Here is a 72089-nt window from a genome sequence, read left to right as displayed (position 1 = left end):
ATCAGAAAGATGATAATTTTCGACATAGAATATCACCTAACTGGTGAATAGTTTATTCATAAAAATTTTAGATCATTGAATAAGCTTTCTAACGATACAAAAATCGCTGGAAACGGATTAATATTGAGAGAGATATGACTATTTTACTAAGACAATAATTTTCAGAAAAAAATAAAAACGAGATTTCATAGTTTAACCTAAAAGTTCACAACAATAAGTGGAAGAACTCTCTTACCTCTTGATGACTCTTCTTAATCAGTGCTAGATCTTGAAATCTCAAATTATTAGAATGGTGATGATGATCTCAATGTTATGTTGATGAAAATCATGAGTGTTGTTTGGCGAAGGGAATGAAACAAGAAGGAAAATTATAAATCTTTGATAGGTAGCGAGATGGATAACTTGTAGGATATAGGATTTTATGAGTGTCCTCTCTAAGAATTGTATTCAGGCTGAAAGAAAGAGATTGAGATTGATTTTTATTTTTCGGTTAGAGACTCTGCATATTACGTATCAAGAATGTGATAGATTTAGGTTTTATAATCTAATTAAATCTATAAAAGAAAATAATAAAATAACCCCTATAATCTGATGCTAATTTAACTCTAAATAGAATAATTAAATAAAAATCTTGTTTGTTAGATATAAGTTTTAAATTTAAATTTTAAAACTTAGGGTTTCTATACTAAACTTAACAGGTCGTCACTTTGTAACCTAATTTTGACCCCAATAAAGTTAAAATTACGATAAATCTATTTCTACATAATTGATATATCTTTGAATTATCTTTCCAACGCCACTGAAATCACCTCAATCCGAGCTCTAGAACTCCAGATATGATCGTTTTAGTAAAACAGTTTTTAATCCTGCGAATTTATCCAAACCTACGAATTTTTAACATTAATTAATTAAACTCACTAAATATATTATAAAACCCTAATGGACCTTCATATTGGGCTTTAATTAAACGATTACTTACTCTGTAAAAATACCATAATATTTTACTTTCGTAGTTAATACAACTTTAACTCTCTCTAGAAAATTGGTACAACTACTCTAAGCAATAATATCAACTCACTAACAACACAAAGAAACAAGATAATTATCCTCGCTCAATTAATATCCAAAAAAAAAAAAAATTAAATACTATTTTAATCTGGATATTACAGGATGTCAACTTTAAACTTAAATCGGGCCTCATCCACTTATTGCCCTCTTTCCATGGGTTTCTCGGTGAAGATCCCAACAAGCATCTAAAGGAGTTTCATATCGTCTGTTCTAGTATGAAACCTCCTTTAGTGACTGAAGAACAAATTAAGTTGCGGGCCTTCCCTTTCTCATTGAAGGATGAAGCTAAAGAGTGGTTGTACTTACACTTGGAGTAAGTGTTATGTTCTTTCCAGGACATTAGTAAAGTATACTAGTTTCGAATGTATGGAGTATACATTGGACTGGACCGATATTGCAACTAAGTTAAGATATTACAAACTTACCGTTATATATATCTTTCCAAGTCAATATCAGTAGTTGATCTTAAGATTAAAAGAATCTAAATCCTGATATGCTTAGGCTCAACTCAGGAGTGCTATTCATGTTTTTTGATTTATTAGTTAAGCCTACTTTTGGGTGAGGGTGATACGTATATTTTGGGAACATGATAGTATGATTGAGTGGGAGTGCTGAACATAAATATGGAATCTATAGCTTCTACTGGTGTATAGAAGTCAAGTGATGATTCCCTTCGAGCTTAGCAAATAGAAGTAAATGGATGAGCTCTTATTTAACTGACTAATTATTAGATCACTAAACACCATTTACAGGTAGCTAAGTGTTTTAAGGGGCAAAATACATTGAGGGGTGAGAACGGTAAAGAAATCCCATCTCGATGTAGATCATCTATATAGAGGATCTTTAAATCACAATAAGATTATAACAATGGTTAAATGAGATAGCATATTGATATCGTGGAACATATAATATGCTCTATATAAGTCTGAGAGTGTAATTCTAAGTTCTAAGAGTGGATTCAACGAAGAATTAATAAGTAGGAATTTACTTGGTAAATTTGGTTCACTTATTGGAAGCTCAGCATATAGATCCATGGTCCCCATTCTAGTTGAGAACATTCTGCTTGTAAGACTCATTAATTGATTCGTGATTGATCAATTATAATTCTAAAGTTAGACTATGTCTAATTTGTGAACTTTCACTAAGCAAGGGTGAAATTGTAAAGAAAAGAGATTCTAGGTTTATTTATTTATTAATGGACTTTATATGTCTAGTTAATAATTAAATTAAATGATAATATTATTTAATAATCTATTTTAGTTATTAAATAATTAGTTTTGACATTTAAAAGGTTAGAATTGAAAAATTGGCGTTTTTGAGAAAATAGAAATAAAATTTGTTAAAACTACAAAATCAAGTGGGGCCCACTAACACACCATGGCCGACCACTATTTGTGGAATTTCAAATTAATATTTTCATTATTTTAATGCCAAATAATTCCTAACCTAAACCTAGTAGTTGCCTATAAATAGAAAGTGATGGCTCAGTCAAAACACATGCTTTTCATTAGTTATCTGACAGAAAATTCTCTCTTCAGAAAAACTGAGCCTTCCCTACTTTCTATACCTGGCCGAAACCCCTTCTCTCTTTTCCTCTTATAAATTTCGTGACCCTAGTGAAAGAGTAAGTGCCCATACACAGCAAGCAGTAACTCAATCATAGATTGGAAGACTGTGAAGGATCAAACTCAAAGAAGAAGGACATTCGGGCTCAGATCTTGATTATACTCTGCTACAGAAAGGATACAAGGGTTAGAGATCTGAGTAGAAGGAGACATTAATTCTGTTGCATCAATGTAAGGTTTTCTTAACTTTATATGTGTTTAATTTATCGTTTTAGAAAGTTCATATTTAGGGTGTTAAACAACATACTTGTGAGTAGATCTAAGATCCTGGTAAAATGCTTTCCAACAACTGGCCTCAGAGCCATGGTAATTGATTTGCTTGCAAGAAATTTGGACTTTAAAACGATTATTTGTTATTTGGATGGTTTCATGTTGTATTGAGTGTTATATGATGATTGATTGATGTTTGTGAATTTTCGTGAAAAATAATTGAAATTTTGTTTCTGGAATTATTTTTATTGGATAGTATGGAACAGAACTCAATTTCGATTTAATTTGAATTAGTTATGATTTTTTGAAGATTCGAAAAAAGATAAGGTGACTGTGCATCATCACGCGCGCGGAACCGAGTTAATAATTTTTTTTTATTTTCGAAAATAAATAAATTTTTTTTAATTTTTCGAAAATTAAATATTATTTTATTTTATTTTTTGAAAAATAAATTAATATTATTATTTATTTTATTATTCAAAATTAAATATTTATTTTAATTTAATTAATTTCGAAATTTATTTATTTAAAATTAAGTAAATCCTACTTCCAACTATCCAGCTAGCCTTGTTGCAGGAGTATGTGGTTTTAGCTTGTGTGTAAGTTTTTTCAAAACCTATTATTACTTCATTGCAAATAGCCATGGTTACTTTTTGCCAGATCTAATGATCTGATGGCTCCCTTGGTCAAGTTAATAATTTGTAACAGGTAAATTTTACAATCTTCTTTCATCTGTGTATAACCTAGCAACATGATAGGATCCATCCATGTGTGATGTGTGTACCTGTGTGAGCCTATGTGTTTATTTTATTATATAGATGCATATAGGTTGTTGCTAAATAAAATATCACACCATGATAGATTTTATTTAGGTCCATTTAGATTTTTGGACCTATTCAATTAATAACAGTTATTTATTTTAAGGTTAAATTCCTCTCTTTTGGGCCTTGTGTGAGAGTTGGGAGCCATAGAAGTGGGTACGACATACTGAACCCAGCTCCCCCTCACATGAACTACCCCAATTGTGAAGGCCCATTTGCCTGATTTGAATAACTGTACTAGATTAATTATATTAGTTTGACCTAATAAAATTAAATTAGCAACATAATTAACTTTTAAAATATATGAAATTTATTTTCATTTTAATATTTTAAAGTTAATTTTAAGAAAAACACCTTTAGTTTTAGATATTATTTCTAGACAAAACTATTTGTATTTTTCTTGTATTTAATTAAATAAAGAATTTTAACTAACTAGATTCTTTCTGGAGCTTATTTAATTAAATATTCCTATTTAAGTTATAAATTAGTTGTATCAACTGATTTTTCTTATCTAACTTAAATTTGAATATTTTATTTAAATTTTAAATTAAGTTGAGGAATTCTAGGCATTAGTTATTAAAGATTCTTAAGATATTTTTTAAGTTAATATGTTTTCGAATATTAACTTAAAATGAAATATTTTAGATATTTTTTAAGTTAATATCTTTTCGAATATTAACTTAAAATGGAATATTTTCAAATTAAGTGACTATAACTTAATTTTTGATATTTAATTAAATCTAAATTTGAAATTATTTAAGTTTTAGATTTTTTTTCTATACAACTTAAATTAGATATTTTTCAAATTTTTGTTGAAAAGATACTTAGTCAAATAAGATATTTTCTAGATAGTTATTTCTAGACTACTTATTATTTCTAATATTCAAATAGGAAAATTTTATACATTGTGAAATTAATTATTTAAATAATTAATTTTGGTACAATTCTATATTTTTCCTAGTATTAAACTAGAAATTAATAATTAAGCCTTATCTACACTTAATTATTTATTTCTTGAATTTAATACATTTAATTAAATTGAAAAATTTAAATATCTAAGTTGATTTTCATCATGATACTTAAATATTTATTTTTCATGACGCTTAATTAAATAGAAAATTATTTTTAGGTTGAAATTTAATTTTTCAACTTAAATTTAAATAATTTTCAATATATATATTATTTTATTAATCAATTTCGAAAAAATTGCATTTTAATTATGCAATATTTTTGAATTTATCTTGAAAAATAGATTGAGTTGCAAATTAATTATTTATTTTAATTAATTCTTGGGCCAACTTAAATCAATGATTTTTTCATATATTGATTAATTTAAAATAAAAGAAATTTAAAATATATATATTATTATTAGAAATTGAATTAACTAGTCAAAAGAAAATCTAGATAGGTGATATTTTTGCTTGAAGTATTTCTTTTCTAATAATTATTATTTTCGAAATTTGTATAATTTTTATACTTTATTTTTCGAATACAATAAATATATTCGCAAGGAAATTTTTAAGTTGCTAATTAATTTAAATTAATACAACTTAAATTAATTTACTTAATATTTATATTTAAGATTATTACTAAGATGGAAATAATTAATTTTATTTCAAATCACCATCTAAGTATAATTTTATAAATGTTATATTAAATTCTTATTTTGAATTTTTGATTCTAAATTTCGAATTTAATGAGTATATTTATTAGAATAATAAAGAAAATACATTTTAAAGAATGAACTTTATTATTATTAAGATATTCGATCTTCATTGTTTGTTTTACATCGCGTTTGTTTTAGTGAGTAATCCTCCCTAATGGAGGAACGTTCATTAGCAATTTCGCACCGTTTAATCTCGAAAGATAAGTAGTTTGTAAGTGTTTTATATGGTATAGATCACCCTAATGGTGGCGACCATATTTGACTTGCAAATTGCGAAACAATGGTAGTAGCTCATAAGATAGAATAGCCTTGACTCTCGCCTAAACGGGACAACGCTGGATTCCAATCTTGATCGAATAAAAGGTTGCTAGAATGTTTAACATTTTAGATGAGCTGACAACTCTATTCAATAGATAGTAGCTTTGACTCTCGCCTAAACGGGACACTGATATCAGTTTGTTCAAAAACCTTGGAAATTATTTAGGATTGAATTTTTTTTTAAGTATTTTCTCATATCATTCCTACTTGCTATGTGCTTATAATTTCTGAATTGATTTTGTGTTAAACCATTATTAATTTCTATTATTTTGTAGTATCCTGTATTGTCATACTGAATCCCATATTATCACTGTTGATTGAAAATAAGCTGAATGGATCTAACTTTCCTAAGTGGAATGAGAACATTAATATTGCTCTCATAGGAGAAAGTGCCTTGTTTGTTTTAACTGAGTCGTCACCTGAAGTGCCTGGGGATAATGCATCCAAAGCTGTGAAAGAAAAGTATGAGCGTTGGCAGAAAGCAAATGACAAAGCTCTATACTTTATGCTTTCTAGCATGGTTGACACCCTCAAAACTCAGTTTTCTAAAACCGAGAAGGCTGCTGAAGTTATGACGAAGTTAAATGAGCTATTCGGTAAGGCATCACTTCAGTCACGCTTTGACGCAACTAAGAAGTACATTAACGCACGGATGGAACCTCATCAAAACGTGCGTGACCATGTTCTCCTCATGGCAAGTTATTTCCAAGAAGCCCAGGATCATGGTGCTGAATAACAGTGCTACTCAAGTAAGCCTTATCTTGAATAGCCTGACTCCAGCATTTCTACCATACACATCAAATTATGTCATGAATAAGAAGGAAATTGACTTTCATGAGTTAGTCAATGACCTTCAAACTTATGAAAATTTGATTGGAGGACCCAAGAAGAAAGGGAGTAAACCTCATAATCCTGGGAATGGTAATGGGACGAACAAACCTGAAGCAAATGTTGCTTCTGCTTCGAAATCCAAATCGAAGAAGAAGTGGAAGAACACCAAGAAGCGAACAAAAGCCATGAAGCATAAAAAGGTTGCTCCTTCTGGTGATGCTACACTTAAGGGAAAGTGTTTCTACTGCAATGAGAAAGGTCATTGGAAACCCCAATGTCCTAAACTTCTTCCAAAGAAACAAGGTATTTCTATTTATAAACTTTAAGAGTTTTAGTAAATTATTATCCAATTGGATTTATGATTCTGGACTAACTTTGTTTATTTGTTTTCTTCTTCTTATAGGCCAAGCTACTTGAACTCAGATGAGTTGGATCAGAAAGCTGGACCAAGGGTGAAATCGTCCAGATGAAGATGAAGCTCTTCAATTTATTTTTGAATTAATTGTTTTAGTTTAAAGACAAATTGAATTTCAAATTTTAGTAAGGGATATTTATCCCTGTTTTTCTCATATTGTTGCAATTTTTTTTATTAATAAAGTTTCCTTTAATTTTCGAAATTCCACAATTGCAATTTATGAGATTGAGTTTCATTTACTTTATTTTCATCAATTATTACCGCATTATATTTATATGTTTGTATGTGTAAGTATTTTTTATTATTGATGCAAATTCTATAATATTTACAACTCTTCATAGAGTTATATTAAATAAACACTATAAATTTATTCTATGTTTATAAATAATTGTTAATTCTAATACAATTATTAAGAATTTGTTTAATAAAAGGATCTTTTGATCTGATAGGGGTGGAGAAAAGTTAAGAAAACTATGCAGTTCAACGATCTTTTATATCTAATGAACTCTGGATAGTATTCAACTCCACATAAACTCTATCACACTTAGAGAATAATGATCTTTACAACCTTTAGGGGTGGATCATAATCTCTATATACTTAGGGGTGGAGGTTATCCATAGTACCCTATATGTATATACTTAGGGATGGAGTCTATTCCACAATTCCCTATGTAACACATATCTTCTTTAAACATGGAAGTAATATAATGAGTTAGCTATTATCAATATAAATTCTTGATCTTGATTGTATGTTCCATTTTGATTTTACTGTTGTAAGTAAAAGTTTGATACCTATGAAAGTTCTTTCATAAAGTTTCACACTACCTTAATTGAGTGAAAGAATTTTAAAATTCTATACCCATATTCATCAGGTTGATACTTGTGATAGGTACTTAAGAACACTACTGAAAAGCAAATCTAACCATACACATGGATAGGTATAACTTATCAGAATTATGAGAATTAGATAGAGAACTCTAGTTCAGTCTATTCAAATGACTTGAACCTGGAATTCTTAATCCTCATGAAATATTATGGTATCTTAATTTTGATTACTTTATCTCTGGCATGTATTTTTCACTTCAAATACCAGTCTGCTATGTTGATGACTTAGTCTTAACTTAAAGTTTCAGACTAATACAAAACTCACAACTAGATAACTCTCCAAACAATCAGAGGTTAAAAGTATTATTTAACCAAACATCTGTTATTGAGTGGGAGCTATCTGAGATGTAATCAAATAGGGAACATTAGAAGATATTCAAGAAAGATTTATGAAAGTGATCTATATATTAGATATTAAGGAACTGTGTATCAGTTATCCTTGTATCTCACCAACTCATTTCGAGATCTATGAGATGGTGCTTACTTTGGGGGTGGAGGAATTATTCTATAATAATTCAAGCTCTACCAGAGAAGAGTTATAACTTTGTAAATTTCGAAAATACCAGAAAGTTATATTGCTGAAGAAAAGTCTACACTGTATTATCTCAATTCCATATTTTAAAATATGAGAGATATGTCTTCTGTTAATTCAGATATACTTTCAAAACAGTAAAGATTTCAGTATCCCTTGATGAGTAAAGCATATAGTAAAGGATGTTTCATAAGTGAATTTATGAACTAGTTTCCAGAAGTTTGGGTGGATTCAAATATACTACACTTGATCTGAAGATCAAGACATCAGATTGACCTATTTGCACAGTTTGTTTTATGTTAGTGCAAGTGGGAGTTTCTTGGGTTTTATGCCCTAAATAAAACTCTTTACAATCTGATTAGTTATCAATATAAGAAATTTGAAGTGATTGATGTTTGCATGAATTCTACATGCTAATGGTTTAATATGTTTATTACATTTACACACAGAATCAGTTAAATCCAGATCATATGTTTATTCACAATTACAGTATCGTCAACACAGTGGAATGTGATTGTGATCATATGAATCAAAAGACTTGGTCCCTGTTTCATCAGTGTTATTGGATTTACACTAATGTGATAATCAGCGATGATGTGTACTTACACTTGGAGTAAGTGTTATGTTCTTTCCAGGACATTAGTAAAGTATACTAGTTTCGAATGTATGGAGTATACATTGGACTGGACCGATATTGCAACTAAGTTAAGATATTACAAACTTACCGTTATATATATCTTTCCAAGTCAATATCAGTAGTTGATCTTAAGATTAAAAGAATCTAAATCCTGATATGCTTAGGCTCAATTCAGGAGTGCTATTCATGTTTTTTGATTTATTAGTTAAGCATACTTTTGGGTGAGGGTGATACGTATATTTTGGGAACATGATGGTATGAGTGAGTGGGAGTGCTGAACATAAATATGGAATCTATAGCTTCTACTGGTGTATAGAAGTCAAGTGATGATTCCCTTCGAGCTTAGCAAATAGAAGTAAATGGATGAGCTCTTGTTTAACTGACTAATTATTAGATCACTAAACACCATTTACAGGTAGCTAAGTGTTTTAAGGGGCAAAATACATTGAGGGGTGAGAACGGTAAAGAAATCCCATCTCGATGTAGATCATCTATATAGAGGATCTTTAAATCACAATAAGATTATAACAATGGTTAAATGAGATAGCATATTGATATCGTGGAACATATAATATGCTCTATATAAGTCTGAGAGTGCAATTCTAAGTTCTAAGAGTGGATTCAACGAAGAATTAATAAGTAGGAATTTACTTGGTAAATTTGGTTCACTTATTGGAAGCTCAGCATATAGATCCATGGTCCCCATTCTAGTTGAGAACATTCTGCTTGTAAGTCTCATTAATTGATTCGTGATTGATCAATTATAATTCTAAAGTTAGACTATGTCTAATTTGTGAACTTTCACTAAGCAAGGGTGAAATTGCAAAGAAAAGAGATTCTAGGTTTATTTATTTATTAATGGACTTTATATGTCTAGTTAATAATTAAATTAAATGACAATATTATTTAATAATCTATTTTAGTTATTAAATAATTAGTTTTGGCATTTAAAAGGTTAGAATTGGAAAATTGGCGTTTTTGAGAAAATAGAAATAAAATTTGTTAAAACTGCAAAATCAAGTGGGGCCCACTAACACACCATGGCCGGCCACTATTTGTGGAATTTCAAATTAATATTTTCATTATTTTAATGCCAAATAATTCCTAACCTAAACCTAGTAGTTGCCTATAAATAGAAAGTGATGGCTCAGTCAAAACACATGCTTTTCATTAGTTATCTGACAGAAATTTCTCTCTTCAGAAAAACTGAGCCTTCCCTACTTTCTATACCTGGCCGAAACCCCCTTCTCTCTTTTCCTCTTCTAAATTTCGTGACCCTAGTGAAAGAGTAAGTGCCCACACACAGCAAGCAGTAACTCAATCATAGATTGGAAGACTGTGAAGGATCAAACTTAAAGAAGAAGGACATTCGGGCTCAGATCTTGATTATACTCTGCTACAGAAAGGATACAAGGGTTAGAGATCTGAGTGGAAGGAGACATTAATTTCGCTGCATCAATGTAAGGTTTTCTTAACTTTATATGTGTTTAATTTATCGTTTTAGAAAGTTCATATTTAGGGTGTTAAACAACATACTTGTGAGTAGATCTAAGATCCTGGTAAAATGCTTTCCAACAGGAGCTTGTTTTCTAATATGGTTACCAACTCACAATAATTTGAAATTCGCGGAGATGTTATGCCACCGAAGAAAGTTAATGAAGTGAACACTCTTATTAACAACCAATTTGGGCAGCAACTAGCTCACCTAACATCTATAGTGCAACAACTCGCTTTAGGCCAACTAGTGTGACCTTGTGGGATATGTTAGGTTGTGGGGCATACTATTGATATTTGTCATACTCTATTTGAAAGGCCAACAAAAGATATTAATGCTATTGGAGGTTTCTCAGATCAACCAAGGTAGCAATATAATCCTTATTCGAACACATATAATGAGAGATAGCGTGATTATCTAAATTTTAATTGTGGAAACCAACAACAAGCTACATCAACTAGACCACCTGGGTTTAACTATCAACAAAGGCCTCAAGCACAACAAGCAAACCGTCAAATGCCAAGCCCTCTATTGAAGACTTGATTAATTCCTTGGCCACGAATGCACTACAGTTTCAGTAGACAACTGAAGCAATGTTGAAGAGTTTGGCAAATTCTATGGGGCAAATACCTACATCTATGGCCAAGATAGAAGCCAAACTTTTTGAAATATTACCTTCTCAACCTATTAAAAATCCAAGAGCTCATGCTAATGCTATAACGTTGAGAAGTGGCACAACTTATGCACCATCAACTCCACCTTCCTCATCCATCCAATATCTGTTGGGTTTTATGCCCTAAATAAAACTCATTTCAATATAATCAGATTTACTTATTAATATAGATCAGAAATAACATTTAATGTTGCATGGTTCACATGATTTATTTCATGATTATATGTACATAATGTATAAATTCATCTGAAACCCTTTTCACATACTTGATTCTGTTTATTGTGCTGCCAACACATTGGAAAGTAAACATGACTATGTGAATAAAGTTTCCTAGATTTATCAGACACAGGGTTTTACTGATATGATAATCTACAACAGAGTTTACTTGCATTTGGAGAAATGCTATGTTCTTTCCAGAGCATTGGTTAAAGTAAAGCTCAGGTTGGATGCATGGAGTATGCATCGGAAGGGACCGATATTGAACTTTGACTTAGATTTAATAAAACTTACTGTAATATCTATTCAAGTCAATATCGCCTAGTTGATCCTAGATCAAATGATCTTAATCCTGTTATGATTAGGCTCAATCTTGAAAGGCTATTCGTGTTCTTTGATTTGTTAGTTAAGCCTACTTTTAGGTCAGGGTGATACGTACATTTTGGGAACACGGTAGTGCAATTGAGTGGGAGGACTATCATAAACATGGAATAGCTTTTATCTGGCGAATAGTAAGCAAAGGATGATCTCCTTCGAGCTTGACCAAACGAACATAAATGGTGGAGTACTCATTTCACATAAGCTGAAATATCATTTATACGGGGTCAAGTGTTTTAAGGAATAAATACATTGTAGGGTGTAACGGTAATTTAATCCCTTTATAGCGTAGATCATTCATATAGAGGATCAGTGATCAAATTAGGATCATAACAATGGATAACTAATGATGTGTCTATATGGTAGAACATATAGAGCATTCTATATAACTGAGAGTGCAATTCTAAGTTCTATGCGTGGATTCAACGAAGAATTAATAAGTTAGTGAATTTTAGTAATAAATTCTTGATCTACTTATTGGAAGCTCGGTTATATAGACCCATGGTCCCCGCACTAGTTGAGATAATATTGCTTGTAAGACTCATATAATTGGTTTTGATTAATCAATTATAATTCTCAAATTAGACTATGTCTATTTGTGAATTTTTCACTAAGTAAGGGCGAAATTGTAAAGAAAGAGTTTTAGGGGCATATTTGTTAATTATGATACTTTGTATGGTTCAATTAATAAATATGATAAATGACAATATTATTTAATAATTATTTATAGTTATTAAATAGTTAGAATTGGCATTTAAATGGTTGAATTAGAAAATTGGCGTTTTTGAGAAAATCAGATGCAGAAAAGATAAAACTGCAAAATTGCAAAAAGTGAGGCCCAAATCCACTAAGCATGGCCAACCACTTTTATAGGCAATTTAAACTGATTTTTTTCATTATTTTAATGCCAAATAATTCAAACCTAACCCTAGTGGAATGCTATAAATAGATAGTGAAGGCTTCAGAAAAATTACACTTAAATTTTCTATTTTTCCTTCAGAGAAAAACCTGAGCCTTTCTCTCTCCCTATCTTTAGCTGCCACTTCTTCTTTCTCTTCCCTCTTGAATTTCGAAATTCTTAGTGTAAGAGTAGTGCCCACACACAGCAAGTGATACCTCAATCATAGTGAGGAAGATCGTGAAGAAAGACTTTCAGCAAGAAGGAGTTTCAGCATCAAAGATTCAGAGAAAGAGATCCAGGTTCAGATATTGATAATGCTCTGCTACAGAAAGGAATCAAGGGCTAGATATCTGAACGAAAGGAGTCATTATATTCCGCTGCACCCAATGTAAGGTTTCCTAAACTTTATATGTGTTTATTTCATCGTTTTAGAAAGTTCATATTTAGGGTGTTAATAAACATACTTGTGAGTAGATCTAAGATCCTGGTAAAATAATTTCCAACAATATCCTCCTACACCATCACCACAAGAGGATGAGGTTCAACCTCCCAAGGATGCACCAATGCCTACTTATGTTCTTATTCCTCTATTTCCAAGAAGATTAAGGAAGACAAAGAAAGATGAAATTGACAAAGCAATCCTTGAGACATTTTACAAGGTTGAGGTAAATCTACCATTACTTGATGCTATTAGACAAGTACCTCGCTATGCACAATTTTTGAAAGAATTATGTACGAGTAAGCGAAAGTTGAAAGGGGACAAAAAAGTAAGTATGGGGGAGACTGTGTCTGAGATTCTCCAAAAGAAACTTCTTCCTAAATGTGAAGATCCAAGAAGCTTTATGATCCCTTGTACTATGGGGGATAAAATGGTTGATCAATGTATGTTGGATTTGGGAGCGTCAATAAATGCCATGGCATATTCTATTTATGCTTCTCTGAATCTCGAGCCACTAAAAGAAATGGGAATAGTCATTCAATTGGCTGATCGATCTAATGTCTATCCTCATGGCGTAGTGGAGGATGTTCTCGTTAAGGTAAGAAAATTTAGTTTTTTCGGCTAATTTTTATGTTCTAAACATGGAAGATGACTCTATTCAATGCACTACGCTGGTGTTATTAGGTAGACTATTTATGAGTACACTGTTGGATTTTATGCCCTAAATAAAACTCATTTCAATATAATCAGATTTACTTATTAATAAAGATCAGAAATAACATTTAATGTTGCATGGTTCACATGATTTATTTCATGATTATATATTTATAATGTATGAATTCTATTTAAGTCCAGAACATATGAATTTGTTAATGATTATAGTGTTGTCAACACAGTGGAATATAATCTTAATTATATGTTCGAAAGTTTATTCCCTGATTTGTCAGTTCACTGGATTTAGACTGACATGATAATCAGCAATAGGTATTCTTACACCTTGGATAAGTGTTATGTCCTTTCCAGGGCATTGGCAAAGTTTACCAGCATCGGATGTATGGAGTATACATCAGAAGGGACCGATATTGAACTTTGATTAGATATATTAAAATTTACCATAATATCTATTCAATTCAATATCACATGTTGATCCTAGATCAAATGATCTTAATCCTGATATGTTTAGGTTCGAACTCAAGAGTATTACACATGTTCTTTGATTTGTTAGTTAAGCCTACTTTTGGGTCAGGGTGATACGTACATTTTGGGAACATGATAGTATAATTGAGTGGGAGCGCTAGCATAAATATGGAATCTATAACTTCTATAGGAATTTAGAAGTGAAACGATGATATCCTTCGAGCTTGCCTAAACAGAGATAAATGGTGGAGATCTCATTTCACTTTGCTGAAATATTATTTTTACGGAGCTAAGTGTTTTAAGGATAAAATACATTGAAGGTGTAACGGTAACTTAGTGCCTATTCAATGTAGATCATCTATTAGAGGGTCATTGATCACATTAGGATTATAACAATGGATAACTAATGACGTATCTATATTGTGGAACATATAGAGCGTTCTATATACTGAGAGTGCAATTCTAAGTTCTATGCGTGGATTCAACGAAGAATTAATAAGTCAGTGAATTTAAGATATAAATTCTTGATCTACTTATTGGAAGCTCGGATATATAGACTCATGGTCCCCATACTAGTTGAGACCATACTGCTTGTAAGACTCAGTTAATTGATTTTGATTAATCAATTATAATTCTAAAGTTAGACTATGTCTACTTTATGAATTTTCACTAAGCAAGAGCGAAATTGTAAAGAAAAGAGATTCTAGGTTTATTTATTAATTAAGAGACTTTATATGTCTAATTAATAAATATATTAAATGACAATATTATTTAATAATTAATTTTAGTTATTAAATAATTAGAATTGGCATTTAAATGGTTGAATTGGAAAATTGGCGTTTTTGAGAAAATGAGATACAGAAATGATAAAACAGCAAAATTGCATAAGTGAGGCCCATTATCCAAAGCCCAGGCCGGCCACTATTGTAGGCTTTTATCATTTATTTTTTCATTATTTTAATACCAAATAATTCTAACTTAAACCTAGGTGGTTACCTATAAATAGGTAGTGATGGCTTCAGGAAAAAGATGATACATCTCATTCCTTCACAGAAAATCTTCTAGCCGCCACCTTCTTTCTTCTTTTCTTCTCTAAATTTCGAAATCCTTGAGTGAATGAGTGAGTGCCCACACACATCAAGTGGTATCTCAATCATAGTGTGTAAGACTGTGGAAAATTAACCAACAAGAAGGAGAATCAGCATCAAAGGAAGGAGAGAAAGAGATCCAGGTTCAGATCTTGGTGATGCTCTGCTACAGAAAGGAATCAAGAGCTAGAGATCTGAACGGAAGGAGTCATTATATTCCGCTGCAACCAATGTAAGGTTTTCTTAAACTCTTATGTGTTTATTTCATTGTTTTAGAATTCATATTAGGATGTTAATGAAACATACTTGTTAGTAAATCTAGATCCTGGTAAAATATTTCCAACATACACCGAGTATAAAATTGGATGTGAAGTCAGGAACATTAACGATAGAATTTGATGGTGATCAAATACATTTTAGTGTATTCAAACATCAACACCAAAGGTACTGTCAAAGTTGAGCTAACGACGTTAAATAAAACAAATTTACGGGAGTTTTTCTTACCTTTTTTTTATTTATTTTGCATTGATTTTATTTGATTGAGCCTTGAGGACAATGCTTATATTAAGTGTTGGGGGAAGATTAATTGTCGTGTCTATCTATTTTTTTTTCCTTAGTTGTTTAGTTAATTATTTATTAATTTTTTATCGTTTTTTTTAGTTTATATTAGTTTTTCTCTCTTCAATTTTAATGAGCACAGTTTGAATGAAATTTTATTGACAATGATTGCTCGTATTTGATATGTGTATTACTTTGATATCTTATGCATGGTCTTGTGGAAAAAAATTTTATTGATGATGAAATTCTTGATTGTGTGATAGTTATAATTCTTGAAAAATGATAAATTCTCATGATTTGTGTGTTTAACTCATGATTAATTACTACTCAAGCTTAATATTTTTTTAAGAAATTACACATCAGTTGAATTATTATATTTGCTAATGTTTGGAAAGATGAATGCATGTTTGACTTTTGATTTAAAGTCTCAACCACTCTAGAACTTGTTTAATAATCATTTGAGGTAAAATTGATAAACTACAAATGATTTTGAGATATGATATAAGCAATTTTTTTGGATCGATTGAGCTTTTCAAGCCTACCTTATTTGTGAGTTCCCTAGTTTTACTCAATTTGAGCTTAAATATTGAAACTTTATTTTTCTTTTGGCCCTATACAATAAGATTTGAGTCTAAAAAAAGAAAACAAAAATTCCTTGTTCATCTTTTTTTTCACACCATAGTATATTGATGTTTTATGTATTTGTAAAGGTACGAGAATTTTGTTGAGGAAAAAATATTGATGGTTATGTATAAGTTGTAATGACCGCTCTAGTAATGTGGATTAGAAAAGGCAATTAGCACTAATTTTTATTATTTTATTATTATTTGTGAATTAATTTATTTGTGGACCCCAATATTTAGAAATAAATGTTAGAGTTATAATTTCTCAATTCCGGAGATTTTATTAAACTCTAGGGGTATTATTTAACTTATATGTGAAATATGTTAATTTTGTAATTTTTGCTCGGCGACAACGGAAAATGCGATGGATGGCTAGATAATCACATGAGTAAGTTTAGAACCCTATTTTATAGTGGGGAATATTTTAGAGAAAATTAATTATCGGGATTGAGCGGGGTTATGGATTTTGACCATTTTACCCCTAGCTTTAGAAATACCCTAGTTTTAAGTCTAGGGGCATTTTAGTCTTTTGGTTAAGGTGAGTGTGGTGGCTGCCCATGTAGTTGACACCTAGCATCTAAGTTAGAAGGAGTTAAGTAATTAACTCATTTTCATTTGGAAAATAAAGGAAAAACAAAGAAAAATCAAGAGAAGCTCTCTCTTCTCTCTTTCTCTCTTCGAAGGCAGCAAGGGGCAAGGGGTTTTGGGAGCTTAAAGTTTGTGTTTTCAGCTAAGGATTCAAGAGGAATCAAAGCAAGGTAACCCTAGTTCTTCTCCCCTTTAAGTTTTTGAAGTTTTAGTTTAGTTTCTCTATGAATGTTTAGGTTTAGTGGCTGTTAGGTTTTGAAATGTTTGGGGTTCAATTTATGGGGTTAAATTGAGTTTATCTAAGTCCCTAGCTACTGGTTTTGATGCTTGTGAATGGTTTTAAGCAAGCTTGAGCTTTGAAACTCAAGCTTTGTTCATTAATGGCAACTTGAGTTGTATTGGTTTATTCTGTGAATTACTGCCTGGAAATCATTGTGTATGCATTGTTTAGGTATACTGGAGAGTTTGGTAAAGATTGGGATTAAATTGAATCAAGGGGGATAATTTTTTGGTTTCCTGCAGCAGAACCGGAATTCCGGTTCTGGGTGGTCTGTACCAACCGGTCGACCGGTTGGTGACCCAGAACCGGGATGCCGGTTGGGAACCGGTCTACCTGTTGGGGGATTTTCCAGAACCCTAGTTTTGGCCAATTTTGAGATATTTAGGGTATTGCCATGAGGTTTATCGATAGGGAAACTTTTAGTTTCAAGTTTTAAGTCCCGGAAAGTGATTTAGCGAGTCACTCATCTGTATTACTGTTATTGTGATTAGGGCATCCATCTAGCACGTGAATTCCGTTCTCGTGCCTGGCCAAGACACTTGAATTCGGAAAACAGGTAAGAACTGTGTATAATGTATGATGTGATTATCTGAATGTGTGTATATGTGTTTATATATGCATGCTTGAATTATGTTAAACACTACCAACACTTGTATGATTAAGTTATAGAGTGTATTGGTACAGTGATTGTTGTTGATTTGAGTACGATACAGTGATACCAACACAAGCATAGGAAAATGCTAAGGTGTGTGGTACATCACTCAGTGTTACTCAGTGATTGGGATAAACCCTACCAACACTCGTACAGCGAGGTACGATGTGTATGTGGTATAGTGGTTGTATCTTGGTATTGAACGTTCATACTCATCTGTTAAGCTCTGTAAATAGGTGTATGGGCGCCTATTTACAGGTCGGAAATTATATGATATGTTATATGCATTTCTTACTGAGTCTGTTGACTCACAGTTTCTGCTTCCTTGTGTAGGTAAAGGAAAGGCGAAGGCTGAACAGGAGTGAACCTGAGCTCGGGTGAGATTGTACATGTCAAGCAGCGCGACCTGGAGTGTTCGGTCTCGGGACATCTGGGAGTTGTATTTTGAAAGTCGCTGTGCGACCTGTAAATCTGTATATTTGGATTGTATGCTTGAAAAGTAAAATTTGTAAAGTTTTAAAAATCGGGATCCCGGCACTTGTAAATATTTTATTAAATTACAAAGTTTAGTATTTAATGCAAAAGTTTTAATTTGACACGTTTTTCGAGGAATTTCTTTGATTAGCAAAGATTGCATATTTATTGAAAAAGCACTGTAGCGTGCCTTAGCATTAGGGCGTTACAATTTTGGTATCAGAGCCGCCAGGTTTGTCTACCGAAGCTTGCTATGACATGTACAATCTTCATCAAAGAAAGCTCGGTTCACGGTTCAGTAAGCCCGTACTTGTTTAGTATTTTAAATAAATGTGAATGAGAAAGCATGTTAGGAAGCATATTAGATTTAAATTAAATATATTTTTTTAAAAAAAAAAAAAGAAAAGGAAGTGTGTTGCCTTAAGTTATTAAGAGCGGTGTTAATTTTGATCGCTGTCTAACCTGCCTGGCTTATGGATTCGCAGGCTAAGTCCTATTAAATGGACGCCCCGCGAAATACAAGAAGTCAGGGTGGCATGGTTGAGACCGGAGGCGGTCAGGGGAATCCTCAAAATCCTCGTGGTCGCGGCCGTGGCCGTGGCAGAGCTCAGGGTGGTCGCCCTGTAAATCCACCTCAAGCTCCTCCTGATTGGGAGCAAAGATTTGCTGAAATGCAAGAGAGAATTCGTCAGCAAGATGAAGAGATCCAAAGATTGAGGCAGCAGGGTCCTCCTGCCGTGCCTCCTCAAGAAGTTCAGGCCGTTGCAGTTCCAGCGGTGCCAGCAGAACAACCTGTTGTTGGCAACCGTATGGAACCGTTGTATGAAAGATTTCGAAAGCAGGCACCTCCAGTGTTTCTGGGAGGCCCTGATGTGATGAAGGCCGAGCAATGGCTTTCGATGATTGAGCGTATTCTCAACTTTATGGGAGTGGTTGGAAATGATCGGGTGACCTGCGCCACTTTCCAGTTTCAGGAAGATGCCCTCGTGTGGTGGGAATTGATAACCCTCACTCGGGACGTCACGCTGATGACCTGGGAAGAATTTAGGGAGTTATTTAACTCCAAGTATTACAATGAAGCGGTCCGCAGTGCAAAGCGGAAAGAGTTCACTGATCTAGTTCAGACTGAGGGAATGTCAGTCACTGAGTACACAACGAAATTTGATCGGTTGGCTAAGTTGGCGGCGGGAATTGTGCCCACGGACTTCAGTAAGAAAGAAAAATACTTAGCGGGTTTGAGTGCAAAGATCCGGCATGATTTGGTTATTACCACTACCGAGGCAACCACGTATGCAGATATGGTTGAGAAGGCTTTGAGAGCCGAGGGTGCAGTAAAATTTCTTCAGGAGCCCCGGGTGACTCCGAGTGTTGGTGGAACCCCCACTGTTCCTACTCCTGTTTATGGTAGGGATGGTGGTGACTCCACCATTGAGCAGAAAAGAAAAGTTGTTCCAGCTTCTGGTGGCTCGGGGCAAAGCAAGTGGTTTCGTGGGAACCAAGGCAGAGGAGGACGTCAGGGTTACTCTTATCCTGAGTGTCCAAGGTGCAAGAAACATCATCCGGGAGAGTGTAACCGGAAGACATGCTTCCTGTGTGGCATGGTGGGGCATTTTAAGAAAGATTGCCCCCAGGCAAAGAAAGAGGAGCCGAAAGCTGAGGTGAAACCGGTTCCTGCTCGTGTGTTTGCCATTACCCAAGCTGATGCTGCAGCCAGTCCTTCTGTTGTGACAGGTCAGCTTCCCGTCAACAACTTGTTATTTACGGTATTATTTGACTCAGGAGCTACACGTTCATATGTAGCTACAAGAGTGATTGATCTTCTGGGTAGGCCTTGTGATATTTTAGAAAGAGGGTTTGGAACCCTAATGCCTAGCGGGGAATTGGTTATCTCTAATAGGCGCATTAGGTCTATGCCGATTAGGATCGAAGATAGGGAATTGAGTACTGACCTTATAGAATTGAAATTAACTGAATTTGATATTATACTGGGAATGGATTTTCTATCCAAGTATTCGGCCAGTATAGATTGTAGGCGTAAAATGGTGATTTTTCAGCCGGAAGGTGAAGATCCATTTGTTTATGTTGGATCGGTTCAGGGGTCTCGGATCCCGGTTATTTCTGTGTTGAGAGCTAGGGATTTACTATGCAATGGTTGTGTAGGATTTCTAGCGGTAGTTTTTGACTCCAGCAGACCTGAAACATTTGGGCCTGAGGTAGTCCGGGTGGTGAAAGATTTTCTTGATGTGTTCCCCGAGGAATTGCCGGGATTGCCGCCACAGCGAGAGATTGACTTTGTAATTGATTTAGCACCTGGAGTCGAACTTGTTTCTAAAGCTCCATATAGGATGGCTCCAGCAGAACTCAAGGAGCTTAAGTTACAACTTCAGGGGATGCTTGATATTGGGTATATTCGACCCAGTGTATCGCCCTGGGGAGCTCCGGTTCTTTTTGTGAAAAAGAAAGATGGTTCCCTCAGAATGTGTATTGATTATCGGGAACTAAACAAACTGACGATTAAGAACAAGTACCCGTTGCCTAGGATCGATGATCTGTTCGATCAGCTTCAGGGAAAGGCAGTGTTTTCGAAGATTGATTTACGGTCTGGTTATCATCAACTCAGAATTCGGGAGGAGGACATACCGAAGACTGCCTTTAGAACCAGATACGGGCACTATGAGTTTCTGGTAATGTCATTCGGATTGACTAATGCTCCTGCGGCCTTTATGGATCTCATGAATAGGGTATTCAAGGATTTCCTCGATAACTGCGTTATAGTGTTTATCGATGACATTCTTGTGTACTCTCAGTCAGAAGAGGAGCACGAGCATCATCTTCGAATGGTATTACAGCGACTTAGGGATCACAAGCTGTATGCCAAGTTCAAAAAGTGCGAATTCTGATTGTCCGAGGTGTCTTTTCTGGGTCACATAGTTGGGAAAAATGGAATTATGGTTGATCCAAACAAGATAGAATCAGTGAAGAATTGGCCGAGACCCAAGTCTGTAACAGAAATTAGAAGTTTTCTCGGATTAGCAGGGTATTATCGACGTTTCGTCGAAGGATTTTCTAAACTTTCTATGCCCCTAACCGAATTGACCAAGAAAAATCAGAGATTTGTGTGGTCAGATAAGTGTGAATCAAGCTTTCAGGAGTTGAAGCAGCGATTGATAACAGCTCCGGTGTTAGCTTTGCCATCGGATCAAGAGAAATTTGTTGTTTATTGTGATGCATCCGGACGAGTGCAGGATGTGTTCGATGCAAGCCGACGTAGTCATAGCTTATGCCTCTCGTCAATCGAAGGATTATGAGCGGCGTTACCCAACTCATGATTTAGAGCTCGGCCGCTCGTGGTTTTTGCTTTAAAGATTTGGCGACATTATCTTTATGGTGAAAAGTGTGAGATTTATACCGATCATAAAAGTCTTAAATACTTTTTCACCCAAAAAGATTTGAATATGAGGCAGAGAAGGTGGTTGGAGTTAGTTAAAGACTACGACTGTGAAATACTTTATCACCCCGGGAAAGCCAATGTTGTGGCCGATGCTACGAGCGAGAAAAAGGTCCGGTCAAGTGTGTACTACGGTTATGATAGCTCCTCAACTAGCCTCAGAAATGGTTAGTGCAGGAATTGAGTTCGTGGTCGGGAAATTACATAATTTAACACTCCAATCTGATCTGTTGGAGAGAATCAGAAAGGCACAACTGGAAGATTCCGAGCTAGTTAAAATTCGAGATGAAGTAGCGGCTGGTCGGCCTAGAGGTTTTTCAATCTCGAGCAGTGGAATGTTGTTATATAAAGCTCGAGTTTGTGTTCCTAGTGTTGATGAGCTTAAGAAAGAGATACTTGATGAAGCTCACACCACGCCTTATTCGTTGCATCCAGGAACCACCAAGATGTATCAGGATTTAAAACCCTACTTCTAGTGGTATGGGATGAAAAGAGATGTAGTGGACTATGTGTCCAAGTGTTTAACCTGCCAGCAGATTAAGGCTGAACATCAGAGACCGGCAGGGTTATTGCAACCTTTAATCCTTCCAGAATGGAAGTGGGAGGACATCGCAATGGACTTTGTAACTGGGTTACCTAGAACTACAGGGATGTATGATTCTGTATGGGTCATTGTGGATAGATTTACAAAGTCGGCTCACTTTCTACCAGTAAAAGTTACCTATTCAGTGGATCAGTATGCTGAATTGTATGTGAAGGAGATAGTTCGTCTCCATGGAGCCCCTAAATCTATTGTGTCAGATAGGGATCCAAAGTTTACATCGAAGTTTTGGGTGAGTCTTCAGAAGGCTATGGGTACCAAGTTAAAGTTTAGTACAGCCTTTCACCCTCAGACTGATGGTCAGTCAGAAAGAACCATCCAGATTTTGGAAGACCTACTGCGAGCCTGTGTTATGGACTTTGAGGGTTCATGGAGTAAGTACTTGCCTTTAATTGAATTCTCCTACAACAACAGCTACCAAAGTACAATAGGGATGGCTCCCTATGAGATGTTATACGGTAGAAAATGTCGTTCTCCTATTCATTGGGACGAGACAGGAGAAAGGAAGTACCTGGGTCCAGAGTTGGTGCAAAAGACCAATGAAGCTATTGATAAGATTAAGGCTCGGATGCTTGCTTCTCAAAGCAGGCAGAAAAGTTATGCTGATCCGAAGCGCAAAGATGTCACATTTCAGACAGGGGAACATGTTTTCCTGCGAGTTTCACCCATGAAGGGTATTCGGCGCTTCGGGAAGAAGGGTAAGTTAAGCCCTAGGTTCATTGGGCCATTTCAGATACTCGAGAAGGTCGGGCAGGTAGCGTATCGCCTAGCCTTACCACCAGCATTATCAGCTGTTCATGACGTATTTCACATCTCTATGTTACGGAAATACGTGTCAGACCCGACTCATGTCTTGAGTTATGAAGCCCTTGAACTACAACCAGACTTATCCTATGAAGAGCAACCTGTTCAGATTCTGGATAGAAAAGAAAAAGTTCTTCGCAACAAGACTATTGCACTAGTTAAGGTGCTCTGGAGGAACAGTAAGGTGGAAGAAGCCACCTGGGAATTAGAGTCAGATATGAGGACTCAACATCCAGAGCTATTCAGGTTAGATTTCGGGGACGAAATCCTATTAACGGGGGGATAATTGTAATGACCGCTCTAGTAATGTGGATTAGAAAAGGCAATTAGCACTAATTTTTATTATTTTATTATTATTTGTGAATTAATTTATTTGTGGACCCCAATATTTAGAAATAAATGTTAGAGTTATAATTTCTCAATTCCGGAGATTTTATTAAACTCTAGGGGTATTATTTAACTTATATGTGAAATATGTTAATTTTGTAATTTTTGCTCGGCGACAACGGAAAATGCGATGGATGGCTAGATAATCACATGAGTAAGTTTAGAACCCTATTTTATAGTGGGGAATATTTTAGAGAAAATTAATTATCGGGATTGAGCGGGGTTATGGATTTTGACCATTTTACCCCTAGCTTTAGAAATACCCTAGTTTTAAGTCTAGGGGCATTTTAGTCTTTTGGTTAAGGTGAGTGTGGTGGCTGCCCATGTAGTTGACACCTAGCATCTAAGTTAGAAGGAGTTAAGTAATTAACTCATTTTCATTTGGAAAATAAAGGAAAAACAAAGAAAAATCAAGAGAAGCTCTCTCTTCTCTCTTTCTCTCTTCGAAGGCAGCAAGGGGCAAGGGGTTTTGGGAGCTTAAAGTTTGTGTTTTCAGCTAAGGATTCAAGAGGAATCAAAGCAAGGTAACCCTAGTTCTTCTCCCCTTTAAGTTTTTGAAGTTTTAGTTTAGTTTCTCTATGAATGTTTAGGTTTAGTGGCTGTTAGGTTTTGAAATGTTTGGGGTTCAATTTATGGGGTTAAATTGAGTTTATCTAAGTCCCTAGCTACTGGTTTTGATGCTTGTGAATGGTTTTAAGCAAGCTTGAGCTTTGAAACTCAAGCTTTGTTCATTAATGGCAACTTGAGTTGTATTGGTTTATTCTGTGAATTACTGCCTGGAAATCATTGTGTATGCATTGTTTAGGTATACTGGAGAGTTTGGTAAAGATTGGGATTAAATTGAATCAAGGGGGATAATTTTTTGGTTTCTGCAGCGAACCGGATTCGGTTCAGGGTGGTCTGTACCAACCTGGTCGACCGGTTGGTGACCCGAGCTTAGGGATCTTGCAGGTTGGGAGCCTGTCTACCTGTTGGGGGATTTTCTAACCCTAGTTTTGGCCAATTTTGAGATATTTAGTGGTATTGCCATGAGGTTTATCGATAGGAAACTTTTAGTTTCAAGTTTTAAGTCCCGGAAAGTGATTTAGCGAGTCAACTCATCTGTATTATTGTTATTGTGATTAGTGGCATCCATCTAGCACGTGAATTCCGTTCGAATTGCCGGCCAGCACACTTGAATTCGGAAAACAGGTAAGAACTGTGTATAATGTATGATGTGATTATCTGAATGTGTGTATATGTGTTTATATATGCATGCTTGAATTATGTTAAACACTACCAACACTTGTATGATTAAGTTATGGAGTGTATTGGTACAGTGATTGTTGTTGATTTGAGTACGATACAGTGATACCAACACAAGCATAGGAAAATGCTAAGGTGTGTGGTACATCACTCAGTGTTACTCAGTGATTGGGATAAACCCTACCAACACTCGTACAGCGAGGTACGATGTGTATGTGGTATAGTGGTTGTATCTTGGTATTGAACGTTCATACTCATCTGTTAAGCTCTGTAAATAGGTGTATGGGCGCCTATTTACAGGTCGGAAATTATATGATATGTTATATACATTTCTTACTGAGTCTGTTGACTCACAGTTTCTGCTTCCTTGTGTAGGTAAAGGAAAGGCGAAGGCTGAACAGGAGTGAACCTGAGCTCGGGTGAGATTGTACATGTCAAGCAGCGCGACCTGGAGTGTTCGGTCTCGGGACATCTGGGAGTTGTATTTTGAAAGTCGCTGTGCGACCTGTAAATCTGTATATTTGGATTGTATGCTTGAAAAGTAAAATTTGTAAAGTTTTAAAAATCGGGATCCCGGCACTTGTAAATATTTTATTAAATTACAAAGTTTAGTATTTAATGCAAAAGTTTTAATTTGACACGTTTTTCGAGGAATTTCTTTGATTAGCAAAGATTGCATATTTATTGAAAAAGCACTGTAGCGTGCCTTAGCATTAGGGCGTTACATAAGTGATGATTAAAAAAAAATATTATTCCCTTAGAATGAACGTTTGTAAGTTGTAAGTATTTCATAAAAAAAAAAAATCAATAAAAATCAATGAAAAATAAATGAATACTTACAACAATTTAAATGTTGGGGAATAATAAGTTTTATGCTGAAAAAAAGATACAATATTAAATTGTTGAGGAGAGTGATTGGAGAATACAAATGAGAATTATTTGAGAGAATGTTGTATATGTATGTTATGGTGTGATTTGAGTTTAAATTAACCTTCTTATCTATATTTCACTCTAGCCTTACATTATAAGCTTATAAAGTCCTATTGATCTTTAGATTATGTGTAATTACATTACTGAAGAATGGTTTGATAATAAAGCTTATGGAGTGGATTTTTGTTAAAATACACATTTATTTTGAGATAAAAATTGCTTGTTTGCATGCATGAATTAATTTGAATGTTCGTAATATGATAAGTTGATTGAACATATACACACAAAAAAAAAATTGAGTTTGAAAAGTAATTAGCTTGAATTGAAATTCTAATGATTGAAGAGTTTGGATTTTTTTTGGAATTATAAGTGGATGCACAATTTTTAAAGCTAAAATTATTTTTCATAAAGATCAATTTATTTAAGCATCATTTATTTTATCATTAACTTACTCGAGAATGAGCAAGAGTCAAGTGTGGGGGAATATGATAAGTCGATATTTTGTCTTATAAATATAGTTAATTTATGTAATAATATTCTTAAATTGATTATTTAAATTATTGATTAGTGTGATTAAAATTGGGTATGTTAGGCTAATTTAAAGACTTATCATGCATTTAGAGTCAATTGAAGGAATGTTAGCCCATTTTGGTGGAAAATAGTGAATTCCAAAGGTTCATTGTCGTGTCTATCCATTTTTTTCCATAGTTGTTTAGTTAATTATTTTTTTTTATCATTTTTTTAGTTTATATTAGTTTTTCTTTCTTTAATTTTAGCGAGCATGGTTTGAATGAAATTTTGTTGGTAATGATTGCTCGTGTTTGATGTGTATTTTTACTATAATGTCTCATCTTTTGTTGATGATGAAATTCTTAATTGTGTGATAGTTCTAATTTTAAGAAAATAATAGATTCTCATAATTTGAGTGCTTAACTCATGATTAATTACTACTCAAGCTTAATTTCTTTTAAAAAAAATTGCACATCAGTTGAATTATTATATTTGCTAATGTTTAGAAAGATGAATACATGTTTGACTTTCGATTTAAAGTCTCAACCACTGTAAAACTTGTTTGATAATCATTTGAAGCAAAATTAATAAATTACAAATGATTTTGTGATATGATATAGGTAATTTTTTAGATCGATTGAGCTTTTCAAGCCTAGCCTATTTGTGAATTTCCTAGTTTTACCCAATTTGAGCCTAATGTTAAAATCTTGTTTTTCTTTTGACCCTATACAATAACCTTTGAGCCTTAAAAACAATAAGAAAATCCCTTTCATCTTTTTTTACACCATAGTATATTGATGTTTTATGTATTTGTAAAGGTGTGAGAATTTTGTTGAGGGGAAAATATTGATGGTTATGTATAAGTGATGATGAGAAAAAAATTATTATTCTAATGTTTGTAAGTTGTAAGTATTTCATTAAAAAAATCAATGAAAAATAAATGAATACTTACAACAAGTTAAGTGTTGGGAAATAATAAGTTTTATGCTAAAAAAATGATACAAGATTGAATTGTTGAGGAGAGTGATGAGGGAATACAAATGTGAATTATTTGAGAGAATGTTGTATATGTATGTTATGGTGTGAGTTGAGCCTAAATTAACTTTCTTATCTACCTTTCACTCTAGCCTTACATAAAATTATAAAAATAAAAAATATTATAATTTTTCAATAATAATATTATGTGTACCAATATAAACGTGTCACGTGTACAAGAGTGTATACATAAGTAATTCATGTTGGCTGTTAACTATAAAAAATAGACAACACCTTAAATTTGCTAACAGATTAGTAGTTTGAAAGGTTGTACCACTAAAATTTAAGTTTGAAGGATTAAGTGCAAGCCGAATAATAGTTGAGAGGGTTTAAATGTAAAAAATTCATAAAAAAAATCAAATAAAAAATACTTAAAAGTAAGACTGCCAAGAAAGAAGCAAAAGTGAAAAAAGTATTTTTTTTTTTTTAGAATCATTAAAAATTTATTTTTAAAATTTACTCCCTTTTGTGTTTTAATTTTAAAAACAAAAAATAAAATGAAGTTACCAAATATAATTTTTATTTGTATTTTAAATTTTTTATAAAAACAAAAAACCCATTTTTAAAATGGTTGACGAACGGGCCTAAGTTAATAATATTTTTCATTGAAGTGTAATATTACATCATTGCTTGTTGCAATCTTCATGCCTTTTCTCCCTCCAAATAAGATATAAACAATGTCAATTAGATAAGTTTCTTAAATTTATACTTTAATATAAGTAAACTTATTGGAAATCTGCTGATTATATATACATAATGGGTAATAGGTATTTACAGTAATTAAAAGAAAAAAAATGGTCAACTTGAAAGGAACATATGACTCATTCTAATATTTTTTGTCTTTCTTCATTAAAAAACATATTAATATTTATTATATAAAGATGTCTTATTGTATTAAATATGTAAAATATGTTTTGATTGAATTCAGTGTTATATTAAGTAGTGCTGTAAGTACGGATTGGGTTTTTTTTTTTTGATACATTACGAATTCGACATGAGTTTGGAAAGCAAGAGTACGATTTGGTACAAAAAAATACAGATTTTAGCATGATACGGTACGATGTTACAAATTGGCACAACACAGCACGAGAAGTACGAAAAAGCACAGCACGTAAGCACGAATAGACTAATCCGAAAAGTACGACACACAACAAGTCTGAAAAGCACAACACTGACATATTAAAAAACCTTATAGTTTATTAATTATAATAATTAGATGAATTCATCAATTATAAATAAGTTAAAATAATAATAAAACTTAAATATAATACTGAATATTATAATTCTATAATTAAAACATGAAAAATAAAGATTATATATTAATTTATTTATAGGGTGTGACATAAAAATTTAAGTATTTATAAATAAATATTAATAATTTTTTTATATCATTATTTATAAAATATTGTTCAAAAGTTATATAAATATAGCTAAAGCTTTCAAAGATACATATAATTTAATAATTGTAAAAAATATATATAAAAAAGTAAAGCGTGAATTTAAACCTGAATATAAAAATAGGTTGGCCTAAAGAAATACGGGTCGGCAGGAGCAAAGCACGGCATGAATCCGAGCACGATACAAAAATACCGGACCTACGACCCGTACCGGACCTATCCTTTAAAAATATTGGCATGACACGACACGGCCCACATTTTTTTGTGGCACGGCACGATACGACCAATCTTTTGAAAAGCACGGATAAATACATGTCGGGCTAACACGACACACACGAACTTACACCATTAATATTAACTATTACAATTTTTAAATTTAATATAATATCGATCGTATTATTTAATAAATAATAAATAATCTTTATTAACTTGTATTATTTTAGACCCAAGTTGGAGTTGAGGTCAGAGTACGAGTTTGGGGTTAGGTTCGGATAGGGATTGGGTTTGGGTTAACGGGGTAGGCTGAAGTTTGAGTCCAGAATTAAGGTTGGATTAAGATTGGGTCAGGGTAGGGTTGGATCGAGGTTAGAGTTAGGACAAAAAGTATTATTAGAAAATGATATGCAATATGTCATGTAAAATAATATGCATTATTAATATATCCATATTTATATATATTGGCAAAATAGCCTACTTTTAGGGGTGGCAATTTGTGTTGGCATGTCATGTTCGGATCGTGTTGAGGTCTTAAATTTATTGAAAAAAATTGTTGAATCGAACACGAACTCTGATATCAAAATTTTATAAAACACTAACAGGACTTGAATAAATTATGTGTAGTGTCAAACTCGTAGAGTCTCGTGTCATGCTAATTTAAATTGTTATTTTAGTATTATTATGTTGTGAGGAGTTATTAAATTTATTTTAAATGGCTAACACGAACACAACTCGTGACACGAAAAATTTATAAAACATGAATTTGAGGACGATGCGCATAATTTTTATGTTATGTCGAACCTGTAAAATCTCAAGTTTTGTTTGTGTCAAACTCGCTTGTTATAATAGAATTGCCACTCCTAATTTTATTAGGTCAATTTGTATTGTGGCGTACTCTCAAAACTATTCAGCTAAATGGCCTCTTTCATTAATGAATTTTTGCTATTGCCCCTTCTACCCTTAAATGAACATAACATAATAAATTCTAATTTTTTTTTCCTCATTTACTTCAACAAAGTAACTCTCACCCACACCCACACCCACACCCACACCCACACTCAAACTGCCAACGACTTCCTCCCGTCAACCACTTTAGTGATGACCATCGGCGACGACCACCACCAACCTTGTCGTCAACCACTACCAACCTCACAATCTCACATGCATATTTAAAAGTAGGTTTATGTAAATTTCAATTTTAAATGAAATTTAATCATTCTTTTAGTAAATTAATAGTATTAGAATGTAATTAAACTCATTTCTAGAGTTATTTAGAGCTTCCAATTTCAAAATCTTAAAAAAAAAATTGTTGGATTTGTAATTTTTGGAGAAAATTAAAACTCAAAAATTTAGACACCGTATCAAATTTTTTGACAAGACGTCTACATTTCAGACACTCAGTAAAAAATTTGGACAACTTTTCGTATTTGTTCGACCAACAGTCAAATTATAAGACAAAGTATCTATTTTTTAGGCAACATGTTGATTTCATAGAGTTTCAGATTTGTATTAATTTTTTATTTAATTAATATCAATAATTTATATTTATTTCGTATTTTTTTTTTTTTGAATGCCATCGATAAATATTGTATATTGTGTGACGGACTACTCCTTATAATTTGAGTCTATTCTACTAATTATTTATATAAATTAAAGAAGCCATGGGGATTAAAGAAGCTCTCAGTTGGGTAAAGACCAATAATTGGCAACATGTTCAAATTGAGACGGACAATCTTGTTTTAGTACAAGCTATGCGAAGCAACCAAGCAATGAGGTTCACTTTCGGCCTTTTAATCAAAGACTGCCAACTTTTGTTATCTACCCTCCCAAATGTTAATTTATTTTTCATTAGACGATCAGCAAATCGAGTAGCACATTATGTTGCTAGACATTCTCGGTATCAATCTGACCGTAGCAAATCTGATATTTCTATTTCTGGTGAACTCTTACATCTTTTGTATTCAGAATACTAAATTATTTAATGAAGTTGATATTTATCTAAAAAAAACATTTCTATAAATCACATATAAACATGACACACACCTATGTGAGAAGTTACTTTTGATAGATGAGACTCATCTTAAATAAAAATAATTAATTTAAATTACTTAGTATATAAGTGTGTGTCAAGTTTGTGTGTGAATGTATATGCATGTATCATTACTCTTCAATTTAATACTAATAATGTAACGCCCTAATCTATAGGGACGCCACGTGTGTGATTTTATAAACTAGTTTAATACTAATAGAATAATTAATTATTAAAAACCGTGATAATATTAAAAACTTGACTAAAATAAAACACTAAAAATGGACATTATAACGGCATAAAAAGTGTGTTCCGGGAATCCCTGTTGTAAAAAGTTTTGCTAAAGAAATATGTACGACAACCATTTAAACATAAAATCAAAATACACAGCAGATACAGCCAGTCTAAAACAACTCCTGGCAACTCGGCACGCAGGCCGGCGAGGTCAATATGTACATTGCTGGAGAAGACTGCCACCTCATGGTTGATCTAGCTTTTCTTTGCCTTTACCTGCACCACATAGCACCCGTGAGTCACAAGGACTCAGCAAGAAAAGTAATAATGACAATCATATAGCTTATTATTCGAATATTGTCATTTATACACAATAAAAATCAAACCATCACACTTTGTTCATAAGATGAAATCCAAATCACTACTGGCATCTGCCACGAATAAACATTAGTATACAGATATTTGGTAATACAAAACCATTATACCAATAATGGAATTCATATTCATTTAATCATATAAATAATATATATGTTACCTCATAAAGCAACCATCTTCATGACATCATGTTGCCTAATTAGGCAAGTCGATGCTTTAATCTGATGATCTTGTATTGTATCGCCTAATCAGGCAAGCCCATGCCATAGCCTGGCACCCATATGTCGCATAACTGCATCACCTAATCAGGTGAGCCTATGCCCAAAAACCTGCACCCATATATCATACAATTGCATCACCTAATCAGGTGAGCCCGTGCCACAATTTGGCACCAATATATCGCATCGTCTAACTAGACGAGCTCGTACCTACGCCCGGTACTTATCATGTCACTGACGCCTGTACTTACGCCCAGTACGTCGCCAGGAAAATTGCATCACCTAATCAGGTGAGCCCGTACCTACACTCGGTACTCATCATATATCACTAACGCCCGTACTTACGCCCAGTACGTTACCAGGAAAATTGCATCACCTAATCAGGTGAGCCAACATATCACATGCATAAATTATCACATTATCAATACTCAACCAATCAATCTTTTCAATATATAACAATATTAACTATATCTCAATATTAATCAATTCATAACAATACTAATTGTATTACATACAATGTACTATGCAGTACAATATACTTTTCAATATATAACAATATTAACTATATCTCAATATTGATCAATTCATAACAATACTAACGGTATTACATACGCGTACTATGCAAGACAATATACTTTTCTATATATAACAATATTAACTATATCTCAATATTGATCAATTCATAACAATACTAACTAAATATTACATACAAAGTACTATGCAGTACAATATACTTTTCTTACCTTTAATCCAGGTTCATACATTTCAATCAATCCAAGTGGAGAACTATCCTCGATGATCCCGGCCCTATGTCACAACAACGATAAACTAATAAGTGTTTATCCTAAAACACTGCTTATATTCACATAAGACAATCTAGGGTTTTCTACCAAACTCCGCGGTATAAATACACTAAAATAAAACTTATATTTAAGCTCTAAAACATACACCATATTGTAGAGCTCGTCTCAAGCTTCGAAACGGTACATAGAATATCCAAAACGGACACCCGAGTCAAAAGTTATGACAAAAATACGATTTCTAATCTCTTAGGAATTTCTATAAACTGTGAAATACGAAAATTTCAATTTTCGCACTCACCGAAACACTACCAAAACTTATCCAAATGACTCCAAACTTTACAGGGTGCATGTATGCCATAAATACTACCATCCTTACGTAACAGAAATAAAAATCGACCCCTTAAATGAAAAACGCCATTAACGTTCGGACTAAGCTTTAAAAAGTTCCAAACTCGATTTCTAACTCAAAAATCACTTCTAATTCAACAAGAAAATATCGAAACTAGTCCCATGACTACCCGAGAACAATTCTATAAGGTCAGAACCTTCATAACTATTCTAATTCACAAAACCCCTATACGAAACCAATTGTTTTTAAACTTAAAACGAAATTAAACCATACCTTAAGCTTTCCCTCTTCAAAGATTTGCTATCCTGCTACTACCAGAGCTTAGATCGCTAAGTTTTGGATTGAAAATTGAAGAAAATAGATATAAGGGGAGAAGGTTTAATCGAAGGAGGGAGAACGAGGGTTTCGTTCGTCGAACTGTTCTGTTTCACTGATAACTTAATATATATATATAAGTTAACTTACGTTAACTTTATATATATATAAATAATATTATAATAATATAATAATAATAATAATAATATAATATATTAATAATAATAATATAATAATATTAATAAAAATTTTATTATTAATAGTTATTTTATAATTTCTTAGCCATTAAGAAATTTCTATTTCTAAGGTATTTAGCCAACTTCGAGTACTCTAAAATACCCCGATATTTCTAAAATCAACTTATCCCAATAATCTCATCAATATTTCTAACTAAAACTGTTGTGACATTTTTGGCCTCCAATCGGGTCTCCAGGGTCGCCAAACTTGAAAATATTTTTATTTCACAAATAACTCATATTATATCCACGTATTTCAAATAAATCCCCGTAATTAACAAATTACGCTTATATATCCACTTATTGAGTCTCCGGGGTCGCCGAACCTGAAATATTTTTATTCCACATATAGCTCATATTACATTCACACATGCTATATAAATCTCCGTAATTAACAAATTACGATTATTTACTTACTTATAGCAAAATTTAAATTTTATACTGAAATAGATTAGTAAGATCATAATCCCACTAATTACCTGATTAACTCATAGTACAATATAAACTCTAATTATTTACCATTAGGCTTATCGGGATATTACAACCATCCCCTCCTTATAAAAATTTCGTCCTCGAAATTTATTTAAACAATTCGGGATATTACCCCCATATTTATGATTCTAATTCTCAAATTGCTGCTTCTATCTTACTGTTTTTTTTATAGCACTTCCTTAACTAGTAGAATTGTCTCATTTCATCTTTCTAGTCCAAAACCTGGACAAGATATTTTTCTCATATAATAAATTTGTCTGAAGTTTAACATCGTCACAACTCAGAACATGGGTCGAGTCTGATTCATATTTTCTCAACATGGAGACATGAAACACATTATATACTCCGGACAACGCAGGAGTTAAGGCTAGCTAATAGGCTACCTAGCCTATTTAATCCAGTGAACATATATATAATATTTCTCTTGTACCACACTTATTAAGGTACCTAACCAGTGGTACATTTAATTATCACTTTTTAAATAAACACCTCATAAGGGAAGATATTATTCTAAGATATTCTAACCTTTATCAAATATGCTCACAGTATATTTCTAATATTCTATTGATCTTCGCAGTTACCCACCTTTCAAGAATAAAGCATTATACTATTTTCGCTTTAACTTCCATGGTTCTCAATAATCTTCTTTAATTCTTAACATCATAGCCAAAAATATCAACCTTGGAATTTTACAAGATTAGACTATTCCTTTGTATGAATTTTGTATTCTCATTTATAGTATAAATTGTCTACACTGATAGACAACATATTAACTCTGTATGTCCAATCGTTACTACTCGGTCAAAATCATAAGATCCCATAGTACATAATTCATAATTATGTCTTTCTATTCCTTCTATGAGATCTCCTAAGCTGATCTACTGACTTAACTTAGTAACAAGTTAAGTATTCATTTCTGATAGATATTAAATTAGAGCACTTCTTATTTCCACCCACTTACTTGTCTCAATACCTTGTAAATTTCTGCTTATTAACACATCACTTCCTCTTAATAATTTCTGGAACGACTACCGATTTTGCATCCTAATATGAATCTTTCTAGCGTACTTTGTCCTCACTCATACACTTCCCGGGGTGACTCCCCGAAGGATTTCCCATCTTGAGATTACCCCAACTTAAATATGCTTAACTCCAAAGTAAACTCATGGTGGGTTATCAGAAAGTAGATGCTTCTTTGTCGTTCTTAATTGTATTTCTTGCTTTCATTCTTTCATTAATAAAATTCAATTGCTATCACTCCCTTCATAAACCTCTTGCAATTCCTCATCGGTTTTTGTTCACTTAAACTCGAGGAATTCCCATCTTATTGTCAACTTAAATCTTGTTCATCTCCACTTATTTTAACTTGTATCAATTTCCCTTGAATTGACAGAACTTTTAATTAATTTTTTTTTTCCAATCATTTACGATTAACCACCATTATAAAGTAATTTGATTAAACCTATACAGTAGAGGCAACACTGCTCATACCAGGTACCCACAACTAAACTGAAAATACCCATTTCCCGAATTCTCAACTAATAACAATTAATTAAAGATCATTCCTTGATCCTGAAGTTTCTTTTCATCCTCACCACTAAGGTTTCACTCACTGATTCATATGATACCATTGCTTCTCTGCAATCATCACTATCTTCATACTTCGTTAACCACTTTAAAACTTATTCTACACTCAATTATATAACTCGTTGTTTAATAAACAACCTACTTTGTGATCCAACATCCACCAATCACTCAATTACATGTCTATTAAATTGCATCTCAATTCATAAGCTTTTCTCCATTCTAGGTGAGTATGCATTTCCATAATTGCACAATAAAGTAATCTTTTCCAAGAATGTCAATGGTCTCCTTATATACCATATTGACTATCTAGTCAATTATAAAGTACTCTCCATCATTACCGTATCACCTTAAGTAATTTAGGTAATCTTCTTTACCTTAGTGATACCACTACTCTTCCTGATGTTCTTTTATACGTTACCTCAGTAACGTCACTGCTTCAAGCCTCCATTGGGCCCTCATTCCCACGAATTAATGGCTTTTATACATGACTGCATCACTCTAGCTGTTTCCTGGACTGACGGCTTGTCCCACGGACCAATCCAAGTGTTTCTAACGTGCTTTGCTCTTACTCGCACGCTTCATGGGAAATTTTCTTAAATGAAACCACCCCAAGTCAAGGACACTCAACCATGGAGTTCCGTCATGGTGAGCTACCAAAAAAAAGATGCTTCTTGCTAACATAGGTAGTCCCACTCCTACATAATCTCAAAATTACTACACAATCGTCACCTTTAATTCATCTAGGATTCCAGAAAATACTCATAAATTGTCCCACCTTTGGTAACGCTAGATCACTTCTAAACAAAAGATTTTGTTATTTGAATCAATTAGATCGATGCCTCCATTGACTACTCATTTTCTATATTCCACTAGGGAATATTAACAATTTAACTCATATTGTCATCCTTCTAATCTGTCTACCCTGTTAAATGGGTTACCACTAAATAACATACATGCACAGTTCATTCAAATTTCTTGATGTCTCTAACTAAATGTATAATGTTTAATATCAATAGCAATTATAATATTGCCCATAAATTCTAACTTGAGTCGGCCGAAGGACCGATATCCCTGTCCCCTTGAGTCATAACCATCACTTGGGCAAGACCCGTACACTTTTCTCCTTTAACATAAGTCCTTCTTAACTACGTGTAGGTTCTTTTCAGATGACCCACTACCCCATAAAAAAAAAACAAGATATGGCTCTAAATTGGCTCAAATGGCGCCTTTTTGCATCTTGAACACTCAGGATAAGGTCACCATCTCTTATACTCACTTTGACCGCTATCATGGTCACCCTAGAACCTTTCGTTTTATCCCATAATTTGTGGTTCATTTAGTTTTTGCTTCTTGATCTATTAGTAAGGTGGCTTCATATATTCCACCACATCTAGTGGTACAACAGGAAGTCTCGGTAGTATAAGAACAGACACAAGATGAGCCTGCTATCTTTTCAAATCTTAGATTTATTTTTTTTTCTCCTTGTCGTCTAACCATGTCCTGTATAACAGAATTTACATGTTCCCAGCATTATGGTCATAAATAATTCTCTTCCATATTGTTTGCCCTGAGCCCAAATAGCTCGCTAATCAGACAATTTGATTGCCCTTACTGTATAACTTATCACATATTTAGTCCACGTCTTCTAACTATTTAAAACTCAAACGGATATTAATATCAATATGCATATACCATACACATATTCTTATAAAAATTATCATTATGCTACTTTCCAACATACTTTATAATAGCCTAGGCAGGTAATCCAATAGCAATTAATATAAACACTTACTATACCATGAGTTGACCTGTCCTCGCAGCAAATGTACATATTCGACCAGTCTTCAGGACCTTTAAAACCATGGCTGCTCTGATACCAAGTTGTAACGCCCTAATCTATAGGGACGCCACGTGTGTGATTTTATAAACTAGTTTAATACTAATAGAATAATTAATTATTAAAAACCGTGATAATATTAAAAACTTGACTAAAATAAAACACTAAAAATGGACATTATAACGGCATAAAAAGTGTGTTCCGGGAATCCCTGTTGTAAAAAGTTTTGCTAAAGAAATATGTACGACAACCATTTAAACATAAAATCAAAATACACAGCAGATACAGCCAGTCTAAAACAACTCCTGGCAACTCGGCACGCAGGCCGGCGAGGTCAATATGTACATTGCTGGAGAAGACTGCCACCTCATGGTTGATCTAGCTTTTCTTTGCCTTTACCTGCACCACATAGCACCCGTGAGTCACAAGGACTCAGCAAGAAAAGTAATAATGACAATCATATAGCTTATTATTCGAATATTGTCATTTATACACAATAAAAATCAAACCATCACACTTTGTTCATAAGATGAAATCCAAATCACTACTGGCATCTGCCACGAATAAACATTAGTATACAGATATTTGGTAATACAAAACCATTATACCAATAATGGAATTCATATTCATTTAATCATATAAATAATATATATGTTACCTCATAAAGCAACCATCTTCATGACATCATGTTGCCTAATTAGGCAAGTCGATGCTTTAATCTGATGATCTTGTATTGTATCGCCTAATCAGGCAAGCCCATGCCATAGCCTGGCACCCATATGTCGCATAACTGCATCACCTAATCAGGTGAGCCTATGCCCAAAAACCTGCACCCATATATCATACAATTGCATCACCTAATCAGGTGAGCCCGTGCCACAATCTGGCACCAATATATCGCATCGTCTAACTAGACGAGCTCGTACCTACGCCCGGTACTTATCATGTCACTGACGCCTGTACTTACGCCCAGTACGTCGCCAGGAAAATTGCATCACCTAATCAGGTGAGCCCGTACCTACACTCGGTACTCATCATATATCACTAACGCCCGTACTTACGCCCAGTACGTTACCAGGAAAATTGCATCACCTAATCAGGTGAGCCAACATATCACATGCATAAATTATCACATTATCAATACTCAACCAATCAATCTTTTCAATATATAACAATATTAACTATATCTCAATATTAATCAATTCATAACAATACTAATTGTATTACATACAATGTACTTTGCAGTACAATATACTTTTCAATATATAACAATATTAACTATATCTCAATATTGATCAATTCATAACAATACTAACGGTATTACATACAGCGTACTATGCAGTACAATATACTTTTCTATATATAACAATATTAACTATATCTCAATATTGATCAATTCATAACAATACTAACGGTATTAGATACAAAGTACTATGCAGTACAATATACTTTTCTTACCTTTAATCCAGGTTCATACATTTCAATCAATCCAAGTGGAGAACTATCCTCGATGATCCCGGCCCTATGTCACAACAACGATAAACTAATAAGTGTTTATCCTAAAACACTGCTTATATTCACATAAGACAATCTAGGGTTTTCTACCAAACTCCGCGGTATAAATACACTAAAATAAAACTTATATTTAAGCTCTAAAACATACACCATATTGTAGAGCTCGTCTCAAGCTTCGAAACGGTACATAGAATATCCAAAACGGACACCCGAGTCAAAAGTTATGACAAAAATACGATTTCTAATCTCTTAGGAATTTCTATAAACTGTGAAATACGAAAATTTCAATTTTCGCACTCACCGAAACACTACCAAAACTTATCCAAATGACTCCAAACTTTACAGGGTGCATGTATGCCATAAATACTACCATCCTTACGTAACAGAAATAAAAATCGACCCCTTAAATGAAAAACGCCATTAACGTTCGGACTAAGCTTTAAAAAGTTCCAAACTCGATTTCTAACTCAAAAATCACTTCTAATTCAACAAGAAAATATCGAAACTAGTCCCATGACTACCCGAGAACAATTCTATAAGGTCAGAACCTTCATAACTATTCTAATTCACAAAACCCCTATACGAAACCAATTGTTTTTAAACTTAAAACGAAATTAAACCATACCTTAAGCTTTCCCTCTTCAAAGATTTGCTATCCTGCTACTACCAGAGCTTAGATCGCTAAGTTTTGGATTGAAAATTGAAGAAAATAGATATAAGGGGAGAAGGTTTAATCGAAGGAGGGAGAACGAGGGTTTCGTTCGTCGAACTGTTCTGTTTCACTGATAACTTAATATATATATATAAGTTAACTTACGTTAACTTTATATATATATAAATAATATTATAATAATATAATAATAATAATAATAATATAATATATTAATAATAATAATATAATAATATTAATAAAAATTTTATTATTAATAGTTATTTTATAATTTCTTAGCCATTAAGAAATTTCTATTTCTAAGGTATTTAGCCAACTTCGAGTACTCTAAAATACCCCGATATTTCTAAAATCAACTTATCCCAATAATCTCATCAATATTTCTAACTAAAACTGTTGTGACATTTTTGGCCTCCAATCGGGTCTCCAGGGTCGCCAAACTTGAAAATATTTTTATTTCACAAATAACTCATATTATATCCACGTATTTCAAATAAATCCCCGTAATTAACAAATTACGCTTATATATCCACTTATTGAGTCTCCGGGGTCGCCGAACCTGAAATATTTTTATTCCACATATAGCTCATATTACATTCACACATGCTATATAAATCTCCGTAATTAACAAATTACGATTATTTACTTACTTATAGCAAAATTTAAATTTTATACTGAAATAGATTAGTAAGATCATAATCCCACTAATTACCTGATTAACTCATAGTACAATATAAACTCTAATTATTTACCATTAGGCTTATCGGGATATTACAAATAAAGTGGTGTGAAATTAGGGGTGGCAATTCGTGCTTGCCAGTTGTATTTACGTTGTGTCAAGACCCATGTATTTCAAGTATATGTTCGACCGAACACGACCCATTCAATAATTGTGTTAAAAATGAAACTCAAACACGACCTGTTTATAAATGGATTGACACGAAACGAGTGTGTAACCCGTTTATAAATATATTTTATTTAAACATGTCAACCCATTAATATATTATAACATACGTAACACATTTATGACCTATTATGACATGTTTAAGTATTAAAATAATTTTAAATATGTCATTAACATGTCAATTTTGTGTTAGTCATGTCAACTCGAATACGATCCGTTTATTAAATGGGTTAGACGAGTCAACTAAAACACAATCTAAACTCATTTAAGGCAAACTCAAATCCTCTAACTTTTATGACCCTATGTGAAATAATATTAGTGCATTAACAATATTTAATAGAAAAGTAAAAGAAAAATTTTAATTACACCCCAAAAAATTTTAAAGACACCTTACTTTAATAATTTTTATTTTATATAAAATTTATATCTTTAATTGTACTAATTTTTTTTTAATTTTTTTCTTTTAATTCATATTCTTAAAAAATATACTTATCAAATAAAAATAAATTATATTTCAAATATTATGATAAAAAAATTATATAAAATTTTCTTAGGAAAAAAATAAAAAATATATATATATGAAAATAAAATTAAAATAAGTATTGAAATTAATATAAAATGATGTGAAAAAAAATTAAAAATATATTAAAAATAATTTTTAAAAATTATTTAAGTTCATTTTTTTAATAATAAAATATATTTATTATTTTATAAAATGCAAATAAAACCCCCCACATAAAATTATTACATTCTTTTTTTTTTTTTTTTTTTTTTTTGAGAAAAAGCGTTTAAATTATAAATTCAAATAGTTAGACCTCGCGGTCGTTACACAATATATTGTTAGGTACAACCGAGACAGGGATAGACCCAAACACCTGATGAGCAAACGCCCATCTAGCCACATTGTGAGCGGCAAAGTTACAAGATCTACTAATATAAGCAAAGTTACAACTAATAAAACAGGGAGAAGACTTAGTACAAAATGAGATGTAGTTTTCAAGCGCCCAACGAGAGTCCTTCCCATTGATAGCATTGATAACCACACTCGAGTCGTTCTCCACAATCACAAATTTAGAACCAATATCTGAGGCTACCGAGACAGTCAAGCAACAAGCCGCAGCTTCTCCATAGAGGACATCCGAGAAGTCTTCCCGAGCCGTCTGAATTCTAATGACTCTGCCAAAATGATCCCTTGCAACAACAGCAATGCACATACTATTAAATCCCACATTGACATCACAATTTAGCTTAATCCAATCCTGAGGAGGAGGGGACCAAGCTTCTTTTAGATCTGGAGTGGGACTAGGAAGCAAAGAAACATGTATATCTGCATAAGAAGTACAAATACTATCAATACATTTTTTAAAATCAGGAGAACAGTTATTATGGACCTTCTCATTGCGCGTCCTCCAAATAATATCAACAACAATCGAGGCATACAAAAACACATCATCAACTCGAACCCCTCTTTTGTTTAGGTCCCAGAGAAACTTGACCCAATCCCAAACTCGGATACCAGTGTCACACACTGGAAAGATGCCCAAAGGAGAGGAGTGCCAAAAATAAGACGCCACATCACAAGACAGGAAAAGATGTTCAAAAGACATGAAAAAATACATAACCAATGTCCATCTAAACGAAAGCAACGATCAATACACAATAATTAATGATATATGTGTACTCCAATTATTAGAGTAGTGATGTGACACTATTCTTTAAAAGAGTTATTCTAAAAATAGTTATCATAAAAATAATTATCATGTATGAAATAGTATTTTAGTGCATGTATGATGTAGCACACTTAATTTACAAGAATTGTTAAGGGGCATTTAAGATGCCCTTTATTGCTATAATTAAATATCGGATCCTACTATATATTTTGTAAAGTAACACTTCGATTAGATGTAGAATGCCTAATAATACTCACACATTTTTTACATACAACCATAATGTATAATTGATTTATTGTGATACAGATTTATTAAAACTTTATTTATAGTTAAATTAAATAGTAGATAAAAAAATTGTATAATTTTTTTAATAAAAAAATATATAATTTAAGTGTGTTGTTGATTACTACTCAATGTGTTGTATCGTTATTGATGTAATTAAATATTAAGTCTCACATGATTTAATATACTAATTTTATTATCACTAATCATTCGCAAGATGTCACTTCATGATATTTATTTTTTTTTTTTGAGAGAAATGGTCCCAACAACTTTACCTTCTTAGAGAGAACCTCTAAAAAAAGGAAGAGAACACAGAAATTTGCATTCAGTCATTAATTGTCTCATGCAAAACAAAAGATTAAATACAAGGAGGAGAGTCGGGCCACCAAACCTAGCTAACAGTAGTTATCAAAGTATACTCAACTAAAGTATGAGCCACCATATTAAGAGTTTTCGGACAGTGCACTAGACTCGCCATACTGAACTTAATAAAATACAAGCCAAAATCGTCCAAAACAAGCCCTAAAGAGGAGTCCAACAACAAATGATTTTTAAAATTCAAAAATAACATTATCAAAATCAAACAAACAACATTGAGTACCCGCACTTCGAAGAGCTAGAGCTTCAGAAATTTTAAGTGAGAAACCTCCAACAAAGAATTAAGAAGTTGATGCCAAAACCTCTCCTTGAGCGTTCCTTACTATCATACCCAAGCCACAACAACCCTTAGACAAATTCAATGTGGCATCGATGTTGGCTTTAACGAAACCCAATAAAGGAGGAGACCAATAGGGATCCACCACATGTTGTGTCGAAGACAAAGGAACCTGAACAACACCACTTGACTCCTCTCCACTAGAATCGAGAACATCTTTCTTTTAATAGGCTGGCAAAAAATCATAAGCCCATGACACCACTAGTTCGAGAGAAATGATCTTGTGATTATGAACCCATTTATTCTTTCGAAACCAAACTACCCATAAGACAACCAAAATTAACTCAATCTGATGCTTGGGTAGGGAGTCAATAAATTGGTGAATAAAATCAAAGAAATCCTTACAAGTAGCAAGCGGATCACCAAGCTAAAAACCACACAACTTACGACACCGCGCAAGAGAGGAGCAACCCCACAAAGCATGAAGAGTAGAATCTAATTGATTATTGCAAATTGGGCATAGACCATCATTTAAGAGACTATGACTGATGAATTTTTTTTGTAGGAATCTAGTTAGAAGAAATTTGACAAGCAAAAGTTTTAACCTTTGGAGGAATATTAAGCCTCCAAAGTTTATTCCACCAACCCGAAAAACCAATAGATGAAGAAGATTTGTCTAAACCTTCCTTGTGTAGTGCAAACCAATAACCACTATTCACATTATAAAGGCATAAATCCTCATGGCCCTATATCAACTTATCACACATTGGATGTAAAGGCCAAAGAATAGCAAGAATAGTTGCAGCTTCATCTGAGAAGAAAGAAGCACAAACCAAATCCGCATTCCAACTTCCACCAAATGACCGAAGAAGAGCTGTCACACTATCATTGCCAAGAACTTAGGGTGATAGAATTCGAGACCTAGACGCCGAAGGGACCCAAGCATCCTTGTAAATGTTAATATGACTTCCATCTCCCACCCTCCACAAATCACTCGAATCAAAAAGTTATTTACCCCAAAGAATATTCTTCTACACATAAGAGCCTCTTTTTGACGAAATGATAGAACTAAATGAAAACTAAATGAAAATAACAAGAAAATAACATCAAAACAATAATAAAGCATTATCAAAATAACAAATAACAAAAAACCAACAACAAAATAACAAAAATGCAACATAAAAATATATCAAAAAATTATATTTTATGTAATAAAATAAAAGCCATAAAGATATTCAAAATTTCATTGTATTTTTGTGATTTTTTTATTGTCTTTATTTTTTTTTTTGAAATAATTTTTTTAGGGGTTTTTACAAAAATACTAAATTTTAAGTAAAAGTTTATAATTTTACTGTCACATGGAATTTTTTTACAAAAATACTGTCTTTTTATAAAACAACCGTAAAGTAATAAAATAAAACAATTAAAATAACAGTAGAATAACTTTAAAATAGCTTTGGAATAACAGTAAAAATTTAACGTATAAAAAAATTTATTTCACAATAAAAAAATTAAAAATAATGAAAATTTGAGTATGCGGTGTGAAACTGTTTTTTGAAAATGAGATTTCATAAATAAATAAGAGGAAATTAGACTCTCTATACTCTTTTTATATTGTCCTCTTTTATTTTTACCCTCTTTTTTAAAGTCTATCATTTTTACCTCGTTTTTTAAACACTTTACCAATTTTATCCCTGTCACCTCAATATACTTTCCATGTGACTCCCTTATGTCAGGGTATTTTGGGTACAGTACATATAAAAAGAGGTATGTTTCAATTAAATATAAAATTAAAAGTAAATTTGGTTAATTGATCAATAAAAGAGGTATTTTTCAAAAAACCCCATTATCTCTATGTTAAAAAGAGAGTGGGCTTGTCTAAAAAGTAGAAGCCCAAGTGAAAGTTGCTGTCCTCTATTTTGTAATCTTTGTTTTCTTTCATCTACAAAAATTACAGCTCACTCAATTCCATTCACAGTTCGGCACACGTGATTGCAGCTCTCTATTTTACACTATCACCAATTTTATTTTATTTTATTTTTATTTATTATTAATCAAGTAAAATCCAACTTATTTATTTTAAAATTTCATTTAATTCACTTCCATTCCCTTCATTTTATTATTTTATTATTAAATTAAAAATTCAAAAATAAAATAAAATAAAATAAAATTTGCTTCATTTTCTTCGTCTTACTTTCTTTCTTTCTTTCTTTATTTTCCTTTCTTTCTCTCCTTCCTTCCTTCCACTTCGTCTCGACCGAAACCCTCGTCGTCTTCCAATCTTCAATTTCCGAACCAAAACCCTAACAATTCCAACATCTCATAGAAGACGATACTCACCGAGACCTACAAGCGAATCGGTTCATTGCCATGGTGCTAGTCGCTTAGTTGATTCGGAGGGAGCCTTGAGGATCTAACTCGGCGGCGATTCGATTGACTTCTCCCTTCGGCCTGCGCTAATGGGTGCTGCGGGTTCCAAACTCGAGAAAGCTCTGGGTGACCAATTTCCCGAAGGCGAGCGATACTTTGGCCTTGAGAATTTCGGCAACACTTGCTACTGTAATAGCGTTTTGCAGGTATGTTTTTTTCTTTTTTAAGTCTTCGTTTCATCGATTTTCATTTTCGATTGGAATGAAAGGATTTGACTTGGTTTTCTTTGAATTTGCTCTTATTTTTACTGAATTCTTGTGTTACAATAGAGCTTGGCGTGCAAGAGGACCAAAGTCTTGTTATTGTTATTGTTCTGTGAATTTTGTGTTGTTACATATTCATTTGAATTATAGGATTTGATATTTCATTTCGTTCTGGATGAATTAATTTCTTTATTAATTTTCTTTTCGTTTTCTTTTTTGTTGCTACTCTGTTGAGTATCAAGATATACCCCTTTGTGCGTGTTGATATTAGTGTTCGATTATGTTATTGCGAAGTATAATAAGGAATAAGGGATTTTGGTTCCAATTCATTCATAATAGGACTCGTTACTTTTGATCCAAAAAAAAAAGGACTCGTTGCTTGTGTAATTTTTGTTGTTTTCTGCCACTTTGTTCAAGGCAAACGTAAGAGCCGATTTGTATTTTATCACATTACCCTACGATACTAACGGTGTTTGATTCGGCTCCAAATGTAGAGGATAAGAGAAAGAAATTATACTAGCTGGATAGTTTTCTTTCTGTTTTCAATAGGCTATCTAGAGAAAACTAAAAAAAGAATCAAATGAACAGAATGAGCATGAGTTTGATTTATATTTAGACCATTTGAAGTCCAAGGATACCATATTTGCAGAAGACATTTTTGGGGTGTGACAGTATAAATGCCAGTTGACATTTTTTTAGAGTACCATGTACAATTGGAATTGTCCTCTTAACCATAATAATAAAAAAAAATGGAGAAATGAAAAATGGGAAGACAATCTTCTGGTTTGGTGTTTGTGTTGATATGATATTTATTATCTGCTAAATAATAGGCAGTGGAGGCTGATTATATTTTAAAATTGTTTCCTGATCTTCATTGTTTTTATTCTTCAGGCACTATATTTTTGTGTTCCATTTCGCGAACAGTTGTTAGAATACTATTCGAATACCAAAAGTATTGGGGATGCAGAAGAAAATCTCTTGACGTGTTTAGCTGATTTGTTTAGCCAGGTAATAATTCAAGGTGGAATGTTTTTGTTATAGATGAGCTTGATCAACACAGCTATTATTTACATGCTTTCTTTATGTTACTGGCCTCTGTTCTCCTTGTTTGTTGCTTTAGTGCTGTAAAGTTTACATGGATTTTTCTCAAGTTGGCTGTGTATGTACCTTTGTGTTTCTACATATTACCATGCGAGTTATGTTGATTTAATATCTTTTTTTGTTTTACTTTTCTTGCTTTTTCACTCCATGTACAAGCTTTCAGAAGTAAGTCATCCTCAATTAACCATGGACTCTACAGTATGTCTTTCTGTTTTGTTTTTTTTTGCCTGAATTCTATCTAGCATCCACTATGATGCTAATAGGGTCTTCCTGTTATCCCTCCTGGTGGTATGGCATTTACAATAGATGATGTTGTTGTATCTGAAGTCTTGTCATGACTTACTGATTGGTTGAGAGATCAACAAATGATTTGTTCCTCTTTTTTTCTTTGTCCAGATAAGTTCACAGAAGAAGAAAACGGGGGTCATTGCTCCTAAGCGCTTTGTACAGAGGTTGAAAAAACAAAATGAACTTTTCCGTAGCTACATGCACCAGGTATATATTTTAATATGAAAACACCACAAAATGCAGTTTCTTCAAAGCCATTAGCCAAAATTGTCACAAACTGATAACTGTGTATACAACTAAAGGATTTTTCCTGAAATTGAAGGGCGGCATTAGGTGTATGAATTGTTAGGTATTTTATGAATTGTATAGGTGAAGAGGATCAATGAAGAACATAGAGGGAACTTTGCAACCTTGTTTGGTAGCTTTCACTGGTTGTGAGAAAGTCATTGCTTTTTGCTTTGGGTGGGGAGGGAGGGAGAGAGTTGAAGATGAAAGGACCAACCAAATGGCTTTGCTGAAGGCACCAAATAAAGATCTATAATATGCATAAGCTGACAATCTGATTTTCTTTTATTAAGTACATGATAGAACCCTGGGAGAGAGGAGGGAGGGAGGGAGAGAGTTGACAATGAAAAGATGATACCATGGGTAATCAAATGCCTTTGCTGAAGGCACCAAATTAAGATCTATAATATGATTTTCTTTTATAAAGTACATGATAGAACCTTCTTCAATAATCAAACTGAATGAAACATATGCTTTGTTGTTCCATTATTAAAAGATTGAATAATAGCCTTATCAATGGTAGGTACTGCAGTTACTTTTTTGTATGGTTTGACTCTTAGAAATTAATGCCCAGAATGAATATGGATCTTTAATTAAAACTTCATGTATTGTCTTGCATGTTCGAGTTTCATCATATTTAAAGTGATTATTTCTTGCTCAAAGGATACGTGTAAAAAGGTATATTGACTTTCCTCTGCATATGAGCGTGTGACTTGCTCTTGCTTGAACATTTAAAAAGTTCTTGTCAATGGGCAAGAGGATGTTAATCATATTTTGCTTCAAGTTTATGTAGAATTACTATTATTTTCAAATAACTGTTTAAACTTAAAATCACTATTTTTTACAATGCCTTCTGTTTTTATAGGATGCCCACGAGTTTTTGAATTTCTTGCTGAATGAGCTTGTTGATATATTGGAAAAAGAGGCTCAAGCAACAAAAAGTGATAAAGAATCTTTATCTCCTCCTGATACAGTAGCCAATGGGCCAAGAAATGGTCAGGTTAATGGTACTCAAAAAGAGCCATTAGTCACCTGGGTGCACAAAAATTTTCAGGTAAATGCTTTTATAATTAATTTTAAGTTATCTTTCAAATGGTTGTTGGTAACTTGTTAATGCTAAATATTATGTTGTTCAACCATAACTTCATATGATGTTGTGTAGTTGTATTGCTAACACGTGTAGTGGCTGAACTGTGTTACGCATTCCATACTATTGTTTTTCTTATGTGCGGCATTGCTTCACTAAAGTGATGATCTCTGAGTTTTTTATTTTGTTTTATTTTAATTTTATTATTATTATTATCTCATGTTTTTAATGGCTATCTGGAACAGGGACTTCTCACCAACGAGACAAGGTGCTTGCGGTGTGAGACAGTGACAGCAAGGGATGAGACCTTTTTTGACTTGAGCCTTGATATCGAGCAGAACAGTTCAATAACCAGCTGTTTGAAGAACTTCAGTTCTACTGAGACATTGAATGCCGAGGATAAATTTTTCTGTGATAAGTGCTGCAGGTTGGTGTCTCTTCCTCTCTGCTACAGATATAGTCTTTTCTGATTTTTGCCCACTATGTGGATCTCCCTAAATATCTAGGGATAGCTTATTCATCAGTGATTCGTCTCTGGTGTTAAAAGACCATTATATGCTTGAACTTGGATTTAGAAGGAAACTAAAAACATTCCAAGGGATTTTACTTTTCTTTTTTTGACCCCCCGGGTTATGTATAGATAACCTCACTTGTGGTGGAGAAATACCTGATAAATAAGGGATTTTACTTTATATTGTTTAGATTCAAACAAAAAAAATTGTTCTTTTAAAGAAAATATGAGACTTGATGTAATTTTCTAGTATTGTTAACTTTATAATTTTTTTTAACCTTGAATCTCTTGAGGTTTATTTGACCTTATTCTCATTAGTTTTTTATGACTGGTGGAAATGTTGCCATGTGCAGTTTGCAAGAAGCACAGAAAAGGATGAAGATAAAGAAGCCACCTCACATCTTGGTAATCCATCTAAAGCGTTTCAAATATATCGAACAGCTTGGACGCTACAAGAAGCTCTCTTATCGAGTTGTCTTCCCCCTTGAGCTGAAGCTGAGCAACACAGTAGAAGATGCAGACTCTGAGTACTCCCTGTTTGCTGTTGTTGTGCATGTCGGGAGTGGGCCAAACCATGGACACTACGTCAGTCTTGTGAAGAGCCATAACCACTGGTTATTTTTTGATGATGAGAATGTTGAGATGATAGATGAGTCTGCTGTGCAAACATTCTTTGGATCGGCGCAGGAATACTCGAGTAACACAGATCACGGGTACATCTTGTTCTACGAGAGCCTTGGCTCCAGCAATAAGAGCTAAAGAAGAATTTGAATTTAAGAGGGTTAGGATATTATAATTATTGGACACACTTTACTCATGTTTTTCATATTCTAATTTGTTTCCTATTTCTCTTTTTTTTTTCTTTCTCCCCTTTTTCAACCTGTGGAAAGAGCTGTGAAGTATCAATTGAGTTTGGGTTGTCAAAAGTGTATACTTAGGTGACATGTACAGCGGATGGTGAAAGCATTACTTCTTTTTTTCTTTTTTCTTTTTTCTTTTTGTCTTCTCTCATAATAAGAGGAAAAGGAGCAGTGTACATGTTGTGTGAGAGGTCTTCACATAGACAAGTTTGTATTTTTCCATGGCTCATCAGAAGTGAGAACAACATTAGAATTGCAATGCAATTGGAATTTGCTCACTATTATCTAATATCTAGTAGTGAGAAGAGTAAACTGGAGACAATGTTACACTGGACCCATTTTATTATATACTATATTATATGTATATTATGCTCTACTTATAAATGTATAATTGTCGTAATTGCAATTGCAACACTAATTGTCTTTTTCGACGATCAGACTTATTTTTAAAGATAAAGAGTGATTGAGGATGAAGGGTAAGTAAAATTATACTATATGATGCATTTAAGATTAAGTTGAAAGAATTGGTGAGCAAAGTAAAAGATAATACACGATAATCTTATCAGTACTGGTGTTATAGTATCAATATCAAATCTAACATAAATACTATTTTCTTTACAATGGAAAATGAATTTGAAGGTTCGCTATTGCATTGCTGTAGGCATATAAGTGTCATCCTCTAACAATGCTTCAATATCAATAAGATCATCTTCAAAATCAATTGTTCCTTCTGTATTCATAACGTCATCATATGGAACCTGCAGATAAACAACAAGACCAGTTCAAAATGCAAAACAAAAAAACCAAAAAATAAAAAAATAAAAAAAAATCCACAAGCTAATGGAGCAAAAGGTTCCCAGTAAGCTTTTTAGTACTTCCTTTTTGAGCTATAACTTCCAATAACTGCTCAGCTTGTTATGAAAGGATTTTGCAAGCAATCCCATGAATTAGATTTCAGTAAATAATAAAGAAAGCAGGGAACAGTATAAACGCACTGGCCAAAAGGCACTCATTACCTTCTTTTCCTGTATCTCAGTGACGACATTTAGCAGCCTCCGGTATTGATTTCTCGCCTCAGGGTATTGAACCATTGACTTCACCCGAGCGAGTGCTTTTTGCATTCTTTCCTCTGATTGTTTCCTGCCTTGTTTTAGGAAATCATAATCATCATCCTTGGAGGACGACGGATCCTCAATGCTTGGTACCTCAACCAATGCTTCAGACTTAAACCCACGTAAACCACTTCCTTTTCGTCTCCAACGCAAGATAATCTTTTCCACAATTCCCACAGACCAGACAAACTTCTTGTAGTTTTTCCTGACCTGGTGACCTCTTACAAGGGCCTTTTACCAAGAGACCTAAAAAGTTAGAAGTCGTGGATACTAAGAATCAATAACTGCAGAAAATACAGAAACATTTACCTGAATTTTGACAATGTTCTGCCGAATACTCAAAAATTCTTTACGGCCCTTCCAGCCACGGAATTTATTTTGTATTCTGATTGCAGCAGCATTCACATCATTATTATGTTGTCCACCTTTCTGTGTCTTAACAGAAATAAGAGATAATGCACGCTCGTCTGACAATCCAAATTTATCATCACCGTATTCTTCCAACTGCTTCCTTTGGAATGATTGCACCCTGAAAACTTGATGAATTCGAGCAGCAGCTTGGGTAGCATTGCACACAGCAGCTAATGAATCCTTCAGAGACAGTCGATCAGGATCATCATCTTTTATAGGAGTAGCTGTTCTTTCTGAAACAGTTTGCACGGCATTTGGAGTTGATGTGTCTGTTGGTTTGCTTGCCTTGGCATCTAGATCAAGACATTTAAGGTGTGCACTCAATGCAGATTCCGCAAGATAACCAGAAATTCCTTTATGTCCATTGTCAGACGCTAGATCAGCAGGTGTTTTACCAGAGGGATATTTAGGACTTGGGTCGGTTAACAATCCTGGAGCTGCACCCAGGGAGATGAGGGAAGCAACGGTTCGTTCTCTGGTTAAAAGAAAGAGAATGTGAATGTTATCAATTACTAATTTCAACACATACCAGTAAAATGATTTTCTGAATTATCTAAACCAGGAGGTCAAATGTTTTTTCTTGAATCGTGAAATATAATGCAAGGTTAAATATTTTATTATAGGATGTTTACATCTCAACTGTTACATTTCTATTCTCCTTGGAATGTTAAGGGAAAGCATTTCTTAATAGCCTCATCGGAGCTTTATGTATGTAAATATTTTATCCTCTTCATAGCTCAAACAGTCAAATCTATGGTTCGCCCCCTTCAACCTCCTAACACCTACATAGTAATTGCTATAGATTTTTGTTCCTTAAATATGTGAAACCAATGAAAATTTGTTCTCTTATTTTTTCTGTAAACAAATTTGTGCTTGTTTATATTGAAAAAAGGTCAGAATGCCGAGGAAGGAACCACACAAATGTACACACTGCCTGTTTGAGTGTGGGAAAGGGGGAAAAAAAGAGTAACCAGAAGCAAAAATCACTTTGAGGTAACACAATAAAAACTTAGGTACTCACCTGCCACAAAATGCTGCCCAGTGAAGTGCCGTCCAGCCATTTACATCACGGAAATTTACACTAACACCTGCAACTATTGTAGGTTCTAAAGCCCAATCATACCCAAGAGCTGCTGCAAAATGTAAGACTCCTTGACCACCCTCATCGAGCAAGCTAGGGCCTTTGCCACCTTCAGCCACCTTCTGTAGGAGCCATTCATACAACTTCTCTTTTAGTAGCTTTTGATGTAGCTGCTCCTGTACACTTTCCACAGAGAAGTTTTCCTCAGAAGTTAATCTGTACATCTGATCCCACTCATCTTGATCCTCTTTCAGCAAGGAACTGATTTTATTGCTCAACTGGGACATTTCAGCTAGATTTACGGGGTCAGCATTTGAAGAGGGAGAGCTGAGCGACATTAATTTTCCAAATCGCAGTTTGAGTATTTCATTTGTGCAACCACTTTGATTATATTTAGTTTGCACATCTCGAGCTTCGCTTAGTCGATATTCAAATTCTCGTACTTCACTACATGCTAACCTATTGGAACATGTCACGTAAAAAGGAACCCTCCCAGCCTTATGTATGGGAGCATTGCAACGGAGAACACCTTCTGCAATAATCTCAGTAGGTACTTCTACTTCTCCAAACATACATGACCATTTATTAATTTCTGCTTGCTCAACCTTCAAGAATCTTCCAGTAATTAAAACCTATACAAATTGTGGGGAAAAAGAAAAGGGTCAGCAACTAATTACGTAAAGGACATACCATGTCCTGTACCTGATAAAAATAAATCGAAATTGCAGTTTATATGACTGCTGATTAGTACCTTGACTTCAGAACTTTCATAAGCCCAGTTTGGTGAGAAATCTATAATGCTAAAAAGCTGCTCCTGTGAGAGAGAGGGACTAAGGACATAGTTATCAAGACGTACTTGGCTGGAATCATTAACACAAGTGTCACCTTCAACACTGTCCCAGTAGGCTCTAGAACTAGTCTGCATATGTGACTCATTGACATCACCAAGTTCCTTACTCATCCATCGGTTAAAACTGTCAAGCTTCTTTAAACCTTCTTCAGCAAAGGATCCAACTAACAAAGGCTGTTTCGTACCAGAATTGTAGGGCTTCTCCTCCAGGTTCATGTTACTCTTTGAAACTGGTTTTACAAAATCATCATGCTCAATGTTTCCACGATGGATTTTAAGTAACTCGTCACCATGGGCTACTTCACCTCGATATCTAGATGTGAGATTATTATCTGAACCTGTGAGCAAGGTCTGATCCACAGACCACTCAGGTAAGCGAGAGTTACCTTCAGAAGCCTGTTAATTGTGCAAATTAAAACCTGAACATAGATGAATTGAATCTGAAGATGGAAGTAGCTATAATGTATATGTTAAATGGCAGAAACAACTACGGTATTTTACAAAACACTATAATGCAAATATCTACCCAAAGAAAAAGTAAATTAATTAAAATTACATGTGACCAACTTATACAATCTGCAACCATGTGTACAGCTTACTTAATAATTAGTAACAAGAAACCATGTCACTACTTACCACCACAACAATGCTTTATATGATAAGAAAGAGCAAAACCATAGTCTAAGGTGAATAAGAAGATATAAGCACGACCACCGAATACTCTACAGTTTGCACTTTGATGAAATTGGCCTACATAGCCATGATCATTGATACTGCTATAGGTATAGAAACTTCAAGAAAAAGTAAACTATATGGTTGAGGCACGTAAAAAATTACATTATCATCCTAAGTATTTTTAGTAGCCTAAATGAAATTTAAGATTTTGGCAAACCTTCTACCATAGCCATCTCATCTAACAACTAATCCATCAAAAAATGACATATACTCTTCTGTACCTGCCAGTCTTCTTGGATCTGTGGGTGTTTACCGAAACCATTGGAGAAAAGCTGCTCGAAAGGCCCTTGTTCTTGCTTCTGGATAACTGTCACGTTATTAGATTGCGACGAAGAAAAGGCTTGTTGAAAAGGCAAATGAATGCTGGCAGCATTATTTCCCAATGTATTATCCCATGCTGGAAAGTCCAAGTTCTTAGAGTGACCAGAAGAAAGTCCAGCACTGCTATCCATACCGGGAATGTCTGACAGTTTCTCTTGATTATTATCTGTTGTCAGTAGAGCGTGAAAATTGGTAAATCCAGTATTCAAGGCATCCAAAAACTGCTATTCCCATGCACCCGCATCAACAAGGTCTAATTCTAAATAATGGACTGAGAACAAAGAGCAATAAATTTTACTTGAAAATGACACTGGATAGTACGCATCATTGATTCCTGCACTAATCTTTTCTGCAAAAGGCTGTTGTAAATCGAGAAAGGAGTGCAATCTAGAACTTGCTTGATTATATGCTGCAAATTGTGTTAGGTTGTGAGATAAAAATGAGAATACTGAACAGTGGATTAACATGGAGAAGGAAAGTTCTAAAAGATAATAGTTTCAGAGCATCATAAAAGTGGAACTTTAAGTTGACCTTCCATATTTGACATATGAGCAATTCACAAATGCATACCAAAAAAAAAACATAAGAACCTGATTCAGCATCTTCATATTCTGATGCCTGAGCACTGTTTAAACTTGTTGTATCTGTAGTTTGCGAGATCATTTGGTAGCTATTTGGATGGATGCTAGATGAAGCAGGGCTATCAATCGCAGAACTGGGTGCCGTATCAGCTTCTTCAGTCCCTTTTATTCGGTTATAATGTGTCCTATTGCCCTGTAAAGTTGAAAAGGCAATTATACAACGGTGTTTAAAGATTTCAAGGTAAAATAAAATTCCACTTAAAGTAGGCACTATCAATATCAATTATTTACATAAAACCAGATATCTATCTAGTACAGAAAAATAAAAAGTACAACCATCCCAAAGAGAAATGGAGAGATAGTGACAACACTAATTTTATTAAACTTCAAGCAATGCACAAGTGATTACTCATCTTCGTTTCAGCACCTTAAAAATTTCATCAAATTTCCATTGCTAGCTAGCAACACATTCATCTCTGAGTCTCAAAGAATGTATTACTCCAATGAAAGTGTACAATTATCATTACACCTAAACCAATATATTCCAGAAAAGACATCAGGGATATGAACTCAAGCCAATATTCACAACTTCCAATTGTTCTTCTTCAGAAAAGTTGGAAGGCAATCATTCTTTTCCTTCTGGTATTTTTAAGCTGAAAAATGCATATGTTGTTCACTTAATTTTTCAAATAGCTTTTGTATCTTTGTATTAAGGACTCTTCGTCCTCTTCCATTTGTTTCCACAAATGCAATATATGTAGCTTTTATGAAAACAATCAAATTCATGGGCATATGAAAATACAATGAGAACATTCATCATTGACCATATAAAAGCTGTAATGAAAGGGATATACAGTTTTGTAATGCAGCATGTAATTGTGTTTCTCATCTCATGTACTGACATAATATAGGAAATGAGAAAACAACAAATAAGGGAAAAAGATAACTACTTATATTTCACATTTTCACTTTTAAGCTATATCTGATTTTGAGCTAGAAATCATAAGGATAGTTGACAAACCAGAAAACAAATAATAATCAATAACAGAATGAATCAGTACCTTCACTTGCCGATAGTGAACAAGAACTATGTGTGAAAGATCCCTGCAAGGCAATTGATTACGTTCCACAGAAACCTTAGTTAACAGGTGTGTGGAAGAGATAGAAAAGGAGAGAGACACTTCAAACTTTAACAAGTTCACATGACTGAGAAACACTGAGACAGATGAGCACATGTACAAACTCACTCTTCAAGCATCCAATAACTGCGCCGTTGGAAATTTTCATTTTCTTCTCCATGAGCATAATAGCAGTGCAGCACATCAATGCTTCCAGCCTGACAAAGTTTAAATTTAATTATCAAGTGGAAATTAATTTAGCAACAACTCACACCTCGTGTGAGAAACTGGGAAATTTTGTTCATCCACGCACAAAAGGAAAATAGACAAAGAAAGGCAAAAATAAAAAACCAAGTGGTTTAGTCACCTTGAAATCCAAGCATCGTGCTAAAAGGACTACTGCCGCAGCTACTAATGACATGTTTTCATGTTCTTATTACATATAAATAATTAGTTTACAGAACTGCTTCACTAAATTCTAGGACTAAGAGCAATGTGGCCAGCATGTATGCACACACAAAAACATATCTACATGAATAGAATAATTATTCACTTACAAATAAAATCTAAAGAAACATGCATATATTACTTCCAAAAACAAAAGCTAAACATTGTTGATGTTTACCTTGAGCCTTTCGTGAGCCTCCTTCACTGTCTTTCCATCCTTTTTCTTCCTCCAATTATGTCCATCTTTTCTGAAATACCTCAGTACTTTCCGGTCAAAAAGAAAAAGTGAGCCATCTGAAATTAATAGCACGTGTCAAACCAAGATACCCTTTGATATAGGCTCAATGAGGGAAAATATTCCAGATTTTGACAAATGTAACTGGATTAACAGACTTACTAAACGCATACAAAATTACATGCAACAAGAGGATATATTGAAAACATCGGCAGTTTATTTTCTTAAAACTCGAATGGTTTCAATGAAACATTACTACATCACAGTGACTAAGAAATCTGAAAGACCGACAATATTTATCAGGAATAACGAAATAGCAACTAATGTACCATGTCTTAAATTGTAAAAAGACTTCTGTTGCCACCTAGCTTAGAAGGTAAAACCTGGTAATTGGTATCGAAGACCTCATATAAAACCTGCCTTACCTAAACAAACATTTTTAAAAAGTTCTTACACATATCTTAAAAAATAAACATATGGAAGAGAAACAACGATAAGTTAAAAGACCAATAAAATCCATAACAAGATGATAAAAGTATTATCTGAAAAATGCATACACATGTATATAGCAGAAACACACATATAAAATGCATGCATAAAATACAAATAGAAATGCAAGACATTTTAAGAATCATACTAGGTGGCATATTTGCAGGCTCTGGGGCAATGCGGAACTTTTTATAATTCCGAAGAATTTCGCATATTTCAGCTGGGCGCAGCCATCGATGTTGTGCTTCAATGAGAATTTGCTCAATATCTGCAACATATTATACAATAACAAAATTGATATTTCTGCAAAATGGAGCAATAAAATGGCTGAATAATTACTAAGGCCTAGATGTTCCAAATAATACAGGCATGGATATGCATTACCACGACAAATGAACACAACTTGGCCTAAGCATGGCAATATAGGCAAGAGAAAGATCCATGATCCATTTATGTTGGGATTTTGGAAAAATTTCTCTCACGTAAGTTATATTAGAAAAGATAGTACGGCAGTCCATTACAAATATGATATCTTTTATTTGCTACCACGGTTAAAAATCTATAATATAATCTACATTTATTAGTCATAATCTATGGAGCTGCAAAGAAGAGGGCCCTTTCATAATGGCTTGATGGGGTGTACTTCAAAAGGAATAGTAACCGAATTACTTTGCACAATGATTATTGTATAGTCGGAAGTCTAATCCATTTGAACTTCAGTCACAAAATAACCCCATAAGAATTTGCAATAGTGCCTAGATTAGCTCCACATATATTATGACAAAAACAACCTTTAACAACTTCATGTACGACTTATAGTTCACAAAACCTCATCATTCAACATCAGTAGCATGATGTTTAAGTTTAATGGAATTCAAAGACGCATACATGCTTATATTTCTTAAAAAAAATTAAGCTCTTAAGGATTACAGGGATTCACTGACCAGCATAAACCAGTAATAAGATACAAAATCCCCAAACATCCCTTGCCAAACTCAAGGCCAATTCACCAACATAGCTAGGAAAATAGAGCTAAGTAGTTACAAATTGAACAACAAAAGTTCATTACCTACTACACAGTCTATACCCAAAGAAGTCCAGCAACAACAACAACAAGCATTACATATAAAAATGTTGCATGGCATCAAGATAATCAGTTGCTACGAGCTTTAAAATATTAAATAATACCCAAAGGAAAGAAAACCCAGGTTAAAGAAACAAAACCCAGAAAAGAAAAGGGGATAACTAATAAGTTGTTCAAAGATGAGAAAGCAAATAATAAAAAAGAAAAAGCATGAAATAGATAAATAGAGGTGGAGAAGATAAAAACAGACCGAGTTGGTTAGGAAGACCTAGGCGCCTGGTGTCCGCCATGAAGTCGTTATTGGGTGGTAATTTTAGGGAAATGATAGGCAAACATAAGCGAATCAAGAATGAAAAAGGATTTGATGGAAGCTGAAGAGGTGAAAGGAGGAGAATTGAGAGTTGAGGAAGAGTGATTTGAAAAAGTGAAGATTATGATTTGCGAGGTGAAAGAAGAAGAAGAAGAAGAAGAAGAAGAAGAAAGAAAGTCGGAGTGTTGTTCTGTAATGGGAAATGGCAATCACTTCAAACTTGAGTCTCGTTGACGTAAATATCGGCTTTACTCTTTCTTTGTCTCTACAAAGACACACTCACGTTTTATATCGGCTATTTTTTTTACTTTTTTTTTTTTTAGTGAAAGTACCATTTTAGCACTGCCTTTTGACTACATATCCTTCTAGATGCATAAATTTTTCCATTTTTTTTTTGGCATTTAACCCTCCTTTTTTTTTTTCTGAGAATTGCTTTAAATTTTTAGATTTCTTTTTCTGTACGATAAATTTATAAATAAATAATTTGCGGCATAAATATTTAAATTTAAGTAATAATACTTAAGTTATATTTCTGAATTCTGTAACAGTTAAATGTCAACTCATTATATGCACGTCATTTTTTTATTGGTATATTTGAATTGTTTTTTTTTCTAAATAATAAAAATTTTGTCACTTGTACCAGTCAGAGATTTCCACGTGGCAATTTATACCGTAAATTACTCTAGATTTATTGACACTAATATTGTGAAATTTTTTGTAGTACACCTCTTAAAATTAAAATGTTGTTTTAGTAGAATTTTTATTTTTTTTTTATCTATTTTTCTATTTACAAAATTTAGTTTAATTGTTTTTTATGATTACGTACATTATAATTTATTTAAGATTATTTATATATTTTAAGGAAATTCTGAATAGTTTACTATACCAAGAAAAACTAGAGTTGTACAAAAAAATTTGTAAACTGTCCAAACCGAATAACCCGCCCAAACCGAACCAAAAAAACCGATAAAAATTACAAACCGAAATAACCCGAAAAAATTACAAATCGCCCAATCTGTTAATTGGGCGGGTTAAAAATAGGTCCAACCCGCCTAATTAAACCGACCAACCCGATTTTGCACCTTTAATTTTTTTTTAAAACTTTTTAGTTTTTATTATATATAACGATTAAATATATTTTTATATAAAGTTATATACTTAATTATTAGTTTTAAAGTCATATATATAGTGTTATACTTTGGTGGAATATGATTTTTTTAATTTATCTTTTTAATTTTTATTGATTTTGACTTTAAAACTAAAAAAAAAAAAATTGGCCGGTTTGGGCGGGTTAACCCGACCAAACCGCCCAAACCGTTGGTCGGTTTATAGATTTTTTTTTTTTACATTGGGCGGGTTGCACTTAAATTTTAGCAACCCGAACTTTAAATTAGGTTAGAAAATATATAGGATAAACCACCCAAACCGACCGATGTACAACCCTAAGAAAAACTAGTCATGTGTGCAACAAAATATATAAATTTTATTTTCGACATTGTAAACTACTTAAAATTTTCTAAATATTTATAAATGGTCATAAATAATTATAACGTATACAATTATACAAAAAAAAAAAAAATTAAACTAAAAAACTCTTCTACATGTCAAAACATATTTTTTATTAACTTACCCAATAGTATTTATCCTATTATCAAAACTTTATCAAGTAACTACTTGATGTGAGATAAATCTTACAAATTATTCACATGAATAATGTGGGACAAATATACTCAAATTTCTTTCTTTTTTTTTTATAGATTTTTATAATTATGTAAAAGTAAATTATTTTAAGATTTTTTTTAAAAAAACTATTTAAATTTATTATTTTGAGAAGCTACTGATAAGTATCTTAAAGTTTTGTTAAACACATATGGAATGTTTATTTTGAAAAATTAATCTAATTGGAAATCTATAACCTAAATAAAAGTGGCAATATTTGGGTTTTTTATCATTGAATTACACATATACCCTTTTAGATGATACATATAATAACAAACAAATTACTTTTAAATGATTGAAATTAATAACCAAGTAAACTTTAAAAATAAATTTATAATTTTATTATTTAAAAATTATTATTATAACTATATTAGTCAAAAAAAAAATATACACATTATAATTTACTATTAATATATATTCAAGTATTTAACACAAGATATATTATATTAAATAAACAATCTTACATATCAAATTTTATTACAATCCAAAATATATAATAATAACCTAAATAAAAGTGGCAATATTTTGGCTTTTTATCATTGAATTATACATATACCCTTTTATATGATACATATAATAACAAACAAATTACTTTTAAATGATTGAAATTAATAACCAAGTAAACTTTAAAAATAAATTTATAATTTTATTATTTAAAAATTATTATTATAACTATATTAGTCAAAAAAAATATACACATTATAATTTACTATTAATATATATTCAAGTATTTAACACAAGATATATTATATTAAATAAACAATCTTACATATCAAATTTTATTACAATCCAAAATATATAATAATAATACAAGTACCATTTTTTAAAATAATCAAATCATAAAACTACAAAAATAATTGTATATATAATATGTATGTACTTTAATTAAAGAATAAGATTGCGGTGTTTTTTAATTAAGGTAATGTTTTTAGAAGGAAGAGAGAAAATTCTACTAAAATAGAAAAATTATACTAAAAATATTATACAAACAAATAAAAGTAGAGCTAGACAAGGACAATGCTAGGTGTAGATTATGTAGGGCAGTTACCTGATATGAAAATATTAAGACGGGTTGTTAAACTATTTGGAGCTTAGGTACATAAATTTTTTTAGGGCTTTATACAAATATATTTTTGGTCAAATAAAATTAAGTAAAATTGTTTGATGTACCTAAATAAAAGTGGCAATATTTGGGCTTTTTATCATTGAATTACACATATACCCTTTTAGATGATACATATAATAACAAACAAATTACTTTTAAATGATTGAAATTAATAACCAAGTAAACTTTAAAAATAAATTTATAATTTTATTATTTAAAAATTATTATTATAACTATATTAGTCAAAAAAAAAATATACACATTATAATTTACTCGGGTTAACCCGACCAAACCGCCCAAACCGTTGGTCGGTTTATAGATTTTTTTTTTTTACATTGGGCGGGTTGCACTTAAATTTTAGCAACCCGAACTTTAAATTAGGTTAGAAAATATATAGGATAAACCACCCAAACCGACCGATGTACAACCCTAAGAAAAACTAGTCATGTGTGCAACAAAATATATAGATTTTATTTTCGACATTGTAAACTACTTGAAATTTTCTAAATATTTATAAGTGATCCTAAATAATTATAACGTACACAATTATTAAAAAAATTAGACTAAAAAACTTTTCTTCATGTCAAATCATATAGGAGGTCTACTGAGTGTTCTATTAACTTACCCAATAGTATTTATCCTATTATCAAAACTTTATCAAGTAACTACTTGATGTGAGATAAATCTTACAAATTATTCACATGAATAATGTGGGACAAATATACTCAAATTTCTTTCTTTTTTTTTTTTATAGATTTTTATAATTATGTAAAAGTAAATTATTTTAAGATTTTTTTTAAAAAAACTATTTAAATTTATTATTTTGAGAAGCTACTGATAAGTATCTTAAAGTTTTGTTAAACACATATGGAATGTTTATTTTGAAAAATTAATCTAATTGGAAATCTATAACCTAAATAAAAGTGGCAATATTTGGGTTTTTTATCATTGAATTACACATATATCCTTTTAGATGATACATATAATAACAAACAAATTACTTTTAAATGATTGAAATTAATAACCAAGTAAACTTTAAAAATAAATTTATAATTTTATTATTTAAAAATTATTATTATAACTATATTAGTCAAAAAAAAAATATACACATTATAATTTACTATTAATATATATTCAAGTATTTAACACAAGATATATTATATTAAATAAACAATCTTACATATCAAATTTTATTACAATCCAAAATATATAATAATAACCTAAATAAAAGTGGCAATATTTTGGCTTTTTATCATTGAATTATACATATACCCTTTTATATGATACATATAATAACAAACAAATTACTTTTAAATGATTGAAATTAATAACCAAGTAAACTTTAAAAATAAATTTATAATTTTATTATTTAAAAATTATTATTATAACTATATTAGTCAAAAAAAATATACACATTATAATTTACTATTAATATATATTCAAGTATTTAACACAAGATATATTATATTAAATAAACAATCTTACATATCAAATTTTATTACAATCCAAAATATATAATAATAATACAAGTACCATTTTTTAAAATAATCAAATCATAAAACTACAAAAATAATTGTATATATAATATGTATGTACTTTAATTAAAGAATAAGATTGCGGTGTTTTTTAATTAAGGTAATGTTTTTAGAAGGAAGAGAGAAAATTCTACTAAAATAGAAAAATTATACTAAAAATATTATACAAACAAATAAAAGTAGAGCTAGACAAGGACAATGCTAGGTGTAGATTATGTAGGGCAGTTACCTGATATGAAAATATTAAGACGGGTTGTTAAACTATTTGGAGCTTAGGTACATAAATTTTTTTAGGGCTTTATACAAATATATTTTTGGTCAAATAAAATTAAGTAAAATTGTTTGATGTACCTAAATAAAAGTGGCAATATTTGGGCTTTTTATCATTGAATTACACATATACCCTTTTAGATGATACATATAATAACAAACAAATTACTTTTAAATGATTGAAATTAATAACCAAGTAAACTTTAAAAATAAATTTATAATTTTATTATTTAAAAATTATTATTATAACTATATTAGTCAAAAAAAAAATATACACATTATAATTTACTATTAATATATATTCAAGTATTTAACACAAGATATATTATATTAAATAATCTTACGTATCAAATTTTATTACAATCCAAAATATATAATAATAACCTAAATAAAAGTGGCAGGGGAGGTGAATCCATCGAACACCTGTTTCTTTCCTGTGAGGTGGCTCTCCATTTCTGGCGTTCGTCTCCTTGGGGTATTTATCCAGTGTGTGATACAGGAATTCGAGTTTGGGACTGGGTTAAGTTCATTTGGGATCTAAAACATAAAGGAGCTTGTGTTGATGATATATTCCTATACGCTTCTATTGTAGTAGATACTATTTGGAGAGTGCGCAACGAGAAGGTTCATAATAATTACCCTGTTGATGTTAACAAATGCATTGCTAATATTTGTAATTCTTATACAGATATGTATGATTCCTTGGTCCATAGCCCTCCCCCAGCTTTAAAGGAAACTTGGTCCCCTCCTCCTAAGGATTGGATTAAGCTGAATTGTGATGTCAAGGTGGGTTTGGACAGCATGTGCATAGCGGTTGTGGCAAGGGACCATTTTAGCAGAGTAATTAGAGTTCATACTGCTCGAGAGAATTTCTCGGACGCTTTGTGTGGTGAAGCGGCGGCCTGCTCTTTGGCGGTGTCAGTTGCTCGGGATCTTGGCTACAAGTATGTAATAGTGGAGAGTGACTCGAGTGTGGTTATCAACGCCATCAATGGGAAAGAGTCTCGTTGGGCAATTGATAATTACATCTCCTTTTGTTCTAAGTCATCCCACTCTTTTAGTAGTTGTTGTTTTTCCTTTATTAGTAGATCTTGTAATTTTGCCGCTCATAATGTGGCTAGGTGGGCTTTCTCCCATCAGACCTTTGGGCCTCTTCCGGTTGACTCTGTCCCGGAAACCCTGTTTTGTAATGACCGCGAGGTCTAACTAATTATGCATCTATGATATTAACGCCTTTTATCAAAAAAAAAAAAAAAAAAAACCTAAATAAAAGTGGCAATATTTTGGCTTTTTATCATTGAATTATACATATACCCTTTTATATGATACATATAATAACAAACAAATTACTTTTAAATGATTGAAATTAATAACCAAGTAAACTTTAAAAATAAATTTATAATTTTATTATTTAAAAATTATTATTATAACTATATTAGTCAAAAAAAAATATACACATTATAATTTACTATTAATATATATTCAAGTATTTAACACAAGATATATTATATTAAATAAACAATCTTACATATCAAATTTTATTACAATCCAAAATATATAATAATAATACAAGTACCATTTTTTAAAATAATCAAATCATAAAACTACAAAAATAATTGTATATATAATATGTATGTACTTTAATTAAAGAATAAGATTGCGCTGTTTTTTAATTAAGGTAATGTTTTTAGAAGGAAGAGAGAAAATTCTACTAAAATAGAAAAATGATACTAAAAATATTATACTAACAAATAAAAGTAGAGCTATATGAGACAAGGACAATGCTAGGTGTAGACTATGTAGGGCAGTTACCTGATATGAAAATATTAAGACGGGTTGTTAAACTATTTGGAGCTTAGGTACATAAATTTTTTTAGGGCTTTATACAAATATATTTTTGGTCAAATAAAATTAAGTAAAATTGTTTGATGTAGTAGTAAAGATCATTTTAAAAGTTAAAGAGATCACAAGTTTAACACTCCACACCTTCTTTTTAATTTTTAATAATTTTTTTTTTTGAAGAATAACTAAAATATTATTGTTGGGATTTGAACTATCTAGAAATTGTGTAATATAAAAATATAATAAGTCATTCTATAAAAGTCACTTTAACATAATTAAATATGTTTTATTATATCTAATTCTATAATCTTGTTGAAATTTTGAAGTCTGGACAAGATATAAAAATATGGAGTCGTCTTACTTCAATTTTTATAGCTTCGCCCCTGATAAGAAATAGGAGGTTCTATTTGTGCTCCACTAAATAAAAAGTATACTCTAATATTTTAAAAAAATTAAGTTTAATACAATTTCTTTTAATATTTTTTAATTTTTTTTTCTCATATTATTTTATTTTCATATTTTTTAAAATTATGTATATTTTTTTTTTTCTACTAAATTTCACATATATTTTTTATAATATTTATAATATATGTTATATATAGAATAATAATAATATAAAATTTGTTATAAAATCATTTAATATGTATATATATATGCTTGTATTTTTATTATTACTAATAATAAATTTATTAAAAAAAAATGAAGCCTATAAGAAAATCAACCTTCACGTGAGTGATTATATTTTTAAAATAAGGAAAATTTATATTAATTTTATAAAACTAATAAATAATTATAAAATAAAAAAAAAATTAAGAAGAGAATAGAGATATAATACCATTTTTATATCTCTCTTTATTAATTGATAATATAAGAATAAAAATAAGAATGAGAAGTTATCATTTTTAAAAATGTTATTTTTTAAGGGTGAATACTATGTTAGACTTTGTGTTTTGCAAAAGTTACCTTTGTTTTGTTAAATGACAAAATAGATCTTGTATTTTCTAAAATTGTACAGATAGAACCCTGAACTGATTTTTTGTCAAAATAAATCTTAATAATAATCTAATCTAAAAATGTTATGACAAAACTAATTACATTTTCTGTATATGTTCGTGTTAAAAATTGTTTTAAAGTTAGTTATATTAAAAAATAAAATTGTTGAAAATTGAACTCAAGGTCCTATTTTTACCATTTTAGAAAATATAAGGTCCATTTTATCATTTAACAAAATAGAGAGTCCAATTGATAACTTTTACAGAATATAAGATCTAAAATGGTATTTACTTTTTTTTAAAAAAAATTAATTAATATTTAATACTACTTAAAAAATATAAAAAAAATAATAAATAAAATACAATAAAATAGAATAAAATTATTTTAAAATACTATGTCACCATATTATATTCCTAATTTTAGTAGAATAATTAATTATGTTATTAAATATATCAAAATTCGAAATTTGATAAGAGTTTTAAAATTTTCCTATATTTGAGTCTCTTCTCCAAACAGCCCTAATTATCTTTTTCAATTTTATATACCCATTCTTATTTTTTTCTTTTCAATTTGAGTCTCTTTAGCTTCGCCGCTACTGTGCATGAAATACCTAAATTCCATTATCTTCTTCCCCAATAAATCTTTGTTTCTTCTTTCTTTTTTCTCCGTTCAAAATTCCTCCACAAACAAATGGCGCTTGCTGCTCCTGGGCAGCTAAATACTGAAGTATTGCCATCTTATGGCTCTCGAAGCGTCGACTGCTTCGAGAAATTGGAGCAAATTGGTGAAGGGACTTATGGGTTTGTCTTTCCTTTTCTCCCTTATACAATCATAGAAACATGAATCTTCAATTTGTTTCTTCTTGTTGTTGTAATTTTAATTCCCCTTCCTGATATTTTCCCAAGAAATCGAATCTACTTTTTTTAATTTTTTTATTAGGTCGGTAATTGTATTCATGACTGCGAATTGTTGTTGTTTGGTTGGGTGTAGTGTTCACCAATAAATCTGTGAACTCTGTGATAATGTTATTGAAGTTGTTGAGTGCTTTATGCTGCTAAAAGCTCCAAATTATCGAATTTTGATTATAAGGATTTGGGATTACTTAGGTTCCTTTTTTATCTTTTTGCAGTCAAGTGTACATGGCCAAAGATAACAAGACCGGAGAAACTGTTGCTTTGAAGAAGATACGAATGGACAATGAAAAAGAAGGGGTACGTTTTTTTTTTTTTCTTTCTTGCAAATTATAGTTTCATAACTGATTTATATTATTAGTTTATGCCTGCTAATTTACCTTATTCCTCTTTGTTTTTTCCCCTTAATGCAGTTCCCTATTACAGCCATTAGAGAGATAAAAATTCTTAAGAAGCTTGATCACGAGAATATTGTTAGGCTGAAAGAGATTGTAACCTCCACAAGTACTTTCTAAAGCTCTTTTGTATATAGAATCTTATTACTTAAAAGATGTAGTTTTGAATGCATATATCTATGTATGTATTGATTCCTGCTTAAATATTTTGTTTTTGCTGTCTTCAAGGTACTGAAAAGGATGAACAAAACAGTCAAGGTCAGCAAATTGTTGCATAAATTACTTTGTTGTTTATTTTAAACATATTGTGTTTCCAGTCTTTATTACTTTTATGGTTGCTGACCGTGTTCTATCCAAGTGTTTTTCTGATATAATTTTTTTGTCTATACAGAAGGTGGTAAGTTTAAAGGTGGAATCTATATGGTTTTTGAGTACATGGACCATGATTTGACTGGCCTTTCTGATCGTCCTGGACTGAGATTTACAATTCCCCAGATTAAGGTACCATTTATTTTTGTAATGTTTTTTCTTCAATAAAACATATTTATGTGTTTCTCTTTGATTAGCTATTACTTAATATTTATCTTATATTTCTTGCAGTGTTATATGAAGCAGTTACTGTCTGGGCTTCATTATTGTCATGCTTTTCAAGTACTTCACCGTGACATCAAAGGTTGCTTATTAGCTAGCAAACTTCCGTAAGTAATATGAATCTTTTGCTAGTCGGATCCATTTTGACCGAAGTCTGTTTTGCAGGTTCTAATCTTTTGATTGATAACGAAGGCAAACTGAAGCTAGCAGACTTTGGCCTTGCAAGATTTTTTGCTACGGACCATGGAGGAAATCTTACCAATCGTGTGATTACCTTGTGGTATCGGTACGTAATTCAATTATATTGAGTTGTTCTTACAATTTTTAGTGTGATCCTCAGTATTGCTAAAAAGCATTGCATCTTAGCTTGCCTTAATATTGTGTGATTTGAACAGCCCCCCAGAATTGCTTCTTGGAGCCACAAAGTATGGTCCAGCTGTGGATATGTGGTCTGTTGGTTGCATATTTGCTGAGCTTTTGAATGGAAAGCCAATTTTGCCTGGGAAAAATGAGGTTGGGCCTATAAAATGCTTTTTTATTTTTTTTTATTTTTCGGTTTGATATTAACTTTAACATTGTAGTAACTGGGCACTTATTCATCTAGTTCATTTTACAATAGAGTAGGGGTTGCACAAATATCATCTATTCCCCGTCCGTCCTCCCCCCCCCTCCAAAAAAAAATAAAATAAGAAAGCCTTTTTCTTCTGTCAAGAGTCAACACCACTGTGTCTTTTATATTACTCTGGGTATTTTTTTCAACATTATTTATAATAAACATCTTTGCTGAAGTCCACAATCTTGTTGAGGGAAGCAAGCTGAGGATATATAGAAGTCAGGAGATTAGAACTTCATGTTTACTTTAAATTTAAATGGTTGTTTGCGATGTGAACCGGAACCAGGTAATGACTAACCGCAATGCGTTGTGTGGGTTTGATCCTTCAGTCTCGTCCTCAACTGTGCTCTAAATGGAGGACCTCGTAACAACTGGCTTACAACATGATCTGCAACCACACCCGCTCTCCCCGGTCCCGGCCACACCAAGTGCATCCCTACCATTTTAATGCCCCACTTGGTCACAGGCCCACGTTACTAGGCCCGGCATTAGAACTTCATGTTTACTGTCAACTTGTTTTTTTGGTTTTAATTCTTGATGGTGTTTCATGTTTTTTAATTGACATTCTCAAGAAGGATATATAGGAGTCAGGAGATTAGAACTTCATATTTACCGGCAACTTTATTTTTAATTCTTGATGGTGTTTCAAGTCTTTTAATTGACATTTTCAAGAAGTTGATCCAATAAAGGGTTATGGTAGATTGTAGTCATGTATTTGATCTGGATTTCTTGGTTTCTCATCCTTCTGCCACTGAGTTTGTTTTAGTGATATATTATGAAATGGAGATTTTTTTTAGCCAATACATATTAAATATTTTCTCTACGTATGTTGCAGCCTGAACAAATAAACAAGATATTTGAGCTTTGTGGATCTCCTGATGAAATCAACTGGCCAGAGGCTTCTAAGACTCCTTGGTATAGTAATTTCAAGCCTTCAAGACCACTGAAGAGACGTATCAGGGACAATTTCAGACAGTATGTAAATAGAGGCTATTCTTTGCATTGACCACTTTATTGAAAACAATTAGGCTATAAGAATGCTAGTAACTGCATTTTTTTTTTGTTGCAGTTTTGATCGCCATGCTTTAGATTTGCTTGACAACTTGCTAGCTCTTGATCCAAACAAGGTGAGGCTGTCACCTGACTTGTATTTCTTCTTATAACAAGTTTCATTATATTTTACCTCCTATTTTATAAAGAGTGGAAGCTTTGATCTACATGATCATTCTTTCATAATCCTTATGTTGTATTTATTACATCAAATCACTTGCTTAAATTTTGTTACCTGTATCTCTTTCAGTTGTAACCTTTATCAATTTATTAACTAACCATGGTTCCATATTTTTCCTAATATAATGGATGTCTATATTCTTAACTACTCTCAAATACTGATTATGCTATCTTGCTTTGCAATTTAAGTTTTTCTCCTTGTCTGTCATTCTTGTGTGACATTTGCCATCTGCACTCAATGAATGAACAAATGGTGCAAATTCCTAGCTGATGCAATTTGCATTCTTCGCTTTGGTTTATTTAATCTATAGCATTCTCTTAAAAAGCCCAAACAGCTCAATCTTGGGTTTTAATTGTTTAGATCTTCTCTGTAGAAAATCCATAAGAACATTTACTAGCTCCATTGTATTTTCTTGTCTTGAAAGAATTTTGATCGACTTGTCTTTACTGCACTCCTACTTATTCATTTTGTTTTTGTAAATTCTATCTAAACCTACCTGTTAAATACACAGAGATGGACAGCTAAGCAAGCACTGGATGCAGAGTATTTCTGGACCGACCCTTTACCCTGTGACCCCAAGAGGTGCGTTCCTACCTATTTATGTCTTCATATAAATTTCACAAACCAGACTGACATTCTCGGCTTACAGTCTCTGCCTTTATGTATTGGCTTTCATATTTGTGACATTGTTGTTTGATTTTGCTTTATAAAGTAATATGCTTTAATGTGCTTTCTTACCCTCCTGTACCTCTTCTTTACTTGATCAAATGTTTGAACCACACTTCTATTTTTTTTCTTCCTTTTATTACATCTCATAGTCTTCCAAAGTATGAATCGTCTCACGAGTTCCAGACAAAGAAGAAAAGGCAGCAGCAACGACAAAATGAAGAGCAAGCAAAGAGGCAAAAAATACAGCATCCTCAGCAGCATGCCCGCTTGCCTCCTATCCAAAATGTTGGTCAAGCTCCATCACATTGGCACGGTTCTAATCACCCCATTAACAATGCACAGGGCACAGTATCTTCTGGACCTAGTCATCACCACTACGGAAAGCCTCGTGGTCCACCTACTGGTCCTAACAGATACCCTTCAAGTGGAAACCAGAGTGGAGGTTACCCAAATCGTGGGAACCAAGTTGGTGGCTATAGTGGCGGTCCTTACCCAGCTCATGGACGTGGCCCTGGAAGCCAAGTTGGTGGCTATAGTAGTGGTCAATACCCAGCACAAGGACGTGGCCCTCCATATGTTGGAAGTGGCATGCCTGTACCTGGCCCAAGAGGAGCTCCCGGTGGTTATACCGGTCCTCCTCAGGGGCGAAACTACTAAGGGTCCAGTTAGTGTAGGGGATAAGGAGGGGATGGGTTACTATACTGGATTTTCTGCTGATTATATTTATGTGTGTGCAAAGATAGCACTTAACCACTTATGTTACAATAGTATTACGCACTTGACATTTGTTTTGATGGCTATCGTTATAATTGTTCCAATTATTTCCTTAGCTTTGTATAGGTGTTAATGCAATTCTCTTCTCTACATTTTTCTCTTGGTAGTTGCTTTTTCCTTACAAAATTGTCTCCATGAATTTATAAATTGTTCTACAGGTGCAACCGACAATGTTGCATTTTGGAAGATGAAATAAAAGTGACTTGTAATAAATACATATGTACATAACACGTTGAAGAATTATTCCAAAAATATTCTAGATAATGTTAAAAAATATTTATACAAGAGCATTGTATTCACTATAGTCAAATATACAAGATCTAAGCATTTATTTAGAGCATTAATAGTTAAGAAAACATAACTCTCATATTATTTATCCAATCACATTCACATTGAGCCATTGCAAAAATGTCTAAGTCTAAACACACTAACAATATGCTAGAGAGTGTAAAGAGATAATTGTGGCGCAACCCACTTAATGTCTAACCATGCAATTAACATACACTAATATATATGTGTATATATTAAATAACCCTAAAAGGGTTATGTAGCTTATTGGATTAATAAAGATTAATTGATAGTAAATTATAATTTAATGGACCAATTATAGTTATATGAGTACTCTTATGTGCCTTTAAAATAATTAAT

The 72089-nt window shown here is 32.5% G+C and overlaps 4 protein-coding genes across 5 annotated transcripts; 3 read left to right on the top strand and 1 right to left on the bottom strand.

Moving 5' to 3' along the window:
* The first annotated feature begins 45363 nt into the window (after positions 1-45363).
* On the top strand, positions 45364-50331 carry LOC115714060 (ubiquitin carboxyl-terminal hydrolase 3). Its single transcript, XM_030642589.2, has 6 exons — positions 45364-45830; positions 46779-46895; positions 47385-47483; positions 48427-48615; positions 48894-49075; positions 49513-50331. Exons 1-6 carry the CDS (start codon positions 45714-45716, stop codon positions 49916-49918), a joined length of 1110 nt encoding a protein of 369 aa, XP_030498449.1. The 5' UTR covers positions 45364-45713; the 3' UTR covers positions 49919-50331.
* Positions 50332-50496: 165 nt separating this feature from the next.
* Positions 50497-59049, bottom strand: LOC115714058 (calmodulin-binding transcription activator 3). 2 transcript variants are annotated; one of them, XM_030642586.2, is made up of 13 exons: positions 58734-59049; positions 57548-57667; positions 56854-56969; positions 56358-56446; positions 56172-56214; positions 55120-55303; positions 54828-54938; positions 54430-54695; positions 53375-53869; positions 52564-53255; positions 51441-52017; positions 51036-51362; positions 50497-50777 (listed from the first exon to the last, which is right to left on the bottom strand). In XM_030642586.2, the coding sequence occupies exons 1-13, from the start codon at positions 58771-58773 to the stop codon at positions 50664-50666; spliced, it is 3174 nt and encodes a 1057-aa protein (XP_030498446.2). In that variant the 5' UTR covers positions 58774-59049; the 3' UTR covers positions 50497-50663. The 2 variants fall into 2 exon arrangements, with proteins under 2 accessions (XP_030498446.2, XP_060970264.1); XM_061114281.1 differs by having other exon boundaries at positions 54430-54701; positions 54831-54938; positions 58734-59046.
* On the top strand, positions 58917-64628 carry LOC133037062 (uncharacterized). The gene is made up of 2 exons (XM_061113871.1): positions 58917-58998; positions 63910-64628. Exons 1-2 carry the CDS (start codon positions 58917-58919, stop codon positions 64626-64628), a joined length of 801 nt encoding a protein of 266 aa, XP_060969854.1.
* Positions 64629-66699: 2071 nt separating this feature from the next.
* On the top strand, positions 66700-71533 carry LOC115713009 (cyclin-dependent kinase C-2). The gene is made up of 12 exons (XM_030641472.2): positions 66700-67057; positions 67387-67468; positions 67582-67672; positions 67792-67821; positions 67955-68064; positions 68164-68236; positions 68320-68440; positions 68550-68667; positions 69603-69742; positions 69837-69894; positions 70510-70580; positions 70817-71533. Exons 1-12 carry the CDS (start codon positions 66948-66950, stop codon positions 71322-71324), a joined length of 1512 nt encoding a protein of 503 aa, XP_030497332.1. The 5' UTR covers positions 66700-66947; the 3' UTR covers positions 71325-71533.
* Positions 71534-72089: the final 556 nt, after the last annotated feature.

This window comes from Cannabis sativa, chromosome 4 (assembly GCF_029168945.1).
Source record: "Cannabis sativa cultivar Pink pepper isolate KNU-18-1 chromosome 4, ASM2916894v1, whole genome shotgun sequence".
NCBI classification, from domain to species: Eukaryota; Viridiplantae; Streptophyta; class Magnoliopsida; order Rosales; family Cannabaceae; genus Cannabis; species Cannabis sativa.
The sequence above is the reverse complement of the archived record's forward strand: the minus strand, read 5'-3'. Positions and strand labels throughout refer to the sequence as shown.

What these genes read in the sequence shown, in the direction of transcription:
- LOC115714060 (XM_030642589.2), top strand. Translation starts at nt 45,714, where the DNA reads ATGGGTGCTGCGGGTTCCAAACTCGAGAAAGCTCTGGGTGACCAATTT. An exon ending in TAGCTGATTTGTTTAGCCAG is followed by an intron (nt 46,896 to 47,384) that starts GTAATAATTCAA and finishes TTCTTTGTCCAG; the next exon opens with ATAAGTTCACAGAAGAAGAA. An exon ending in TCCGTAGCTACATGCACCAG is followed by an intron (nt 47,484 to 48,426) that starts GTATATATTTTA and finishes CTGTTTTTATAG; the next exon opens with GATGCCCACGAGTTTTTGAA.
- LOC115714058 (XM_061114281.1), bottom strand. Translation starts at nt 58,773, where the DNA reads ATGGCGGACACCAGGCGCCTAGGTCTTCCTAACCAACTCG. An exon ending in AGTTATTGGATGCTTGAAGA is followed by an intron (nt 56,215 to 56,357) that starts GTGAGTTTGTAC and finishes ATTGCCTTGCAG; the next exon opens with GGATCTTTCACACATAGTTC. An exon ending in CTGAGATACAGGAAAAGAAG is followed by an intron (nt 50,778 to 51,035) that starts GTAATGAGTGCC and finishes GTTTATCTGCAG; the next exon opens with GTTCCATATGATGACGTTAT.
- LOC133037062 (XM_061113871.1), top strand. Translation starts at nt 58,917, where the DNA reads ATGATTTGCGAGGTGAAAGAAGAAGAAGAAGAAGAAGAAGAAGAAGAA. An exon ending in TTGTTCTGTAATGGGAAATG is followed by an intron (nt 58,999 to 63,909) that starts GCAATCACTTCA and finishes GTATTTATCCAG; the next exon opens with TGTGTGATACAGGAATTCGA.
- LOC115713009 (XM_030641472.2), top strand. Translation starts at nt 66,948, where the DNA reads ATGGCGCTTGCTGCTCCTGGGCAGCTAAATACTGAAGTATTGCCATCT. An exon ending in AGAGATTGTAACCTCCACAA is followed by an intron (nt 67,673 to 67,791) that starts GTACTTTCTAAA and finishes GCTGTCTTCAAG; the next exon opens with GTACTGAAAAGGATGAACAA. An exon ending in TTTTGCCTGGGAAAAATGAG is followed by an intron (nt 68,668 to 69,602) that starts GTTGGGCCTATA and finishes CGTATGTTGCAG; the next exon opens with CCTGAACAAATAAACAAGAT.